The sequence below is a fragment of the Amaranthus tricolor genome, chromosome 8 (genome assembly GCF_026212465.1).
Source record: "Amaranthus tricolor cultivar Red isolate AtriRed21 chromosome 8, ASM2621246v1, whole genome shotgun sequence".
Lineage (NCBI taxonomy): Eukaryota > Viridiplantae > Streptophyta > Magnoliopsida > Caryophyllales > Amaranthaceae > Amaranthus > Amaranthus tricolor.
Window position 1 is genome coordinate 22,040,748 of NC_080054.1, and position 72,089 is coordinate 22,112,836.

The 72,089-nt window shown below is 32.6% G+C and overlaps 2 protein-coding genes across 2 annotated transcripts; one reads left to right on the plus strand and one right to left on the minus strand.

The window, feature by feature from the left end:
* Positions 1-28,437: 28,437 nt before the first annotated feature.
* Positions 28,438-30,000, minus strand: LOC130820180 (RING-H2 finger protein ATL73-like). The gene has a single exon (XM_057685450.1). It carries the CDS (start codon positions 29,505-29,507, stop codon positions 28,806-28,808), a length of 702 nt encoding a protein of 233 aa, XP_057541433.1. The 5' UTR covers positions 29,508-30,000; the 3' UTR covers positions 28,438-28,805.
* Positions 30,001-35,821: 5,821 nt separating this feature from the next.
* Positions 35,822-41,009, plus strand: LOC130820181 (uncharacterized). The gene is made up of 3 exons (XM_057685452.1): positions 35,822-36,035; positions 36,126-36,214; positions 40,568-41,009. Exons 1-3 carry the CDS (start codon positions 35,885-35,887, stop codon positions 40,694-40,696), a joined length of 369 nt encoding a protein of 122 aa, XP_057541435.1. The 5' UTR covers positions 35,822-35,884; the 3' UTR covers positions 40,697-41,009.
* Positions 41,010-72,089: the final 31,080 nt, after the last annotated feature.

The window sequence follows — 72,089 nt, forward strand, 5'->3', positions numbered from 1 at the left end:
AAATGGAGAGGTGGGAAAGCAGACATACTAATACCCTCATCACATGGATGTTGTTGTGATCAAAAATAACCAATCAACTCAAGTAACGTCTGAAATATGAGATCCTTATAAATACAAGTCTGCAAAAGAAAACAAAAAACAGAAGATATAGAAAACAAAGACAAGTGTACACAACACTTTCTAGGGAAAACATAATTAGTAAGAGTATAACCGAAAAAAACGACTAAGGCAACTATATTGAGACTTACGTATACAAATTTGGATGGCATGGTTCATGTATTGGAAATCTAGGTCCAATCATGTTTAGATTATAACTCGATTTATTTAATTAAAAATTTTATTAATATTAAAATATTTAACATTTAATACAAATGAATTGTAATTAAATTAATTTAATTAAGCATGCACGTTTATAGGAACATAGGCAAGCGGAATATGTACGATACTAGTATTCTAGATTTGTTTCCCCGTTCATTGTTGCTCATGTATATATTTATTGCTACATTTACATTCTTGCGGGATACAGCCGTTCATTCACATACCACAAATGAATTATTATCAAAAATGATTCATTATCGTATATATGTATCTAATCTTCTATGTTTGTTTGACTTGTTTCATACTTGCTCCCTTAAGTCATATAATTGTCTTTTCTGCAAAGGGAAATATCTTGTAAGTTTTTATGGATGATATTTATACTTTGAATATTAAGAATGTACTCAAAATTTATTTTTTGTGTTTTGTAAATATGTGTTAGGTGGTGGTATGAGATCTTTCAACAAACATTTAGCAAAGAAATATAAAATCACAAAGGAGACTCATGCAGCAAGTGCTAGCGGGACCACAAGTGGAAGACGACAAACACAATTAGGTGGGTGGACAATGCAAATGCCTAGTGGAGGTATGCCTTTTAATTATAATCGTAATGAAATGATGATGAATTTTCGAGATATGTCATTATTGAAGAGATGCCATTTAATCATTGTGAAAATCAAGCTTATGAGTATTTCACTAAATAAGCTTTGCAACCACACTCTTAAACGCCGCACAATTAAAATTATAAGAACAAAAACGTTATGAATTGGTAGAATTGTTTAAATATTTCAATGATAGGGTTAGTATAACAACTGATATTTGGTCTGCTCTTCCACAATTGGAATCTTTTATGTGTTCAACATCACATTAGATAGACTATAACGGGCTTATTAAAAATAGAATAATCGCCTTTGAGTTAATGTTCGAAAATCATAGTGGTTATAACATAAATTTTAGATTAATAGAGATATATAAAGAATAAAACTTGTTACATAAGATATTTTGTTGTTTTAAAGATAACGCGACCGTAAACATTAAATGCATGGAACGTGTTTATGACGAATCTACTTTCAGTTTCATCCTAAGTGGTAGATTATTACATATATGATGTTGGGCTCATGTTTTTAACTTATATTGCCAAGTAGGTATAAAAAGAATTAAGTGATTTATTAGATCCCATTAGAAATGTGATTAAGTGGCTTAGATTAGGACAAGTATAGAGGAGATACAAACAATTATGTGACTAATATGGACTTAAAAAGGTTTATTGATCATTAGATATTCCGACACGTTGAGGCTCAACCCATGATATTTCGAAAAAGGCTATTAAATAATGTGCTTTTAGAACACAACTATAAAATGAATGTGCAAATAAAGGTATTAAGAACTAGCTACAGGTGTACTCAAAATATTAAAAGCGTATAAGCACGCAACTAAGATTCTTCATATGTGTACGAACCAAATGTCTACCGTAGAAAGTGAATGTATTACCGTCTTTTACCATCTTGTTAACAATTCAAATAATGATACTAGTGAATTCTTAAAGCTTGTAATTAAAAATGATGGATAAATGAAAAACAAATTTTAATAATTTTCCTTATACATATGGAATTGCGGCAATTTTAGACCCATGTCTTAAGATAGAAAATCTTACCAAATTGAGAGGCTTTTAGTACCATTCATTAAAACGTTCACAAAGTGATGTGGATAATTATGTTCAAAACTATAGCAGGCTTTACGAGAGCTTTATGATTCCATTCGAGTGTATATAACCCTTTATTTTTATAGGGCCTTCTTCTTCCTCACCCTCGTTATATGTAGAAATAGATAATTATCTTAAACATCATTTTGAAATTGAACAAGATGATATAATATTTTAAAATAGTGGAATTAAAAATCAATAAAATTTCCCATATTATCGAGAATTGCAAAGAATATCCTAACAATTTCGGCTGCTATTATTGCATCAGAATCTACTTTTCTTGCAGATATAAGAGTTCTTGATGAAAAGAGATCTTGTCTTGCTCCAAATACTATTCAAATTAATATGTGTTTGCAAGAAAGATTGCGATGAAGCGGATGGTTGAACACAAAAATTCAAGAACGATGAAGATCAAGACGATGATAACGATCCATGGATGATGATGGATACATTTGCGTCATCAAGAAGAGAGGCAACGGAGACATTGAACAAACAAGATGATGATGAAGATCACAGATAGGATTATGAATATTGAACAACAATCAATAACTACAAATAAAAGGTATGACAAGATATACGTGGACTTTGATTCCTTCGAGATACGTAGAGAGCTTATTATTCCTTCGGGACTCTAGGTTCAAGTCTATTTTCTCTCTCGTTTTTCATTAATCATCTTTATTATTAATTTATCTTTTTCCATTAATTTAGTGTTTTCATCATTTTAAGTGAATATTTTAATAATGATTGACAAGCAATAAATTACGATAATAATCTACAAAGGTTCGTCCATATTATTATTTTATTTTATATGATTTTTAATATTATATTTTAAGAAATAAAAAATTAAACTGATGGTCCGACCCGCTCAACCTGGGAGTTGAGCTGCTAGGAACCGCCTTCTAAACCGCCAAGGAGCCGTTCAGAACTTTCTGAAACCGAAACTGGAACCCAACGGTCCGAAACATCCAACTGATCAAAATGGAATATGAAACCGGCCTAACCAGGTTCGCAGCCATCACTAAATATAGCAAGTATACTATAGCGAAAAGGAAGTACGGTTATGTTTGTAAGTTTAGACAATTTGATACAATGCAAGCTAAGACGAATAATCAAAAGAAGATTGACGCATGCTATAAATTCATAATACATAGTCTTCAGAAATGTCATTTCAGTACCACTTTTAAAGGGATTTTGGGACTAAATTGAAACTGTCCATGTTGAGTCTGTCCCACACACTAACAAATTAAATTAGTATCACTTCTATTATTATTATTATTATTATTATTATAATATTAGTATGAAACACTTGCTCAGTATTTGCTTCATTTCAAGGTTACATCAAAAATAAAGAATATTACTTTCTTTTGTCGTAAGTTTAGCCTTCTTAATCACTGTTTATCCTTAAAATTAGGCTTAGATACGAATCTCAAATTAACTTATCACATAATATTCTCCACTTCTTTGCTAATAAGAAAGTGATCATGTAATTTATTTTAATAATGGAGAAATTATTTTCATTGGACTCAAGTCACTCAACTTTGCCTATTTCCATATCAGTTGGCCGAATTTCGCTAAATACCCTCGGTGAGTTAACCTTTGAGGATAATTTTTTATTGCGTACATTTACCGATGTCTTAAATAGCGTGTTAACCGTTAACTTTTACAAAAAAAGTTATTTAATTAAAAATGAAGTAGGACTAGAGCCTATAGTTTGTAATAACTTTATCCCTAAAATATCCAAGAACAGATATATTGAGTCTATTGTCACTATAATAAATATAATTTTTCGCGACTTTGGATTTAGTGATATTAAAAAAAATCCACCGATTAATATATTTAGTGTAATAATTTTTGATTTTTATTTTACATTGCACTATAAAGTGATTTAGTGACACTTTATTTGGCCTTTAGTGACATGTGTAATTGTTATTATAGTCTAGAGTGACATTTGTGAAAAATATCACTAGATACTATGTCACAAAAAAGTTTAGTATGATTTTTTATTATACTGTTAAAAGGTCTAATAACTATCACTAAATTTAATATTTATACTAATATAAATTTAAAGTAGTGACATTTATATTAAATGTCGCTAAATATATCCCACTAAAGCAGATTTAAAGAACTATAATCAATAAACTAGGAGTGAAGACAATAGGGAAAAAGAGTATTATTGTATTAATAAACCAAGACACAAATTTAATAGGAGGTTGAACAAATTTAGAGTACCTTTTATAATAGAGTTCACAAGAAGTCAATACAACGAAATATTACACTAGATGAAGAGAGAAAGAAAAGTTAGACTTTTGTGTTTTGGTGTTAGAGTTTGAATCAATGTAGGTTATCGTGCAATCACACCTACTTAAACTAGGAGTCATACGCCAATCATTGATACAAAGGCTCAAGCTAAAATGGAAAGGATACGCATGTTGACAGAATTTATCATATGTAACAAAACCCCCATCAGATAAAGTTTTCATTCGATCACAATACCTACTCGTTCCAGCACTTCACCAGCTGTATTTACTGTCCTTATCACAGAGTATTCTGTACAGAATATAGAGAGATTCTTGAAAGATACATAATATAATTGTGTTACAACCACCATTAAGTGGAGATGTATGTGCTGATCTTCATGCATGATTTTCTTCTCATTGTTTACTTGTTATGATTACCATAATAATAATGTAAGTGGGTGCCTAACATTATTCACAATTACACATGGACAATGTCAATGCTTCCTATCGACACCAAAGTTGGAAAACCCCCTGTTAATTTATACTCCTAATCCACTAGCTACTCTTTCAAAAGTGCAAATCAAAAAGGCTATGATTTATGTCGACTAGCGACTCTCTATTACTCCCTATGAACCATAATATTATTATTCTGTCTCGTATAATTTAAAGTAAAAGAGAAACTTATTGTTTTTTAAGAAAAAGGTAGATAATAGTAATAAATAAAAAGAGAGCATAAATTATATGGTTGAAATTAAAAGATAGTTAAAATGTATGGATGATACTAGAAAGAAGTGGTAGGCCATAGTCCAAAAATAGAAATGATGCAAATTAAATGGGACAAAACAAAATGAAAAATGCTACAAATTAAATGAAACGGAAGGAGTATAACTTAACTCAAACATATATTTTGCACTCCAAAGTGTTTCCCAAATTTTTTATTTTGAATTATAAATAACTAAAAATAATAAAAAATTAATTTTATTAAAATATGTAATAAGATGAATAAAATAAGATCTCACATTACTATTTTTGTTGTTGTATATATATATATATATATATATATATATATATATATATATATATATATATATATATATATATATATATATATATATATATATATATATATTTATATATTAAAGTTCCAGTGAGAACCAAACTTATATGAGAACCGTGAGAATCAATCTATCCGATAAAAAGTGTTACTTTTTCACAGAAAAGTGTTACTTTTGGACAAAAAAATGTTACTTTTGTTTTTTAAAAAATCTGGTACTCTTTAGCAAAAAAGTGTTACTTTCAGAAAAAAAAAATATAAATACAAAAGTAATATGTTTTTTTAGAAAAATAACACCTTATTGTGATTTTCTTTTTAGAAGTTTTTTTCTTAAATTAACACTATTTTGCCTAAAAGTATCATCTTTTTTTCAAAAAAAAGTAACTTTTTTGTCTAAAAGTAATACCTTTTTGGTAAAAAAGTATCACTTTTGTTAGGAATATTTGTTCTCACCGTTCTCATATAATGAACGTTCTCCCCCCTCCCCTCTCTCTCTCATATATATATATATACACACACACACACACACACACACGCTATATAAAAGGGAGTAAAGTATTAATTACTTGTGGTTGTGGAAGAATTAATCTAATTGCTACAAATTTAATACCTGCAACCACTAGTGGAAGAGACCACATCTGCTGCGCAACATATGCTGCGGTTTTACAAAGAAGCTAACCGCAGCATAAAATAATTAGGAAAAAAAATGCAATATATACTGCGGTTTTCAATGGCCCGCAGCAAATAATCTTGAGCATATACTGCGGTTCCGTATTACCCACATAATAAAATCCCATATATATTGCGGTTCTCTATTACCTATAATAATACCTTATTTTGTGTATTTTTCCATTTCAATTTCGGTTTTATTAAGTAGAATTTAGATTTAACTATATAACAATTAGAGAAATTACTTTATAGAATAGTTTTATTGATGTAATTCTCTAAGATGATAATTCTACCTGAAGGTCATTATGCAAATATATCATTTCAAACAAAGAAGAAGAAGCAAGCAAAGAATCGGATCAGACTGAGATGCGCGGCCCACGGAGTTTTACGCGGGGTGGGAAGTTCAGTCTATAGGCTGGACGGCTATTTCACTTTTCCCATTTTGGCTTTTATTTTCAATTGGATATTTAGAGGGATTTGGGAGGCGAATTGCAGAGAGGAATGATGAGAAAATCCAATGGAAAGAAGCTTCATCAAATCTTTATAAATAAGCAAGAAAACTTAGGAATAGGGGCATCTTGTAATTTTTCATTAAAATACTTCTTCCTCATTTCTGTTTAGCCATGGTTATGGAGCTTCAAGCTTAAATTTTCATTTCATAAGAAAGGTTAATTGGAAACTTCTAATTACTCATTGTAAGAATTCTTCTACTTAATATACTTTTGATTATTGAAAAGTTCTTATTATAATCTTATGAATATTGTTTGAATTGGAAATCAACTATTGTTCTTATTATTGCAATATTCATTTATGCTAAATCTATTTGCAAAATCAGTTAGTTTTGTACTTGGATTAATGGTAGCAACTAGTTCTAATTGTGAATGTAGATTATGAATGATTAGAATCTAAATTTTTCATTTTGATTGAAAACTATTTGCTTGAATAGTTTTAGCAATCCTATTGATTCTCTTTTCTTAAAGCCATTGTTGGATTGAATTTATTCTCTGATTGAGTGAATCAACTAATAATAAGAGCTTTACATTCAAACTAATTTTGATGTGTAGTTACACTTAAGAAGAATAGAAGTATAATCATCTTCACAATAGGTAGTCAAAAGTGAATTTCTTAAATAAAGCATTCAATGATCAATGAGAAACAAGAAGTATACAATCAACTTAACTCAAGATATCCTTTCCATTGATTTTTAGAAAACACCATTGTTATAGATTTCACTTAGTTCATTGCTAGTTCAAGTTATTTTATTTCAGAAAAAAAATCACATCATTAACAACAATCATTTTTCAAGCCACAATAACAATCCTAACCTAGACCCCCACATCACGGTCAAGGATCAAGTTTGAATTCCAATATGTCCACCGAAGAAATGTTGAATACTCTAACAAAGAACATGATTCAATTCCAAAATGAGACTCGTTCCAGCATCAAGAACATTGAAAGACAAATGGGTCAAATCTCAGGAGCAGTTAGCAAGTTGGAGGCTAGAGATTTAGAAAAGTTGTCATCACAAATAGAACCAAATCCAAGGATGAATGCTAGTGCTATGACTCTTAGAAGTGGAACAAAGTTGCAAGGCAATGAGAGAACCATAGCAAGAGATAAAGAACTCTAAGAAGAAACTGTTGTGCATGAACCTTCATCTTCAGAAGATCAAGCAACTCTGTCACAAGAAGAGAAGAATGTTACAACTGCACCCTTACCACCATATGAACCGGTTCCACCTTTTTCCAGAGGCATTGAAGGAAAGGAAAAGCATGAAGCTGACAAGGACATCTATGAGGTTTTCAAGAAGTGTGAAGTAAACATCCCACTCTTAGATGCTTCGAAGCAAATTTCAAGATATGCCAAATTCCTTAAAGAACTTTGTACAACAAAGAGAAAGCAAAGATTAAAGAGAATTCAAAAGGTGAAGATGAGTGAGCACATTTCAGCCATATTTCAAGAAAGTTACCGCCTAAATGTGGAGATCCAGGTATGTTCACTATCCCTTGTATTATAGGTGAGCTTACATCTCAAAAAGCCATGTTTAGACTTAAGCGCATCAATAAATGTAATTCCATATTCACTATATAAGTCTTTGAAACTTGGTAAATTACATAAAACAAGTGTTGTGATACAATTAGCTAACAGGTCTAACGCATATCCTAAGGGAATAGTAGAGGATGTCTTAGTTAAAGTAGGGGATCTTATATTTCCTGCTGATTTTTATGTTTTAGATATGGAACATGATAAACATGTAGCACCAATCTTGCTAGGTAGACCTTTCATGAAAACTGCCAAGACTAAGATTGATGTAGATACAGGATTATTTACCATGGAATTTGATGGTAGTAAGGTAGAGTTTGACATTTATGACTCTATGAAATTTCCTCCTAAGGACCATTCTTGTTTTTCTATTGATTTAGTTGATACCTCTAGTCAAGATATGTTTGACATAGATGGCCAAGATAAACTCAAAGTGGCCATTGAGCATGATTTGAATGAAAATAATGAGGAATATGTTTTGAGTGCTGAATTGCAGGAAGTTTTGCAAGATTTGAAGAAGCAAGAACAACTCCCACTTCTTCCTTCTCATTTAAAGCCATTACCACTAACCATACCTAAGGAGAATTTGTTACCCTCTATTGTGCAGGCACCCAAGGCGAGTGATCAGGTCGGTTTCGGACGGGTGTCATTCGGTTCAGTGTATTTCTTGTTCCGAATCAAAAGAGGTCCAAGATAGATGACAAGGCAAAGAAAGGAACCTTTCTCGTTTACAGTTCTCAGTCTAAAGACTACCGAATATTCAGCCTTAAAACTAAGAAAATCGTAATAAGTAGAGATGTTGTATGCTCAGTCTAAAGAAAGGAAAGAAACATATCACAGAGTTGTATGCTCGATTTCCAGAATGACGAGATTGAAGAGACGTGCCACATAACAATCATTGAACGCACAGATTTTCATGAAGAAGTTCAGCAATCGGAGTGGAAAGCAGCCATAGAGGAAGAGATTCGAATGATTGAGAACACTGAGATGTTGGAGCTAATCGAGAAGCCATCGCATAAGAAAGGCATTGGAGGTAAGTGAATCTACAAGAGCAAGACTAGTCCAGATTGTTTTGTTTCGAAGTATAAAGCCAAACTTGTAGTCAAAGGATAGTCTTAGCAATTCGGCATTGATTACAATGAGACATTTCCACCAGTCTCAAGGCATGACACAATCCGAGCAATCTTAGCTCTAGCTCCCTCAAAAGGATGGAAGATACATCAAATGGATGTCAAGTCAGCATTCCTTAATGGACATCTAGAAGAAGAGAGCTATGTTCAGCAGCCCCAAGGATTTAAAGCAAAAGGGAAAAGTATTAAAGCTGAAGAAAGCATTACACGGTCTCAAACAGGCTCCGAGGGCCTGGTACAGCAGAATAGATGATCATATCACTCAACAAGGATTTGAGAAAAGTCTTAGTGAGCATACCATATATGTGAACAAGCACAAGAATGGAGATATATTAATTCTTTATTTGTATGTGGATGATTTAATTATCGTAGGCAACAATAAGGAATATATTACGAAATTCAAGAAGAAAATGATACAAGAATTTGAAATGACAGCTCTTGAATTTCTAAATTATTTTCTAGGAATCGAGGTTCATCAAAGTTCAGAAGAAATCTTCATTTTCCAGAAGAAATACACAAAAAGCTTACTGAAGAAGTTCATGCTAGAGAATTGTAATTTTGTCACAACTCCACTTAAGGCAAATGAAAAGTTGTGCAAGGATGATGGACAAGAGGAAACATATCAGAGAATCTACCGAAGTATGATAGATAGCTTACTTTATCTTACTGTAACAAGGCCCGACTTAATGTTTGCAGCAAGTTACTTGTCAAGATTCATGCAAAGTCCTAGCCAACTTCACCTAGGAGCAACAAAGAGACTCTTAGATATGTGAAGGGTACATTAGGCTATGGTGTTTAGTTTGAATTCATGACTACTAGTCCAAGAGTTGTTGGTTTCACGGACAGTGATTAAGTAGGGTCTCTTGATGATATGAAGAGCACCTTAGGTTACACTTTTACACTAGGAAATAGAGTATTTTCTTGGTCATCTCAGAGCAAGGTACTATAGCCCAATCTACAGGAGAAGCAGAATACATTGCAACTTGTGAAGCTGTAAGTCAAGCAATATGGCTTAGGAAGATTATGTCTGATATTGGAGATTGGAGAAGTTCAAGGAGGAGCTACCGTCATTCATTGTGATATTCATTCAGCGATAGCAATTTCTAAGAATCTTATCTTTCATAGAAAGACAAAGCATATCAAGGTAAAGTATCATTTTGTCAAAAAAGCTCAGAATAATGTGAAGTCAAGCTGGTCGAAATTGATGGAGGAGATCAGTCAGCAGACATTTTCACTAAATCGCTTTCAAAGGGCAAATTTGAGAAACTTGAAGTACAAGGAATAAATACTAAAAGTCTCAAGAAGTGTTATTAAATGAGACTTGTATTGTCCCACAATTAATAAGTTTGTCACGAAGTCTAGATTAATTAGAGTACATAAATTCTCATTAAGACTAGATTAATTAGAGTACTTTAAAAGTTAAGAGTTATGAGTAGATGAAAGGCCAAAGGTTGTAACTTTTCAAGAGTTGCAATTATTATTTGCACTACAAGAAATACCATTTTTAGCAACAACAAAAGTCACTGCTAAAAATAGCTTTTCGTTGATAAAGATAATTTTTGCAACGACTTAGATTGTTGCGGGTTCAGCCGTAACTAAAAGTTTTGGCAATGACTTTCGTTGTTGCAAAAGGCTAATGTTTTTTGCAATGCCTTTTATTGTTGCAAAGATTTGTCATTACACTTCCTTAGGTCTTTATTACAACGAGTAAAGTCGTTTATAAAACTTTGTGTTTTTGGCAAGAATAGTTATCATTGTTAAAAATCCATTTTTCGCAATTATTTCACTTGTTGTAATACTTGATAGATACTATCCATTGGGGGGGATGGGCTGAAGTTCCCAGCACTATTTGTTCAAGATTCGCCACTTCAGGCATTATCTCATTGTCTAGGATAGCAAAACCATTAGATGTATCAAGAATAATTTCACTAGCACATCAACCTTAGGCTCGTTACGTTTGCTTTTGGATCTAGCTTGGAGCACTTGGAAGCCCTCCTCATCAACCTGTGGATTAGCCTTCTTTGCCTTGGTCTTTAGGACCCATTTTTGCGTGGTGCCAATTCTACATGAGCTTTCCAAGTGCTCTAGATGTTTACAATTCTTACATTGTGTAGGTTTCCAATTATATTCAACATTAACCCTCATCAGCTCATCATCTTCATTTGTAAAAGCAATTGTATCATAGAATGGGTCTGTGGTATTCAACTCGACCAAAACACGGCCAAATTGCATTTGGTCCTTGTTAAGGGTAGCATTATCTAATCTAATGACAGGGCCTAGCATTCCTGCTATGAGCTGTGATAAAATTCATTATAAGCAGATGATTTAGAATTCTGATTAGAGTTTTTTCTGTGTTTTTCATATCATTAATCAATGAATAGGTCTCCTATATATACATGTTTAATCACTAAGCTAATTATGGAAGAACAGTAAATATGGCTAACAATCAGCCTAGAATAATCTGTTGCCTAGAATAAGAGATTTCTTAAATATTTACATATTCAGTTTCCTACACTCCCCCTCAAGTTAGGTCATAGGGTCTCCAATGCCTAATTTGCATAGAGTTTCTTCAAATGCTTCAGCTGTAACAGCTTTTGTGAGGATATCTGCAAGTTGATCTTTAGATCGAACCAGAGGGAGGCTGATGATCTGATTTTCAAGTTTCTCTTTGATAAAGTGTCGATCGACCTCAACATGTTTGGTTCGATCATGTTGTACTGGATTATTGGAAATGCTGACAGATGCCTGGTTATCACAAATCAATCTGCATGCTCCTTTAGGTGGAAAGCCTAGTTCGCATAGGAGTTTTCTGAGCCACAGGATTTCCGTTACCCCTTTAGCTATCCCTCTAAACTCTGCTTCAGCACTTGATAGAGCCACTACATTTTGTTTTTTGCTTCTCCATGTAACCAAGTTTCCTCCTACCAGAGTGAAGTAACCAGATGTAGACTTTCTGCTATCTTTGTCTCCTGCCCAATCTGCATCAGTGTAAGCCATGAGATCCAGGTTACCATTATTCCCAAACAATACTCATTACAGCTTCCATGTGTTGGACTTGTGGACAATGCATGAATCTACTTACGACGCCTACCGCATATGAGATGTCAGGGCGAGTGTGAGCGAGATATATGAGTTTTCCCACAAGTTTCTGATATTGTTCTTTTTCTGCCATTTCTCCTCCCAGTTCAGTTTGTAACCCATGATTGACTGTTATTGGAGTTTCTGCTGGCTTGCAGTCAATCATTCCAGTTTCTGCCAAAAGATCAAGAATATATTTTTTTTTGGTTAATGAAGATCCCTTTCTTTGATCTTAGGACTTCAATTCCCAAAAAATATTTTAGGTTTCCCAGATCCTTCATTTTAAATTCCAAGAACAACCTCCCTTTTAGATTTTTAATCTCCTGTTCATCGTTCCCTGTGATAACCATATTGAAACAGCCCAAACCAGCGTAAACAATATATTATTATTGTCTACAAAGCACAGCGGAAGACTTATAGAAGTCTAGGCTGAATCCGACCTGTGGTTCGATAACCACAGCAACCAATATCAGAGTATTTAAAAACTTGACATAACTGTAATACAATTACTTACAACCCAGTTATAAACTAAATTAATACATTATAAAATATCTATTTTTTTTTTATTAAAAGACATGGTTTGTCAAAATATCATTATAAGTTAACCTTCCGAAAACGATGTCCTCGCAATCGCAACACATGACACATAAACGAGCAGCACATCCATCCGCACTAAAGATGGCAACCTGAAAGTGGATCTATCCCCTGTAAGAGATAGGTCCTAAAAAAAAACTGTCAACAATTGTATTGTTGAGTAATCCAACAAACTACTACATTTGTATACAAGTCATTAACAAACATTTCCAATCAAATTCCTTGTTCACTTGGTAATCATTTATAATCAATATTTTATCCAAATCAAAACTCTTTCAAAAGTCCGTTTGGTATCGACATAAATACAGTTATGAACCTTTAGTTCATAACAAATCAAAACGCGGCTATAACTTTACAAGTTAATAGCGTAAATCAAAAGGTGGCTACTACTTTTCAAGTCAATAGCCAAACAATACGGCAAATGACAAATATGATATCATTTGCGAAACAAACAAAACTTTATGTACCAAACGTATTTATTCAAAACTCATATTAAATCAATAAATTTCACAGCACTTTAAAACGTGGGAATATATGGACCGTCAGGAAGTAGGCTTGATCTAAATCCTGAGAACACGGGTGATCGTCATCACCGAAAATACGGTTCTTGCAAGAACGAAACGGGATCGGGGGCTCGAGACCGATCCGAATAACCATTACCTATTATCAAGCTATAGGATTTCACAATAATCCGGATATAAATATCCGTTGCCAATTCCCAAAAACGGACATTTTTCAATGTCGAACATTTCAATATAACACAAAACAATAATTCAATTGATTTTCTTTGAAATCAACAATCATACCTCCTTTTCATAATACAATATTTCAAGACTCGTATTTTATAAATTAGTAACATACAAAACATGCTTTTGTAATCTCATTAAATAAATACAATATTTAAAAGCTCATATATAAAAACGTATGAACATTCAAATACTTGAATTTAATTTTAAAAGATAGGATAGTAGTTTGCTTGTGGATTACCTTCCTACACCATGAATAACAGTCACTAATTAAAATACCAATCAATTCATATGTTCCCAAATTTATACTTGAACCAAACACTCATATTATTCAATTAAGATCCATAACCCAACAATACCAATCCATAAAGGGAAAACAATAAACCTAAGTTAATCTCAATTACTCAATAAATAACCTTAAACCTCCAATTTAATTTATACTTCCTAATTCCACATAATAAATTCCATTTTAGTACCATAACAGGACACTTGTTAGTAATTTGATCATAACTCTCTCATACGAACTCATCTTGGGGTGATTCAAGTGCCTACGTGATCGCGACTCGAAGCTCTACAAATATCATGAAGACAATAGAACCCAAAAACAATCAAAACTATCCCAAAATAACCAAAACAGAAGGTTCTCATTGATTTCATGACAGCTTGCTGGTATGTCATTGTTTTGAACATAACTCTCTCACACAAACTCATTTTGGAGCGATTCAAGTGCCCACGTGATCGCGACTCGAAGCTCTACAAATCTCATGAAGACACCACAACCCCAAAACGACTCTAACTATTTCAAAAACAGCAATACAAATTCGGACAGAACAAACGGAACCTCATTGTCGATTTTATGACAGTCTACTAGTATTTTGAACATAACTTCCTCATACGAAATCATCTCGGGGCGATTCAAGTGCCCACACGACCGCGACTCAAAGCTCTACAAATCTCAAGAAGACATAAGAACCCAAAAACAATCACAACTAACTCGAAAATGGCCAAAACAGAATGCTCAGTTTTTGAGCTGAAATTTCAATATCCAATACTAAATTTTTATACTAGAAACCATATAACCCACATAACCAATTCTAATCAATACTAAACACAACTCAATTACTAATTAAACTCATATACTCTAATTAAATTCAAGTTCATACCCAAATTGAATCCACATACCAAATTGAATCCACATACCAAACTACTTTAAAACATTCAATTAATACTTAAATAGAGTAGTTTGTGGATTACCTCAATCACCATTGAAGGACCCTTCAACTTTCAATCTTGATGAACTTCAATTTGAGTCACAAAATTCCCAAATCAATTTACAAAATCCTAACATTTAAATTTGAAAACAAAACAACAAAAGAAGGAAAAGTGGTTACCAACAATAAAGGAAGGAGCAGAAGTAGTTGCTGTTGGTGGTGGAGCTCGTGGCTGGGCTTGGTTGTGCCGCCGCTGTGGGTGAGGGGAGTGGAACGTGAGAGAAGAGGGAAGGAGGCAGTGTTGAGAGATTGAAGGAATAAAAGATGAGGATGAAGAAAGAAATGGGGAAGGGGTGTAAGGTGTACTGATTTGGTGTTGTTTTAATATGAGGGAGTAAGGGTATGTCGGTTAGTTTGTGGTAAAATGGTTTTATTTTTAGCTTTGACCTATTAAATTCTATTAAAGTCGTCTCGTCGTAAGACAATTTTATATAAGACATGCTGTAAGGGTACAATAGACGATTTATAAAATAAGTAATTGGTAGTATAAATAAAGATTACATTTAGGAATTTATTTTTCAATACTTTATTTAAATTTATTTTTATAAAGATAAGATAGTAATCAATTAATAAATATAATCAAAATACACTTTTATCGAAGTATTCTTTATACGAATCTTATACATTAAATAAAATATACCTCGTTCTTGAAAATGTTAACAAATGAAATACTCGAGTCAAGATTATCAAAATAATAGTATTATTACTCGAATTAACATACTTAATAACCTCAATCAGCTTAATCACTTATAATTAAGCTTTATTAAATGTAGCCTATTTCACATATCATCTACATATATTATGAGACAAGTGATCTGATTTCCTCTCCTTTTGAGGAACAAGGTGTGATCTGAATTACTCTGCTTGTACCCGAACTTTTTCATTGCAGCCGTGAACCTCCCAAACCAAGCTCTAGGTGACTGTTTTAGACCATATAAAGCTTTCCTAAGTTTGCACCCCTCATTTTCTCCAAAATCATCTGTAAACCCTGGAGGAGCCCTCATATAAACTTCTTCCTCGATCTCCCCATGAAGAAAAGCATTCTTTACATCAAACTGGTACAAAGGCCATTCTCTGTTAGCAGCTATAGACAACAAGACCCTGATAGTGTCAATCTTCGCAACCGGAGAGAAGGTTTCAGAGTAGTCTATCCCATATGTTTGAGTATATCCTTTCGCAACAAGACGAGCTTTGTATCTTTCAATTTTCCCATCAGCATGATACTTAATGGAGAACACCCATTTACAGCCCACAGTGTTCTTCCCTCTAGGCAAAACACATTTTTCCCAAGTATTATTTCTATTAAGTGCTGTGATTTCATCTTCCATGGCTTTTCGCCACTTTGGATCTTGGAGAGCTTCATCAACGTTTCGGGGAATTGTATTGTAGTAGAGGGAGGCTTTAAAGGCAACGGCAGATTTCGACAAAATTCCAGCTTCACTTTGACTTACTGGATATCGGGAGCGATGTGCCTCATACTCAGGATCATATCTTTTGGGAGGAACTCCCCTGGTTCTCCTGGGAGGAAGTTCATATCTGCAATTCTCACTGGAGGAAGGCACACTAGAGGAATGTATATTGCCATTAGTAACAATAGGACTATCACAGATTGGTGGATCAGAATTTACCTCTATCTCGGGAGAATCTCGGGACGGCTCAGACAAGACAGGAATGATAGGAGGAGAAGGTGGTATTAATGTGTCAGTGGAGACATCGGTGGGATTACCTACTTCCTCTTTGTAGTCTATAGCAAAAGGACGTATTAACCAGCTTAGGTCTTCACCCTTAGTCTCCCCCTGAAGACTAAACTGGGAATAGTAATAGGAGTCTTCAAAGAAGTCACAATCAAGGGTAGTATACATTTTGTTATAGATGGGGTCAAAACATCGATATCCCTTTTGTGTAGCCCCGTACCCAAGGAAAACACATTTGATTGCTCGTGGTTCGATTTTGTGTCGAGTATGAGTAGGTAAGTGCACATACACAACACATCCAAAAATGCGAGGAGGAAGGGAATGAGAAGGGGGAATGGTAGTATGGGATCGAAGTGTTTCAAGGGGAGTTTTGAACTGGAGGGTTTTGGTAGGGAGACGATTGGTGATGTAAGCGGCAGTGGAGATAGCTTCGGGCCAAACATGTGCAGGGGTTTTGGCCTCGAACATTAAGGCTCGGGAAATTTCAAGAAGGGTACGGTTCTTCCGTTCCGCAACTCCGTTTTGTTGTGGAGTGTACGGGCAGGAAGATTGGTGGATAAGCCCATGTGTGGAAAAAAAATCCTGAAATTTTTGGTTCATGTACTCCCTCCCATTATCTGATCGAAGAATCTTTGGCTGTGTTTGGAATTGAGTTTGAAGCATATTATAAAATTTGACAAAGGTATCAAAAACTTCAGTTTTATGTTTAAGAAAATAAACCCAACACATACGAGTGCAATCATCCACAAACGTAATAAAATAAGACAAACCATGAGTATGAAAAGTAGGAGCTGGGCCCCAAACATCAGAATGGATCAAATCAAAAGGTTTACTACTACGAGACATACTAGGAAAATACGACTGTTTGTGACTTTTAGCTAGCACACAGGCTTCACAGTTCAAAGTTTGATTAGAATTATTAAACAATGGAAAAAGACGTTTTAAGTACCCTAGTGAGGGATGACCTAGACGCCTATGCCACATCCACATTTGCTGTTCATTCGACCCATGAGTAAGCAAAGTATGACCCTTGTGAGTCTCCTCGTCCACATAATACAAGCCTCCTCGCTCAGTACCACGCCCAAGGATCTTCCCTGTCTGAGTGTCCTGCACAATACAAGCAGTAGATGTCATAAGAACAGTACAATTAAGTTCTTTTGTTAATTGACTAATCGATAATAATTTATGAGATAAACTCGGGATTAGGAGACAATTCTTTAAATGTAAGGACGATGAAACATGAACCGGGCCGGTATGGTGGACTTCTACTCTCTCCCCATTAGCAGTTTGTATATGAGTTCGGGTTTTGTCCCCAATAGATACAAGATCGTGAGGATCAAATGTCATTGTGTCTGTTGCCCCGCAATCGAATATCCATTGTGATGACGGGGGGTTACAAAAGAGCCCAAAAACAGTTGGGCTTGGGATATTGGGTTGAGGTTTTTCGTGGGTGGGTATTTCTAGGGTTTGGTGAGTATAAATACTCACGTTTGGCAAGTATTGAAACCCTCCCTCCCCTGTTTCTCTCTCTTTCGTCCCGATTACTGTTTCTCTTTCTTCCGTTTTTCTTCCTGTTTTCTCCATTGTTGTTTCACCTGTGTTACCTTCCATGGCCTTTTCTCCCTTAGGGTAGTGGGTAGTGTCAGGCGCCGTGGTGGTGGAGACGCCAGTAGTTGCGTGTGCCTTGCCGCCGGTTCGTGGCTGGGCCTTGGTGGCGGCCTTCCTCTGCTTGTGTTCGTCCCACCACTCCGGAAAGCCTATAAGTTTAAAGCAACCCTCCTTTGTGTGTCTTGTTCCACCACAGTGACTGCATCTGAGGTGAGATTTGTCTTCTTCCTGCCGGTATGACGGTCTACCGGACCGGTTTCTTGCCACTAGCCCACTACCTATTTCTGAGGGACCCGGTCCCAGTGATGAAGCGTGGGTCATGATCCCACGTCTGTTGATTTCTCTCCGGATGGCGGCGTAGGCTGCTTCCACGCTTGGTAGTGGATCTTGGTTAAGTAAATCTCTCCTTTCTTTGTCGAATGTATCGTTAATTCCGGCCAGGAATTGAAATAACCTTTGTTTTTGTATGAAGGTATTGAATATGGTTATGTCTTCAGCACATTTCATAGGGTTTGGCATACGACGGTCGATTTCTTTCCACAAAGTGTCTAGACAGCCATAATATTCTTCTATGGACCCTTGATTTTGTTTAACTGAACTTGCTTTCGAACTTAGATCGAAGATCTAAAGTTCATCATGACCACTAGCCAAAAGGATTGTAATCCCATTCCATAAGTCATACGCTGTTGTGTAATCAAGAAATTGGTTTATGAGTTCTGATTCAATGTTTGATATGATCCAGGACAAAACCATTGAGTCCTGTTGCTTCCATTTCAGGTAATTTGCATCAGTTGATGAAGGAGGGGTGTCGATGATGTGTTTGAGACGCCCTCTTCCTTCAAGTGCAATTTTCATTAAACGGCACCATTTAGAGTAATTCTGGTAATTCAACTTTTCAGTGACCCTCAGATCTGAGGTTGATTGTTCATTGGCTGTATTGAGTTTTTGCATTTTTTGAAACAGTTGGAACATTTGTTCCAATTGTTCCATGTTCATCAATTGCTGGTTTGCGTCTGACTTCGATTCTGATTCAGACATATTTGGGGATTGTGTTTCGTAGGTAAATGATGATAGCCAACAGTGTCGTCGGTCCCCGGAAAACACCTTATGGCTCTAATACCATGATAAAAGTCATTATAAGCAGATGATTTAGAATTCTGATTAGGGTTTTTTCTGTGTTTTTCATATCATTAATCAATGAATAGGTCTCCTATATATACATGTTTAATCACTAAGCTAATTATGGAAGAACAGTAAATATGGCTAACAATCAGCCTAGAATAATCTGTTGCCTAGAATAAGAGATTTCCTAAATATTTACATATTCAGTTTCCTACAAGCTGCAAGCACTGTTCCCCCCAATAATGCATACCAAGCCTAGGGAATTTTACCCAAACAAGGATTCAAGATAGACTCTCCTTTTCATAGGAAGTGTTCTTAGTCCAAGGGCGCACAACAAAGGGTTTTCTATCAAAGAGAATACCATTCGATTCACAGGCTTTTTGTTTGCCTTTTTGTGTAAAGATTATACTTTATTCAATATACTAATTCAATCCTAAATATTTTTAGTTGCACATAATTAAAATTATAAAAATTATTATTAATAAATTTTACATTGAGACAAATCAAACAATATTCCAATTAACTATATTTTAACATCAGAAAATCAAATGAGACAAATAATTTTTTTATCTTTCGTGTAGATGAATTTTGTTATCATTTTTACATTAAGTTGATATACACATACGACCATTGTGTTTATTTACTTTTATTATCTTTGTAAAATTATTAGTAAGATAATTAAATGATAAATATATGATTTATGGTGGAATAATAAAATTTACAATATAATATTTTAAATTTAAATATGTATTATTACTTATATAGTAGGAGTAATATACATACATGTGTCGTTATTATTTAATCCCGTTCATAACGTAATTAAATCCCTTTTTCCTAATTTAGCAAGATTGATTAAAAATATATTATACATATGTTATAACAAAATTTTTTGGATACCTGTAGCACGGATAAATACCTAATTTATTCTTGATTTGCATATGGACAAGTGGTTAATAATCTTTCATAATTGTTGATGTATTTGCTTCGCTTTGGTTTATTTTTCCATTCTCTGATTTTGGTTTGGGAAACTTGGTGTAAGGTTTGATTTCTTTTGCTGCTAAATAAATATCCTAGTTTTTTGGGTTCTCCCACCCAAGTGTTCAATGAATTGTCTTAATGAATGTAAAGCATAATGAACGACTCTAATGAAATGACACTAGTTTAAATCATTAAGAGAAAGATTGTTTGCAATTGGGTTGAAGATCCCAACATATTTAGTTTTTTCTAAATTAGTCAATTGAATTTTAAACCTCCTTACCAATGGTGCAGAAAGTGAAAATTGATTTTACAAGCTTGTGGGATAATCTCTGAAACTAATTGTGCAGAAAGTAATTGATTTTACAAGCTTGTGGGATAATCTCTGAGACTAATTGTGCAGAAAGTAATAATTCATCAAATTCATGTAAGTATTTACATATTGTTTTTGTTCATGTATGAGAAACTAATTTATGATGAAGATAAATAACCATTCAATTTCTAATTTGTTTTTCCTATTAAAATTTGAGTAACTTTGTTTTTTTTTAATTGCTTGGCAAAAGGAATCTAGATTGATTGTCTTTGACTTTTTAACTTCCTAGAAACCAACTTGTATCATTCCTTAACCGCTATAAATAACTGAAATTATTTTGGCTAATTTCATTGATCTATTTCAATGGAGTAGATAAGTACACTTGAATTATTATTGGTGTCAAAATTTGTATTTTTTTATTTTTTTTTATTTTCTTTTTGTTTATAGACATACAAATTATAATATGCTATTTTTTCTTTGTAGGTAAATGAATTTTGAATTCTAAAAGCTGACGTTGTTATATCAATACAGTAGATTTGAAAAAAATATACTCATGTTTACTAGGAAGACGATGAATTTATATTAGTTTTATATTAAAAAGAATAATAGCTAGTGTTTTTATTTTATATATAGTGTGTTTAATTTAGTAAATAAACTATATTACTTTGAACTATGTATAAATAATTTTGAGGAAGGATGTATTAAAGATTCATTACTAATAAAATATTACTTTAACCACGAGTCTAATTATACAAATGATTTGTAACCACATGTTGTGAATGTGGTAGACTAAGATAATTTACCACAGGTTATGGTATGCGGCAAAGAATATGTTTAGCCACGTGCTAATTTATGTGGTAGAAGAATATGATTAGCCACGAGTAAATACATGTGGCAGAAGAATATAATTAGCCACAGGTGAATACGTGTAGCAGAAGAATATGATTAGCCACGGGTTATTCCTGTGGCAGAAGAATATAACTAGCCATGGGATCTCCCTTAGAAGAAAAAAAAGAGTTTATACCACAACCATGACTTTCCCATGATAATAAGCTAGCCACAATCACTTGTACCACAGTAGTCTCTAACTTGAATTCTCGTGGTTGGGCATCATAGCCACTAGAAATTCTTACTTGTGCCACGACTGCAACTTTAGCACAAGTGATGATTTGTAGTAGTCTGTTGTTGTGGGGAGTGAGTTTGATAAACTTCTGTGCAGTTTGACTTGCTATTTAGTGAGTCAGGTCTAGCTAATGACCTTAAAGAAGTGCTTGTTGGGAGGCGACCCAACTGTAAATATTAGTTTTTTTTTTATATTTGTTATTGTTCATTGGATTGCATTTTTGCTAGTCAGTATCACGTTTGGTTTGCAATGTTGTTTGCCTATTCTTAGAACTCGAAGATCAAAACGATCGTTAGTACCACCCAACCTTAGTCCCAGTGTTTTGATTGATCTTAATGAAGACAAGGGTTGGTAGTAACTCTCTCATGAAAGCAAACCTACCAAGCAAACAAGGCTCGAAATAGAAAGAAGGCTAAGAAAAAGAAGATGGCTCGATCTTAGCTTGGGGGAGCCTTACATTTGAGTCCACGTCCTAGTGACCTCGATGCTAAGTTGTTTACCTCCGCTACCTCTCGCGCGTGAAGATTTTTGGGTCATCGCGCCGGCGGCGATGGAGATGCTAGGACTGAGCCCATCTCTAAGTCAAGTAAGTTTTTATGTTTTTGAGCTGGTGTTAGCTGTGTCGAACTTACCATCGTTAAATAAAAGTACTTGCGGGAGATAACCTGATATTAGTTTAGTTTTGTTTTCTTTGCTTGGATATAGTGCTTATAATGCCAATCTTTCTCTTAATGGTATTCTAGTTCACCTTTTCCTAAGTGCCAAGACGACTCTTAAGCTGGTTTGGGGGAAGGGTCTAGTGTTTTCAAAGCTTCGAAAGATCCGCATTATTGTCACTATTGTCTTAGTTTTGGCTTTAGTTATTGCATGATTAGTTTGTTGTTTTTTTTGATGTGTTGAGTTGTGAAACTGGCATGCAAGCTTTTGTTGTGTACATTATAGTGGTCATATACATAATCATGTTTTCCTAGCCTTGAGCATGTTTTGGAAATGAGTGATTGACTGTTATCAACCTGACTTGGGGGATCTGAGCTTGTTTGGTTTGTGGCTTGGATGACTACTTATTAAGGCGCATTTCAAATATTGTAGTTAAGATTGAGCCTTATAAGACTCCACTGCGAGTCTTATGTTATTGAGTGCTAGTTTGGGAATCTAAGAATTGGTTTTGTTCTCCTCCAGTATCGTCTGGTTCTCTAAAGGCCAAGGATGATAACACGTTTGTTAGTTATAGCTACATAGCCAAATTGCCTACTATGTACATCAGTTAACTTTAGGTTAAGCCAAGTTTGTGCCTTTACCTTTTTCTTTGTAGACACACTATTTAACTCTACATAAGCCAAATGTTCCCTCTCTTTATCTAGAGGATAATTAAGCGATTATGGTGGCGTTTATGTGTGTTATATTGTGGTGTAGGCTTTTGGTTAGCATAGTGGTTGTTAGTTTGTTATGACTCTATGCATCATATTTTGCTCAGTTGGTTCTCCCTTTTTCCTCTTGTGCTCTCCAAATTGATTTATATATATTCATTGATTAAGAAAATCAATAAAAGAAATGGACTAAGTGTGCAAAGAGATATGAGCATGAAAAACACAAAAAGAAGAAAATGTGATAAAATTAAAAATTTTAGGAATAAAATTAATGTTATATATTAGAGTTCATTTGTGCGTATTTGATGCTTTTGGGTTGATGTTGATGTTAGAGGTTGTGGTTATTGGTTTTATTGTCTTGGATCGCTTGCTATCCTGTATGTTAGCACTACATTCCCAAAGTTTACCTACCTTAACCCTAGCAAATACAACCCTTTTTCCAAACCTATTCGACTTGGCCTGATTAGTGAGTTCTATGCTGGAGAGTAGATACGATAAAACTGTCGAGATTTTTCCCCATTTAGGTGTTTGATTGCGGTCTCATCTTTAATCGGACAATTTTGTGTGGAACACATACCTTATCAAACACAAGAGCATATTAGAAATTTCCCACTTTTTTTAGGAAATAACCTTGAGAGCATAGACTTGTGACCTCATTAAGTAGGGGTGGCAAGACCTATGTTGTAGCTTGCTTGGAGATCCCGAATCCTTGAAAAACGTAGTTCTTCTTAGTCTTATGCTCTCTTGAGCCCATTGTACTTGCAAACCCATGGCTAGGGAAGAGTTATATGCGTACACAGCTTGCATTATATTGTTTTCCGCTCGCCTTGTTTTTATTTGCTTTAGGTTTGTTTTGCCCCGTGCTTTCATGTTGCCCTACTAGTTCATTTGCTTGGGACTAAAATAGGTTTCGCTTACGGGAAGTTAATGTGCTCATTTTAGAGCACGTTTACAACTCCGTTTTATAGTCGAGTCTCGCCTTTTTCAATTGATATTATACACATTACACGTGATTTTACCTTATTATTATTTTCGGGTTGTTTCGTGGTTATTTCAAGTGTTTTCGAAGACATCGAGATCAAATTCCATGCGTTCGAGACTTTGGCACACATTTTGAGAATTGGAGAACTGTAACACCCCATCCCCTCGGACTGCCGATGACTACTCATGGAGACTGTAGACTAGCCCCACAGACTGGCCCCATGCCTAGACGTATCGCGACTTGGGTTATATACACTAGCATAGTAATCATAAAGTTCTACTAAAAGTTTTTTACAAGTTCCAACATAATTATGTACATCACTAGGCGGGCGATCTAATGATTGGTAGTAAAATCCAATTACTTTAGTAAGGAGTTCTTTCTTAAAACATGGGTTTAAAATTGTCGCAATTCCATAAATAAAAGGAAAATCAGTAAAATATGTCTTCCACTTGTCAATCATATCTGCAAGAATCGGCTTTAAATATGTGTTACTATCATCATGCGAATGTTTAAGAAGATGATAAAAAATAGTAATACATTCACTTATTACTAAGTGGACTTTTGGTTCATAAACATATGAAAAAATCTTAGTTGCATGGTCATACGTTTCTAATATTTTCCGTACACCTATAGTTAGTTCCCATGTGTCATCACTTATGTAACTATCTGCACACTCACTATAAAGTTGTGTTATAACTGGACGATAAGCAATCTCTTTTTTTTAATAAATCGTGGGTTGAGCCCCAACGTGTAGGAGTTCCTAATGACCAATACACTTCTTTTAGTTGATAATGGTCACATAATTGCTTATATCTTCTCTTTACCTGTCCAACTCTAAGCCACTTCACTATGTCTCTAATGGATCCAATAAATTACTTAATTGTTTAATACCTGCTTGGCAAGATAAGTTTACTATATGAGCACAACAACGTACGTGTAATAATCTACTCCCAAGGATAATACTAAAGGCAGGTTCGTTATACAAAAGTTCGATGCATTTAATGTTGGCGGTTGCATTATCGTTAGAACAACAAAATATCTTATCTAACAAGTTCCATTCTTTACATATCTCTATTAATCTGTATTTTATGTTTTTACCCGTGTGTCTTTCGAGCATTACCTCAAAAGCAATTATTCTTTTTTGAATAATCCAATTTTGATCTATCTAATGTGCTGTTACACACATATAAGCTTCTAAATGCGGGGGAGAAGACCAAATATCAGTTGTTATGCTAACCCTACCATTAAAAGATTTAAACATTTCTACTAATTCATAACGCATTGATTCATATAATTTTGTGCGTCGTTTAAGAATGTTCCTAGAGATTGCTCTATATTGTGGTTGCAAAGTTTTTCTAGTGTAATGCTCGTATGCCCTACTTTCACCATGGTTAAATGGCAATTCATCACAAATTACTTATTTAGAAAATTCATCAATCATATCATTACGATTATATTTAAAAGGCATACCTCTGCTGGGAATGTCCCACTGTCGGCATACCTCTACAAATTATATATTTTGAAAATTCATCAATCAAATTACCATGAGCTTGTCTTTGTTGTTGTTGTTGTTGTTGTTGTTGTTGTTGTTGTTGTTATTCATGTGATCTCGTTGATGATTGTCGATATCTATGTATCCCAATAGTGGTCGTTGGTTCCTCTTTTTGTTCTTGTTCTTCTTCAATTTGTATTTCTCTTTCCATGTCTTCTGCATAATCTTGTAATTCTTGATCGTACCCTTCTGGATAATTTGGTTCATAATTATAATTACTAACCGAAGGTGTTGTTGATACCGACAGAGTTGAAGTGGCCTTTCTTTTGGAGCTAGCACCTCCCAATGATTTTGCCACTTTAGTAATTTTTTTAGAGGCTTTTTTCAAAAATGAAGACATGATAATATTGAAATAATAATGGAATTAAGAAATAAATAAATGATTAAAAGACTAATTATGTAATTAACTAAATTAATAAATAATTAAAAGACTAATTATGTAATTAAGAGAATAATTGTGTAATTAAGTAGAGAGACTAGGAAAAGAGATGAGTTGTGAATGAAAATGATTGAAAGTGATGTGTATTTATAGTAAAAATCACAACGGCTAGTTAACGACTACTTTTGGACGGTTCCAAAGAACCACTGGGCCAGTTCACCCGGCCGGTTCCGGTTCCGGTTCCAAGGAATCGTAGCGCCGGTTCACCCAGTCCGGTTCCGGTTCCAAGCAATCGGTGGTCCGGGTGAACCGGCTCGCGGTTCTTAGGTCCGGTTCAAGCAGTTTTTTCCGGCGATTTCACAGTTCCGGCAACTTTTTTTTCAGCGGTTTCATGGTTTCGCGGTTCGAGCCGGTTCGGAACCTGTCGCGAACAGTTCTGGTTCTAAGACGGTTTTGAGCGGTTCGGGACTAGTTCGGTTCCGGGTAACCCGCTCCATGGCCATCACTACTTGTATACGGTAGAAGTAAGAATTATTTTGGAAAATTGCCTAGTTCGTTATATGAATCACGTAAATTTTGGATGCATGACGCTTGGGACGTGCGATATTTTGGGATATGAATTAATAATGAGAATCGGTATTAGTTTAGATAATTTATCTAGTTGGTTATATATTATTTATTAATTAATTTCATTGTCTATTTATATAAAGATTGTAGGTTGCTTTCAAATAAATAAGTCGTTGCGAAAAATGTTTCATGTTTTCTGCAATGATAATACTCGTTGCTAAAAATAGTAATATTAAATATCACTTAATTTTTTTTCCTACAATATTGTTGCAAAAGATAACCTATCATGTGAAAGATAGATATTTAACAACGATCAAAGTTGTTGCCAAAAATGCAAAAGGTGTGGGAACCACTTTGTTTCGTTGCAATTAAGGTGGTAGGAATTGCATCGACATTGTTTTTGCAACAATAAAAGTCATTGCGAAAAAGGCATACTTTTGCAACTACCTAAGTCGTTGCTAAAACCTTTAGCTACTGCCGTACTCGCAGAAACTAAAATCGTTGCAAAAAACATTTTTAGCAACAATTTTTTTTTTGTTGCTAAAAACGATTTTTCTTGTAGTGGGCTGATTTATAGTGCAAAAAACATTTACTGGTGTTTTTATCTATTGTTTTCCAACGATGTAAGTTGCTTATATATTATTCAAACTAAGGCCATGACTAGTTTATCTAATTTTTATTCATTCAACTAGTTTTTTCTAATTAAAGTGATTTTTACTATTCAAAATTGATTTTTACTAATTATACTCATTTTTCTTGATTTTTACTAATCAAAATTGAGTTTTTGAGATTGTAATCTATGTTTAGTCATAAATTATAAATGTGTTGTAATGATTAAAACTGATTCATACTGATTGTAACTGATTTTTATTTTTAGTGACGATAATTGATTTTTGTTGGTTGAAACCGAACTTTACTAATTGCTACAAATTTTTTACTAGTTACTTACTTTTTAAGTTGAATTTATTAAACAGAGTCTAAAAATATCAATATCTAATTTAATACATGATTTTTTTGTGTTGATTATCATCAAAATATATGGTTTATCTACAATTACTACACTAATTATATCACTTGGGCAAGGAAAAAGTGTAGTATGGACTTTGTACACACTAATATTAGTGTGGACTAATATTTATACTCCCCTTTACTTCACTTTTATACTCTTTACACTTCACCCCACTCCACTCCTCTTCACTTCACTCCACTCTACTCTACTCTACCCTTATACTCTTACACTCTACTTCACTCTTAAAAAATTTTAAAAATAACAAAAAATTTAAAATAAAAAAAATTAAAGATTAAAAAATTAAAAATTAAAATTAAAATTTAAAAAATAAAAAATTTAATAATTTAAAAAATTAAAAATTAAAGAATTAAAAAAAAATTAAAAATTAAAAAATTAAAATTAAAAATAAAAATTAAACAAATAAATTAAATTAAAATTTTTTTTTCAAAAAGTTTATTTTTCAATTATTTTAGAGTATGTAATAAAGAGTGAAGAGGGTGAAGAGAGTAGGAATAGAAATGTTAAAATTTGGTCCACTTTATTTTAGTGTGTACTAAATTCACATAAGAGTTTCTCGTTGGTCGAGTACAACCGGTCTTTAATAAACGTTTAGGTGCAAGACTGCAAGGAAAATTTATGATGAACTAAATTTTTTTTAATAAATTATTACAATGATAAATTATTGTGATAAATTTAATAACATTATCTTTTGTATACAAAATTTTAATTTTATAACACCAAGTTCATGGATCAATTACTAATCTCAACCATTCTTGTCCTTAGTGAAAATTCTCGCATTGTTCTACGATTAAAGTAAAGTAGCCACACTTAGGAGAATTAAGATTTGAGACCATAGTAAAAAATAAATTCAAACACATAAGCTATGAAAACTAAGATAGAATCACTGTTAGTTGTTTCTATTATTTGAACATGATAAAATAATTAGAAAAATATAAACATGTATTATGTTCTGTATGTAAGACAACAAAGCTAGCTAGGAAACTTGAAAACAAATATTCATCCTTGGTTCCTAGCCATAATTAATTAGCTCATAGACTAATCCCTAATAATAAGTTCTTACATAGAGTTTTTTTATAGGAAATGTAGCCAATTCACGAAAATGATTCTCATCATGAGCAAAAAATAAATCCCTTGGTACTGTCCACGTGTGACGGAATTGACTCATATATTTTGAATAGCACTTTATCATTATTATCGTCATATTCAGTGTATTTACTGGTAGTTATTGTAAATATTCTAATTAAAACGGAGGGATTAAATCCTAACAAAATCTTCCCTTTCAAGTGGCTCAATATTATCACCATTCAACTCCCTAGAAGATGCTGATGCTGATGCGGATGCGGATGCTGATACTGAAGTTGATGATGTTGATGCTGATACTAATGATAATGATGATGATGATGATAAAGTATGATCATCACAATGAGATCCAATGAGTATCTGACAAGTGTCAACCAAAGACTGCCTACAAGTAGGGCAAGAAGAATGAGACTTAAGCCACAAATCAATACACTTAACATGAAAACTATGATTACACTTTGGCAAAATCCTCACTCTTTCTCCTTCTTTGAATTCATACAAACATATTACACATTCTGTACTTATAATAAACCCTTCAATCTCCTTCTTCATTTTCTCTGAGTATTTCACTTTTGGAATTGAATTTAATGCCCTTTTATCCACACCATTTCTAACAACCACCTTATTATTTAGGTTATTAGCCTCATCTATTTGATTAGTAATCCAAATTAAGCACTTAAACATACACCTAATACAAATAGAGAATACTAACAAGCATAAAAACCCTGAAAAACAATAAGTCATTATATTATTAAAATCAAAGGACTCAGATGTGTCTATTTTCGTCGTAGCGGAGTTGAACTGGTGGCCTAGTGGTGGTTGTGCTGGTGTTGGATCATGCAATGGGGAATGCAACAACATTTTTCTAGCAAACATATTTTTTAAATGTTTGATAAAAATATTAGTGGGGTTTTTGAGAGGAAAATTTTGATTGTTATTATAGCTTAAGGTATATAAAAATGGTTATGGGTTCATGTTGTTTTATATAAAGAATATAAGTAGTGATGAAGAAGACGATATATATATTGTCCTAGCTAGATTCTAACATTTTAATGGAATGTTTTTGTTATTATTAGAGTATATATGGTGTGGGTATGGTTGCTTGTTGAATCTTTATCACTATATATATTACAATAAACCATAGAATTAAAAGACATAAAATTATTATACTAAAAAACATAGGCCTTGTTTTATATGTTAAAATGAAGTTTGAGAATTGAGGTGGTGAGAAATCTTAAAAAATATATTGTGGTTGATATTTTAATAAAAGTACAATTGTTTGTAGAGTTGAACATTTGTACTGGTGATGGAATGTAAACCCAAAGATATCTACGTCTAAAACATTGTCTTATTAGACATATCCTAGCTATAAGAAATTATGGTCATAGTTTCAAGGGAAAAAAGGACAACTAAAATTGTTTTTTTTTTTTTTTTTTTTGTTAAAAAAGCAGAAGAAAGAACAAGTTTTTGCTTTTTTGTTTTTGGTTCTGTATTTGTTTTACATAGAAATTGAAGTACAATTTGATTCATTCATGAAACTTTTAAAAAACTCTCATAAAAAATTCTTTAAGCTTGAGTTGAATTTTCTATCTTGGGCACTAAGACAATGATCTCTTATAGAGTCGAGTTAAGATCAAAGGCTGAATCTGAATTCAATTTAGAAGAGAAAAAATTGAAATTAATAATCCAACATTTTACTAATCTGCTGTGAATAATATAATTTTTAGATTATTTTCTAATAATTCAACATTTACCCTTAGTTCGGTGTGAATAATTCAACCTTTATTTTAGTTTGCAAGTAACATACTCTATTATTACCTATAATAGTAATACGGTATGTTGTGGGCAAATTTATCACAAAGGTTGGATTATTAAAAAAAATTCCAAATGTGAGATTATTCACAGAGAATGATTAAAATGTTGAATTATTAATGTCAATTTTTTCTTCAAAATATAGGGTTGATTAAAAATATGATTTCTCGGTTAAGTTTTGTATTGTTCATCATTGTATGATATTTTACATATTGTAGCTATTATACGAGAAAAAATAAAGTCGTGTGAGATCTTATTTTATTTCTCTCATTGCATATTTTAATAATGTGAAATGTTTATAATTTTTAGTTGTGTATAATTCTACATATAAACAATCTAAAGACAGTGGAAGTAAAAAAATGTATTATATAAGAAATAAGTTAATCATTTTTCCATTAACTAAAATAAATTTGATCAAGCAATATCATTAAAAAATTTCCCCCAAATATTCTAACAATTAACATCATTAAAGTGTCTGTTTTCACCCTTTTTTTTTTATAAAAGTGTCTGCTTTACTTCATGCTTTGATGTGTTTTATTTTGTAGTCCATTCTCATATAGCCTGAATGATAATCAATTGGATGATTGGGGAAATTTTCTGCTTTCTAATCATATTTTGATCATGTTTATTAATTTATTTTTTGTATTGAAAAATAAAACTCAAGAGATATTTTTGATTTTAGAATTATATTCACATCATAAGAAAGGAAAAAGAATAACAAGCCTTATTTATACAAAAAAACTAACCGGAAGAAAAAACTAACACTTTCCTAAAAATAACCTAACAACTTTCCTTAATAATAGGAAGTTCAAAATTAATAAAACTCTAAATTTAACTGTTATTTTCTACACTTCCCCTCAAGTTGAGTAGTCGGGTCTTGAACACCTAACTTGCAAAGTGTCTCTTCAAAGACTTCTGTTATCACTGCTTTTGTAAGAATGTCCGCAATCTGGTCCTTGGATGTGACAGATGGAAGACTAATGACTTTATTTTCAAGCTTCTCTTTTATGAAGTGACGATCTACTTTTACATGCTTTGTAAGATCATGTTGAATCGGGTTCTCTGAAATATTAATTGCAGCTTCATCATCACAATAAAGCTTACATGGTTTAGTTTGAGGAAAATCAAGTTCTTCTATCAACTTCCGGAGCCATAAAATTTCAGTTTTCCCTTTGGCAATACCTCTGAATTCTGCTTCAGTACTAGACAAAGCTACAACCTTTTGCTTCTTACTTTTCAAGGTCACTAGATTACCTCCAACAAAAGTAAAATATCCAGAGGTTAACTTTCTTCCATCTCTATCTCCTGCCCAATCGACATCAGTATAGGCTAATAAATCAAGATTACCATTCTTTTTAAACAAAATACCTCGGCCACACCGACACGTTCCTTTGAGATATCTATCTATCCTCATGACAACTTCGAGATGATTTGTGAGAGGAAGATGCATAAATCTACTTACAATTCCTACTGCGTATGCAATGCCTAGTCTAGTATGAGAAAGATATATAAGTTTACCTACTAGTCTCTGTTATTGCTCTTTATTAGCCAACTTAGCTCCCTCAACAATTTGTAAACCATGGTTAGCTATCATTGAAGTTTCCGCTGGCTTGCAATCCATCTTCCTTGTACAAGCAAGAAGATCAAGAATATATTTCTTTTGATTAATGAATATTCCAAGCTTTGATCTGAGAACCTCAATTCCAAGGAAGTATTTAAAATTTTCAAGATCTTTCATTTCAAACTCTTTAAATAGTTTTCCTTTCAACTTTGCTATCTCTTCCAAATCATTACTTGTTATTATCATATCATCAACATATATTATTAGACATGTAATTTTCTTATCATGTGTCTTCAAGAATCAAGTGTTGTTTGCATTACTTTGTCTATACCCAAAATCTCTTCATAGTAAGAGTAAATCTCCCAAACTATGCTCTTGGAGATTGTTTTAATCCATATAAGGCCTTCTTTAGGCTATTGTTTTAATCCATATTGTCTTTAGGCTAGTTAATTGATTATATATTTAGCCAATGTAATATATTATGACTAATTGGTAAATGCATTTTGTGAATGTTTGCCACATTAATCTACAAATTTTTAGGTGTTTTTAAAACAAAGAGGTTTAAAGACTTTTCACTTTATCACATTCCATCGGCATGAACTGACTGCCTTTAGTTTCAATTTAGAGATTATTACTTTAGTGACTACTACTTTATCACAGTATAACTCATTGTGTGCTGATTCTGTTATAAATGATCCAGACAATGCTTGATTGTTGAATCTGCATTCACTTTGTGGTGCTTTAGCATCTTTTTTAGCCCCTTTTCCCTCCTGTGTTGCTCATATTTTGTTAGCCAACAACACCTATTCTAGAAGTACTACTGTCTTTCTCTGTTGCATGCCTACTCTAATATTTGTCTCCTATGTCACTCATGTTTTGTTAGACAACAGTGCTTCTTTTATTATTGTCTTTCTCTCTTGCATGCCTACTCTAAGACTTGTTTTTTAAGTAAACTATCTGCCTATATTAAAATAGAGCAACGAATTGTACATGTAAAACATTTTATTGTGGAACTGGTTGTTGATAGGCAAATGTTTGATACTCAATCATGTTGTGTACTCCTTATGTCCCTTTTAATGTGTCACTGTGCACCCTTTCCTCTTTCGGCCATACTCTATTTTCCTTTCTTTAAATCTGATGCAGAAATATATTTACTCTATCCATGTAACCACTCATTTCTATCATCCATTTGTTTATTTTTATTCTCCACTCCAATTTCACCCCAAATGATTTGGCCGCACTCTCATACAGAAAAACGGAGTAAGATTTTATATTATAAAGCTATGTGCTACAGCTATTTTTAAAAAAGACTCATGAGAAGGTAGTTTCATATTCACATTTTATACATAATTGATTTAAATTAGTTCCTTTAAGAAATCATAGAACATGAATGATGACCTAAAATAAGTGAATACCTTCTACCTTACTCTCTTAATCCTTTTACCTTTGTTAGATAATTTGACTATGTTTATCGATTCGTGTATATTTTTATATGTAACATAAACAACAAGTTACAAGGTTTACGTAACTTCATTTAAACTTTGTCTAAACTCAATAAAAAGAGTCTACGACATCTACACTATTTACATTTTAGAAATAACGTTTATGCTAACTTAGCATGTCTCTTGCTCAAATTGTTCCACATGTAACTTCAAGCTATTAAAAATCGTCCACTCAAACTTTCTTTTCACGCTTCCTCTCATTTTCTTTCTCTTTTGTTCACTCTCTACTATGTTCCTTATCTCATTTTCTATTTCATTTTAGTTCTTCTAAGCTGAATACAACATTTAATTTTCAGCTGAATACAAAATTTTGATTCTTTTAAGCTGAATAGTGAATACAAGATTTAGGTTTAGGGTTTGGGTTTCATCAATTTGCATTTCATTTTCTAGTTTGATTCACATTTTGTTTAGACAAACTAAAATGAAAAGTGTTAATAGACAAAGTTTGGTTTTAAAAAATAAGAAATTAATAAGGATATTGAAATTGAGTGATGCAGCAGAAGTTGTACACACAATCTTGAATCAGAAAACTCTTATATTATCAGTATATGGACATTTCTTGATGCAAACCCTCTCGGTTTTACACACTGATCAGACTTCATGCTTCTCACTCTCACATATGGCTTCACCAATCCTTTGTGGAGTCTTTCTGTGGTTTTCAATGTTTTACTCACAACAAAACTCTTAGGACAAAATTAGGCCACCTAACTCCCTTTGTAAACACAACTCACAATGTTGAAGAAAACACTTCACTTAAAATTCAGGAAACAAGAATGAGTTTACAAGGGGAGAACCTATGTATATATAGCCCTCAACTGATTATAACGCATGCCTTATGAGGCTACGTTTACAAGAAAACTTGCATGAGTAACTAACTAATGATGACACAACCTAAGTTCTGATGCTTGGTCATTCCACGCATCTACGTGCGATCTATGTCGTAGGACGTAGTTCTTGTCCCCAGTCCTTCGATCGATCGCATGTAGTTGAGGTCGGGTGTCTATGGCCTATCACTGCTTGACCTTCGATGGACAGTCCCATTATAACTGCCACATCTTGCAACGTGATCGTTGCCTCGCCAACTGTGAGGTGGAAGGTATGAGTCTCTGGCCTCCACCTCTCCACCAATGCAGTGATAAGAGCTCGATCGAGCTCTAAGCCCCCGCCCAACAACCTATGAATGTATCTGAAACCAGCTAGTTCGACTACCTCTAATACCCTGTCATCCACCTCCTACTGTAATGTACTCGCCTGGTAGTGCTGACGAGTAACCAATTGGGCAGTGGAGCCCTCCCACGCAGCTACGCTCCTGTGTGTCACCTGAAGCGTAAGCACTGATGGATCAACTGGGCCTGGCATCGCCATGATCGCTGTTACGTGTTTTTCATCGCCATAAGTGTTATAAAAATCATAAAAATATCATGACTTCCCTCGCATTATCCAAATTTGCAACCAATTCAACATGTTTTTCAATGGGATAATGATCTTTCATGTGATATCCCCACCAATTTGCTACCAATTTGCAACCAATATCATGACTTCCTCACCCCAATACACTATAACGGGAAGTGTAAATTGAATACAAGAATTTGTGATACTAAGGTATTAGAACACTAATTATAAGATTCATTTCAAATATAAAAGCTAAAAATACCATGAATATATACAAAAACCATTAAACTAACCCTACAAAGTAATAAACTTTCATTGAAGCATTTCATCAAACACTTTATATGCATATAAAACAAATCCTAAAATTCAACTACAAATGTGTAAAATGTAAGCTTAAATCATGAAAACAATAGAATGTAACCAATAATTAACGTTTTTATAACTTCAAATCAAAACAACAATGAACAAAAAAACAATTAGCATATTGAAAAAAAATTAGGGTTTTATTCATACCTTAAATGAGGATGAAAATGAACTAGTACACAAGGAGAAGAAGGGAATGTAGTTGATTAGTTTAGTTGAATGAGAGGAATTGTAAATTTGAAGTAAATGAGAGTGAAGAAATTTTTTTTTTAGGGTGATACCGGCAGCAGCAACAAGGAAGAAGAGCAAAATGAAATGCAAATGTCGAAGCTGCTGTTTTGTACTGCTACAAAACCGCCACTTCAAGTAGCGGTTTACTAATTTTTTTTATTTTTTTATTTTTTTTAAATAAAAATCCACAAAACGCCATTTCATGTAGCGGTTATATTAAAAAAAAAAAATTCCTCACACCTATCCTACGTGGACAGTAATGTGGGAAATAATTTCCCATTTCAAGCAAAGGAAATTAATTGTTTAATTTGCAATATTCTAGGAATAGTCTCTAAAAACTGATTAAAATAGAACTGAAGAAAATATAAAGCATAAAGGTCGAATATTTAGGCATGGCACCGGCAAAGAAAGGCAAAGGAAACAGTGAGCCGACTCGTCCGAGTCAACCCAGAGATTTTCCATCATGTCTAAAATCACTATCTCCTTCTTCCGTCGCCATTACCATCCACGCTAAACCCGGTTCCAAACTCTCAGCTATAACTGGTAATTTTCCCTCTTTTACTTGTTCTCTGAGTTTTTTCCAGAAACAAATTATTAATATATTTTAGAATAATTATTGAAAAAAATAAATAGATGTAAGTGAGGACGCAGTTGGAGTACAGATCGATGCTCCTGCTAGAGATGGTGAAGCTAATTCCGCTTTGCTTGATTTTATTAGCTCTGTATGTCCTTTTATCCTTTTTATTTATTTGGGTATTTTGTTTTTTGATCTTTAATTGCCCATCCCAAACCAATTGCATGCCAAAATTTTCGATTTTTTTCATGTGAGAATTGTTTTATTGATACCATATTTTATAGAAGTTAAATTGTCGTTGAATAAATTTTAAGGCAATGAACAATATGGCCTGAGCGGGCCAATATGGAGAGGTTGTAGGACTTCATACCCACCCTAGCCACCACTCAAAGCGGGTGTAACTTTTCATAAGTGAGTCTGCCTAGGCAATAAACCACGTCATTTGATTGTGAAACCCTAATAAAAGTAAATTGAAAACCCTATAATAATATATTTAATTCGCCATGCTTAGATTTTCCTGCGCCCAGATGGACATATCTGCTCACCACCCACAAATTTGTCGATGTTGTGCAAAACCTGCGAAATTGCACCCCACCTGCATTGCCATCCCTAAGTTTGGATTTTGCCCTAAAATTTGTTGTTTGATCATGATTAAAATTTTATTGCATAGACATGCTATGATGTTGTGTATAAAATCAATTTGCAATGTTTTGCTAATTTGATATCATTGTTTTCAATTCATTCATATGCTCTTTGGGTGTTTTGGTGCTCTAATGTGGACCACGTTAAGCTTGATATCTTGTTGGATGAAGTTAAAATTTTGAAGAAATTGTGTTTTGGGAGCTTAGGAGTCTGATGAAGTGGAAAAAAAATAAACTTAATTTGCAAGGCATTTCACTAATAATAAACGTCTTGTTTCTACTTTTGTCAAACCTACAATCTCATAATAAAATGTGAATAACCCGATGCCATCAATTGGCTCTCACCAAGGTGATATATGGAGGAGTCGAATGTACGCAATCTTATGTTTTTTAGTGAAAACAAAGAGGTTGTTTTTGAATGGCTCTTGGTAGCGAACATTATTTGCAAATTCTAGATTAGAAGTGCACATGATTAATGAATATTTTGATATAGTCTATTATAATTCGAAATCGAAGAATTATAAATCTTTGGCCCCATAAGGGAAAGCCAAACCTACAATCACAAAGGCATTGGAAATTCATATCTTTTGACCTGCCATTCTTCCAGAGAAATGCACTGTTCAGAGTGTATATGTGCAAGTATTATTCTATATGTAATATAGTTAAGGGATATTTCTTTGGGGAAATGCGACATGTGGTTTTTTTTTGCTTTTGTTCACATGATAGCATCAAACTTGTACACTAATTAGCTCCGTGGTATTAATGAGGCAACACTATGTGTTTATCATTAATTTTATTTAAATTAATGATAACTTGTGTGATGTGAGTAGTATTATGAGGAAAGTCAATTTAATAAATTAGAAGGTTTATCCCATATTATACATGTCGTATGTGAAATTATACTAAAGGTGAGTGAACTAATCAAGTTCGTCAATCCAAAAACTAAAATTCAAAGAGAATAAAGCACCAAGCGTTATTTTGATGGAATTCAAGCAAACATCAGGGAAATGAATGATTTGTACTTATGGATAAAAATAATCTAGCAAAAGAGTTTCTTGTCAAGTTTAGAAAACAGTCTCTTGTCATCCATCTAGATGAAACATACATTGCAATAACAATCCCAATTGAAAAGAGTACATTAATCAAATTCATATTCTGATTTACAAAAAACGTGCGAAGTCAACTTATCCAAGTTTCAGAATATGTAGAAAATTACTTCATTGAACAAAAATTCATGCTTGTGAAGGCGGCTGAGCTACAAGTCTACATGTTAATTTAGTAATTAGGTTTTTTTGTTTTGATTTTGAAGTGAGAGAAAAAAAAAGACCGAGATGGATAGAATCACTACACTGTCATCATACACTATAACTATAAGCCAAATTCTTTATATTTAATATTCTCATAGTAAATTAAATAAAATTACTTTCCCTTGAGCGGATAGCGGGAATCGAACCCGCGTCTTCTCCTTGGCAAAGAGAAATTTAACCATTCGACTAACAATCTATACATTGTCTGAAGGTTACAAACCAAAAGGGAATCAGACTAATTACTTTAGTGAGCAAAGGGTGGAGCTAATGAAGGCATAACTCAATAGTGAGGGGTAGCGTTAATTTGGGCGTCCTCTTGCTCTCTTTGAATGTTGTATCAAACAATAATTGAACAACCCGAATGATGACTAGATTATGGAAAGGTTCATAAAATATTTGTTGCAGGGAACAGCCAAACGTGTACTCAACGGTTTTTCACTTATGTATGAATATGATATGATGTGGTTCTGCTGACAAATCTTTGCAACTAATCTTGTGTAGATATATTAGATTTATAGGCTATATAGTTTTTGATTCTATATTTTACCTCTTCAACATATAATAAAAACCATCACAAACATTTTCATTTCAAAACATTATCAGAACAATTCAGTTTTGGTACTACACTCTACACTCGAGTATCTTGAGCAATTAAGACCTGGTTAAACCTTCTTTTTAGATTTTTTAGCATCAACTAAAACTTTCTTCCTCGTGTTTAGATTTTGTACGACGACTGCGTAGGAAAAGTTATATAGTGGCTTGTTCAAATAATTCAGAGGACTCACAACGATTTTGGATTAAAATGGCCCTTTTCCATATTTGGACATTCTATCATCTCCATCATGCTTCCTATATATTCTTCTTCACCTTGATGGGCCGTATGGTCAAACATTCCTGCGATTTATATCCACTAAATACAATCAAATCATGTTTTGAGTTGTTTTCACCTTTTCAGAGAGTGTGAAACCGATTCAACATATGTTTCCATTCCACCCAAGGGCTAGAAATCTCTGTACAAAGCACATTCCAAAAACAAGGTCGCATTGCATTAGCCGCGTTGTAAAGGTTTTCAAAAAATAAAAAGCGTAGTGACATTTCCCACGCTTTTGAGTTATAAAAAATGCGTTTTGGATTGTATCAAAGGATATCTAATGGTGTTGACTGATATTTAGGTGTTATGATAACCACATCATTGTTCCATTACTGCAATCATGACCGTTACCACATGTTGCGTTATTGTTAAAAGGGACCGAACTATGTGCTACTATATCAGACTGTTATTGAGGTGAAAGAGTTTGGAACAGTATAACATGATTTGTTCATTAATATGTTTTTCGTATTCGTTATTCACTCAACATGGTCTAAAAGTAGCTCAAGACCAACCAAAATTCATTGTCTCGATTTGCGATTGCAAAAAGATTAGCGAATCATGTGGCACTTATTTAGAAGTATTTTGTGAAGATATAAAAGGTTTCTAAATTGAAAGCTTGTTCTATGCTCCCATGTACCAATCCTTCATGAAGCCTGGAATTTGTGAAATTGATTGTGAGTTATCTTGGTTGCTTCAATTTGGTGTATATAATATTTGCATGGAGGGCAATTTAAAAAAGAAATAGTACTATATATCTATCTCTTATCCTTTTTTAAGAGACTCATCTTGTGTTTATATTTTAGATGTATAGGCTATTGGTTGTGCTTAGGCGTGAAACCTTTTCAACTTATACAAACCAATTTTGGTGCCTAATTCTTCAATTTAGCATCTCAAGCAGCCCGGTTTAAGCCTTCATTAGATTGTGAGGCAAAAAGCTTCTGCTTAAATTTTGAAGTTTTTAACAGAAATTGTGGAGTAAGAGATAGGTGTTCGATAACTCAAGAAAGACAATGGCCATTTTATCAAATATAGGCATTTCACTGCCTATGTTTGAGCCACTCAATGACATTAAGACAATGAAATGTTTAAAATATAGGCATTTCCCCAAGTTTAATGTTCGATTGCACTTGAAATTTCTCTATTTAGAAATTAGAATTTAATTTTGTAATTGAAAGTACTCGGCGAGGGGCAGAGTAAACTTATGGATGCAAAGCTACGGCCTTATAGAAAATCCAGGCCGGTTTTATTTATTGCTTTTACATTATAATTCAAGCATCTTGTTAGTTCAAAGTAGTGAATTGTGAATATCCTGTATTCCTGTCATTTAAAAAAAACAAAAGGGAGAATGAAGTTTATAAATCAGTTATGCTTGAAGGTTGGAAAGGGGTGGTTGGATTTATATGTGATTACGCGAAATTTGTAAGTAATTCCATATCGATTGTATTATTTTCGAACAATTCAATCCTCCTAGATAGTCATCGGAAAACAGGGGTAGGGGTTACTTCCAAGTCGCCTTCCATGTATGGTTACCAAAACTTGATCCTATAGAAATAGCAAATTGACAGAATAATCTCTTCATCCATGTTTTATTGTTTTATGTATAATTTTTGATGATCCTGTTCTTGGTGCACGACATTGTTGATAAAGTTGGCTAAGCTTCTAATGCGATGTTCTTAATGCAGGTCTTAGGTGTAAAAAAGCGGCAGGTTTCTATCGGTTCAGGTTCCAAGTCGAGGGATAAAGTGGTGATTGTGCAGGATGTAACGCTACAGAGTGTACTCGACGCTTTGAATAGAGCTATGAAATCTTAGCTTATGAAATGACGAAATGAGCATTACAAGAGAGCCATGTTGAACTCGTGTTTGCTTTCTTGTTTGTTCCTCTCAACGCTGACCGAGTAAACGCAGATCGACAAATCCACCAATATGACTATTTTGTGAATGGGGCATTATAGCTTTGTATGTTCCAAGTATTAAATATTGGTGCACATTGCTAATTTACACTTTTATACCGTCTTTTTTATATTCTTCAGTTGCAGCTCCCCTTGGTTTTTAGTTCATTATGTAGTTTTTTTTTTTTTTTTTTTTTTTTTTTTTTTTTATAATAATGTTCATAAAATTACAATTTTCATATAATAATGCAAGTATAAATTATATTTATATAGTATAAAATTTTCAATTATAGTATTGTGAACGTGTTTAATGTATACTACTGTAAATGTGTTAAATTTATATTCTTAAAATAGTCGTCATCATCATACCTAATATCTCGCCCGAAAGTAGGGTCTGGATGAGGAAATGTGACAAATAATCATACCTGTACTTAGGGCTGTAAATGTGGTCAGAAACCTGTTTTACCGACTTGTTACCGACCGATACCGAACCCGTTTTTGACCGAATACAAGTGACCAGATACCGACCGCTACCGAACCCGAATGGTGACCGAAACCGTTTCCGACCTGTTTTACACATACCGAAACCAACCGGTACCGAACCTGTTTTAAACCGAAAACCGTTTTCGACCTGTTTTTATCATACCGTGACCGACCGATACCGAACCTGTTTTCAGACCGAAACCTGTTTTCGACCCGCTTAATACCCGTTTTTAACCGACCGTTTTTGACCGAATCTATATTGTACCGAACCTGTATTATACCGAACCTGGAACCTGTTTTGTACCGAACCTGTTTTGGACCGAACTTATCTACATAATTCTTCTAAGTTGTCAAAATATAATAAAATTTTATATAAAATAATTAAATTAAACTTAATTATATTATTTCTATATGATAAAAATTAAATTAAATATAAATTTTTATAAAATAAATATATAAATTATAAGTTAATATATATTAACTCAGTAATTTAGTAAAGCCTTTTTCTTTTCTAAAAAATTAAGTATAAATTTTACAAAACTCAGAAATTGCAAAATTGCATAAACATAGTTCATACTTTGCAACCAATATAATTACCAAGTTCAGGTTAATTTGCTGACTAATTAATACTGTATTAAAATCAACATATAACAATATAAACCAATACAAAATATTAACCTATGAAATTGATAAACCACTTTCATTTCATTTAATAGTTTAGACGAAATTTAAAATAGATCCATTACATTTTTTTCCCTACCAATAATATAAACATCAATAATCCTAACTACACAAAAAGTCTTTTCCAAATTTTAGTTATGCATAAGAAATTGCAAAAGTATAACTCATTTCATCACTTTTCTTTAATTTTCTCAGAAGTATAACTCATTTCATCACTTTCATCTTCTTCCTCCTCTTCCATCACCACCTTAGATCTCCTGTTCCTAGTCCTCAATGCGACACCGCCTTTCAATAATCTGTAAGGAACTGCTCCACCAAACTTAGTGTACCTTAAGATCATATAAAAGTAACAACTTTCAGATACTGAGTATTATGATTAAGAGCATGAGATGGAAAAACGACAGAAAGTTATAATAAATAAAATAAAAAAAATATAAATTAATTATAAAATATAAATTGGGCGCTCAGATATGATAATTTGGTAAAAAACCCAATTACAAGAAAAAAATCTTCATAGAGCACTACATTTACCTGAAGCATTATCATCATGATCAGTGTTATTTTCCTCAATAACACTTAATATCTCCTTCGCATTTTCCTCGGGTTCAAACCCAAATAGCCAATTTCGCGTTGTCACCAAAATTTCAACATTTTTTGGTAACAAAGAAGATCTCAATTTGTTAAGGATCCGACCACCAACACTAAAAGCAGATTCAGATGCAACAGAAGTAATTGGAATGGCTAGAATATCTCTAGCCATTAGTGCGAGTGTTGGATAAGAGGTAGACTGTCCCTTCCAATATTCAAGAACATCAAAACCATCATAATCAACAACAAGAGACATGGCCAAATAAGAGTCCACATCACCTCTCGCCGTCCTAGATGCAGAAATACGAGGAAAATCATGACGTAACTTGCGCATTTGGAACGGACGAGGAGGACCAAGGTTTGACGGAGAGGGTGCAACAGGAGCAGATTGAGTGGTATTCATATAACATTCATATAAAGCAACAAACGCAGCAAGCACATCATTTACCTTTTGTTCAACCGCAGTAGGTACATACAGCATAGAATAATAATCACTAAGGAAAGTCATCTTAAAACGTGGATCAAGTAAAAAGGCAAAAGACAGAACCATAGAATGATCGGACCAATATTTATCAAACATTTCCCACATAGGAGCAGCCATCTTTCTCACAGCATCACTAGGATCTTGGTGGGAATCAGTCAAAATCTTTTCAATACATATTATGCAAGAAAGGTACAAATTTGCAGTGGGATATTTTGAACCAGAAAAAAGCTTGGTAATCTCATAGAATGGCTCAAGAAAATCACAAATATCTTGAAGTGTATCCCACTCATTCTCAGAAATAATATCAACATCAATATCCCTTTCACGAACAAGATATAAATCAATAGCATCCTTTACCTCAAGAGCCCTATGAATCATGTCATAAGTAGAGTTCCATCTAGTGGAAACATCCAAAACTAATTTACCCTTTGATTGCAAACCTTTATCAATTTTAGCTTTCTCAAAATTTGTAAGTCGAAAATCAGAAGAATCAATATATATAACAACCGCACGTAACTTAGTCACGGAATTATCAACAAGTTTCAAACCCTTTTTAACAATAAGGTTCAAAATATGAGCACAACACCTTATATGAAAATACTTGCCATCTAAAGGGAGAGGAGAAGAGGAGTGCAAATCACGTTTTAGTTTTTCAACCATCCTATTATTAGAGGAAGCATTATCAAGTGTGATTGAAAAAACTTTTCTACCTATATTCCAGTCATTCAACAAACCTTTCACAAACATGAATATAGATTCACCATCGTGGGGTGGGGGAAAACGGCGAAAATTTAACAAAAGGGAATGCAATTTATAATCATCATCGATGAAATGGGCAGTAAGGGCAAAATATGAACGCGAAGTACATGCTGTCCATCCATCACAAGTTAAGCATATACGACTCTTACAAGATTGCATATTGTCAAATACTAGTTTTTTGTACTTTTCATGTTCACCCATTACGCATTTAGTTATCGTATATCTAGACACATCTTTGACATTAGGATTTAACCAACGATGCAATTCTCTAGTTTTAATATGCTCTACCATACTCAAACAATATCCATGATATAATATCGAATCAGCAAACTTAAGCACGTAAGTATCATGATCATACACAACATTAGCGTTTGGGTTATTTTTTATGAACTCTTTATAACCTTTACAGCCCTCAGTATGACGTTTATAATTAGTTGTACCTGCACTACCTGGTGCTGCCGCCTCATAATCGCAGTATTTACACTTTACCGTCCGTACGTCATTGGGGTACGATACATGGTACTGATCCCAAACCGGTGACGTAATTTTTTTATGTTTAACAACTCTTCTTTGTTCGGGGACAGCCACAGCAGGGTCAGCCATACCTTAAAAAAAAAAATAACACCATGGGTTATTTTCAAACAAAAATAAACCCTATATTCAAGCACAAATAGTCAAGGCAGCAAAGAACACAAAAATGAAGCAAAGATTTATAATATCTAAATCCTTCTGTTTTCCAAAAACACATATGACAACAGGAATAAGAAAGTAACTAATAGTAGTAATTCAGTTAAACTTTACAAAATATTGCAAGTATTTCCAACGCATCTTCAATTTTATCAACAACTCGAAGAAAATTGAGAAAAAGATTAAACAGAGTAAAATCTATTGATGGAGATACAAAACCTAAAGTACATGAAATTCAGAAGGCATTTCTCGCCGGAAAACGTGGACATAGAACTCATGGGAGCAACTGGTCGAGAGCAGCTACGATATACTCCATTTTCGAGAGCAAGAACATGAAAAATGGAAAATAGAGAAGAAAGGAAAAGGAAACAGAAGATATTTAACCCTAGTTTCCATAATCTTTTTCATTCTCTGATTCAATTTCTTTTCCACATAATTTAATTCCTATTATAGTTAGATTGTTGTTTTCCACATAATTTAATTTAAGCAAGAACATGAACCGCCAGACCAAATTTTTTGGAAGAAGACTAAATCGAACAAAGATTAAACACGAAAAACAAAGATTAAACACAAAAAACAAAGATTAAATACAAAAAACCCTAAATCTAGCCCTAAACGAACACATTAAACCCAGAAAATTAAATACAAAATCAAATCGAACAAAAAAAAAATGGAAGAAGACTAAATCAAATCAAATCGAAAATGGAAGAACACAAAATCAAATCGAACAAAGATTTTAAACACAAAAAACAAAGATGAACAGATTTGATAGATATTAAACAAAAATCAATGAACTAAACTTGAGGAGTAGAAATACCTAAAACTCTACCAGCCGGATTGGAGGAGAAGGGATGGGATTGAAAGAGGGCCGCCGGTTTCAGTGAGAGGATGAAGAAGAGAGAGTTGGGTTAGGGTTTAGTCGAGCGGGAATTGGGAAATAAGGTATTGTATCAGATTCACTTTCAGGATGACGAAAATACATCAAATCCCTTTTTCATCCGGCGACGTGGCACAATCTTGACCACTGATATGATATTACCATTATAAATCCAACGGCTTAAACCCGTTATCCGTGTGCTATCAATATAACCAATAACATTTTATCATCAAATTGGACAATTATATGATTATATCTAAAATAATTTATTTGAGTAATATAAATATTTTATATCAAATATTAAATATTTTTATTATTGAATTTGGTCAAATTACATAATTTAGGCTATTTAATTCAAAGTAAAAAAAAAGGTGGAGTACTACACTAGTTTCATTTACTATAATCTATAATAGATCGAATTATGATAAGTGAACTTTGAATTACGATCGATTATTAATAATAGCCTATAAATTACTTTAGAGTTTAGAGTATTCAAGATCAATAATAACTAATAACTAATAGTAATAAGTAATAACATTGAGTTAACAGTCAAATGTCAATGATAGTCTATAAGTCTATAACTATAACTCTATAAGTCAATGATAGCCGAAAAATAACCGATCCGAAATACAACCGAACCGAATAACACCCGTCCGAAACCGACCCGATCAACCGAATGAACACCTCTAATTATGACCGATCACATTAGTTGAAAATAACACACCCCATGGACAAACGAAGGTCAATTCAATCAGTGATGAAGATATATTATTAAGACAATCTAACAAACTTACATTGTGACATTAATAACATATTATTGTTGTAAATTGTAATTGTCTAATTGATATTAGATGAAGTCGATCAATTAACATGTTATGATCTATTAATTAACTTAGACGGAGTTGATTAGTTGAATTTGATGTCATAAAACTCATAACCTAACGACATCTATAAAACTTGATGTGAGGTTCCACCTTCTATATATCATTCCCATCATGGATAAACGCATGATCAATGACATTATGAGGCAACACGATGCGATTTTTTACCAAATTGGAACAGAATAATTGGAACATAATTGAACTGAATTAAATCATGGTTTAAATGAATTGAACTGAACCGATATCAACCAAATTAACCGGAATATCGGTTTAACTGAATTGAACCGAACCGATACCAACCAAAACTGAACTGAACAGAACTGAATCCCGGTTCAACTAAATTGAACTGAACCGATACCGACCAAAACCGACCGATTGTGACCGACCGATTTTGACCCGCATACCGATTGTGACCGACCGATTACCGATTTTGACCGCCCGGTTATGATCTGTATACCGATTACGACCTGCAAAAAACCGTTTTTGACCGACCGAATGTGACCTGTTTCCGGTAATGACCGGACCGATAAATACCGGACCCATACCGACCGACACCCGCAACCAGAAAAAAACCGGATTCGATCGGATACCGAATAAACCGACCGATACCGACCGGTACCGAAAGACTTATACGACCTGCTTTTGACCGACCGTTTTTTACCGAACCTGTTTTTGACCGACCTGTTTCCGACCTTTTAACCCGTTTTTACAGCCCTACCTGTACTTCCTTCACAGGAAGGACTAGAGGAAAACGGTCGGTTTTACCCCAAAGAGTAAGAGTCCTGTAAAAGAAGGATATGAGTGGCAACGTTGTATCAAAAATACAACTACTAACAAAAAAAGACAGCACAAGCAGAAACTAAATCTAATAAAAAAAAAAAAGAAATAATTTAAAACATCAGTGAAATAATTTAAATAGCAATTTTTGTCCTATAAGATAAGTAATGAAAGTACTTCGTATACTTAACTAGTGACCCCTTGAAGTTTAAAATAGTTAACCAATAAAGATCCACTCTAAATTTCAAATTGATAAACTATTCGTTTTTTATGTTTGGTAAATTCTAATAAATGTAATAAAGCTTTTTATTTATTAACATCATTTTGATCATTATATGCAGCATAAATTTATGGCTTATCGATTGTTTAAAAAATTAAAATTCTTTTCTTTTTAAAGATGGTAAAGTTTCGGTATGAAATAATTTGCAATCACTAAATTATCTAACATAGCTTCACCTAAGGCATAGAGATTTGATTTTATCCCTTTTTAAAATAGTAAATTAGCCCCTTTATTACTCTTTTTGTTCTTTTTTGTTCTCATCTACCTTTTGCATAATTTTTTAATCAATTTTAAAGTCTTAATATCTCTTAATACGCATCATAAAAAAATATATATGTAATAAAAAAGTAAACAATAAGACGGATCTAGTGAGACATCACATGGATATATTTTATCTTTTATATTTGTCTTAAAAACATTAACAAATATTTTCTCCTAAATGTAATATTCTAAATGGCTAGTCTGCTTCATTTGCCAAGTAAGCCAGGATCGACCAATAACTTTGTTTATTTTGAGGGGCTTTGTGCATAATAATGGTGTTGCTTCTTTCCTCTTACAGTATGAGGTGTGCTGTGTGCATAATAATCTAATCCAAATTGTCTAATTTAAAATATTCAGTATTTTGTTTCAAAAATCGGATAATTGAGATTAAGATTCGGATCCATATATTAATTAAATTGATTATTCATATATTTGGTTTTTCAATTTTTTTATTCTTACTTAATAGAAAAACTATGTTTAGATTTTTTAAGTTGTTAATAATTACAATTCTCAACCATAACTAAGTTGCAGAATTTATAATTAATTGTTACTTAATTTGGATTTTTAAACATATTGCTTAAATGTCGCTTTCTTGAGAAACAATTTCTTTAAGAGACGCCTCATAAAAAGTCCAACTCAATATTTTTATTTAAAAAGGAATAATGCGAATTTTGCTTAATGACGCACATAACTGTAACTAAATCATATGTATCTAGAAAATCGTTTTCTTCCTCATTATGCGTATTGCGTTGAACTCCAAATCGAAAAGCAACTTTTTTACATTTCTTTTCTCAATCATTATAACTTAATCATACCATCAAAAAAACTTAATCAAATCATCCAAAAAAAAATTAAAGTTTTTATGCTTGAATTTGATAATTTTTTATCTAAAGCTCAATTCAAAAACAACACGAATAAAATTGCTATATATATATATATTTTTTTTTTTTCGTTTCGTGTTGATTCTCCCAAATAAAATCTACTGATTGATAATATATTCGAAACATTTGAAAATAATTATGATGAATAATATTTTGTTAAAACTAGCAACCATTGAAAATTTAATGATTGAGTTTGACAATGAAAACACCAAATTCAATGTATTAAGAAAACCAAGTAAATATGGTCATAATGCCAAGACCATTTGGGATTAGAAACATCTACATCAGCACCCAATGAAATATAGGATCATATCACAAAAAAATCAATGGAAAAACATTTGTTGCCAAAAAACTACTCCAAAAGAAGTTGTTAGTATTAAATTAACTAAATAAATTAAGAAATTATATTTAGTTGTTTAGATAGGTCCAAAATCATATTAGATATAAAGTGGTTATTTGATAAATAATTTAAGTCTAAAATATGTTGAATTAAGTTAGAAATAAAATGAGTTAAGTTAATTGTCTTTATAAGATAAGGTTAAATTTAGATTAAATTTAAACGTGTATTTAATAAGTAATTAATTGTTGTTACATGTTTTATTACTTGAATATTTAAATAAATAATTTGCTTGGAAAAAAAGTTAATACCAATTATAGGTTTTCCTATAAGTGTGAAGTTATTTTTAACCTCACCTAAAAATAAGAAGAATAATTCATATTAAGCTAAAACTTGGAACTTTATATGGCTTAACTTTTCCTGTTGTTATTATTTGACTTATTAAATTTTAAATGCTTTGTATGAGTATTAACGTAGGAATACATCAAAGAATTGAAATAGCTAAAAATAGTATCAAAAACGTGTTTGAACAAGTCTTAAGTGGAGTTTCAGTTTTACTTGCGACTCAAGGTTTTGAAGACTGGTTCAGATTGATCAGATTGGCGAAATAATAGGATGAACTTTCCTGGGTTTGCAAGACTATGTTGAGGCGTGACATATGTATAAGTAGCTTTATTCAAGGATTAAGGACTGCAACACTACTCACAAATTAGCTTTCTACTTACTTTGAGATTTAATATACAATAAGTGTTGTAAACTTAGTTCATCTAACTCTTACGTTTGTAATAGGATTTAGAGTTAAAAAGAGTTAGAATTTTAGTTATCATCTACGCCTAAAGCTTGGAATACTTTTTAAAGTATTCATTTTGTTTTCTCTTTTGTGAGATTGGATTAGTACTTTTATTAAGGGAACTTGTAAAACGCTTTTCAAGGGGAAGAATGTGGCGAGAGAAAATAGGCGGGGAGTAGACTATTAATAGTTGAACCTCGTTAACAAATTCCTTGTTCTTTTTTAGGTATATTTTCGCACATAGTTCAAAGATCTATTATTCGACCTAAAAAAGTTTCCGAAAACTATTTTGAAAGGTCTCCCAAACTCTTGAGCTTATTTTCTAGTGAAAAATTTTAAACGGGCATACTCTCTATTCACCCCCCTCTCGAGAGTATTCGATTTCCTATCAATCTTCAATATTTATTATGTGATGAATGAGGAAATTATAAAGGATTGGTGTCATTATTACATATATATGTAGTTTTAATTAAATACTATTTTCATTTATTAATATCATAAAAAGCGGAACCAAACGTTGCGGTTCTAGAAGAACCACAATATATAGGTTCTTTTATACTCCAGTTTTTAACTAGAGTAGCAAAATAATGATATATGCTGCTATTTCAAGTGCTTTGGGCCAAAGACGTAACATGAAGTGACAAAAAAACCGCAAAATATAGATGAGGTTTTTCTAGTATTGTATTGTTTGTAATTTTATTTCGTTATTGTATATAAATTGTATTATTATTCACCAAATCAAAAACGATATAACCGAAGGAGCAACCCACGTGAGAGAAGCATCAGTATGGAACAAGGGCTTACCTTTGAGGAAGGGTATCCCAAGCCAACTCTTCATGTGCAACATAAGAAGTATTATTATTATTATTATTATTATTATTATTATTATTATTATTATTATTATTATTATTATTATTATTATTATTATTATTTTCAAAGCACTTAACTATTAATTTCTAATACTTATTATTCCACTATATTCATAGTATATGAAAACTGTCCTAATTTTCTCTAAATATCGAATAGAAATGAAGAAAAAGATGTCACGTTCTAAATGTATCTTAGATTAATTAGTAATAATCATTAAATATTGACGTCAAAGAAAATTAACTTCCCTAAGTTTTACTAAAAATCTTTTTCTTATAAATCTTTTAACTATAATCTTGGTTAAATGATAATGATTACTATATGTTGTTAATTTGTAGATCATGTAAATTTAGTTTAGCTTATATGTATTAAAGATCAGGGATCCTAATTTAGGATTAAAATAATTGTTAAGAATTCAAAAAGTAGTAATTAATTGATAAACTCAAGGTTAAAGAATTGATGCTTGATTCAGAGAGTAACTTATTACTTAGCAGAAAGGAAAGTTGAAGAGAGGCAAAATGACGATGTATTTGATTAATAATTGTCTCATAAGTACATTTACAGTACATAGGTGACTCAAGTGGTAATGCCAAGAGGTTCCTTTTTCTATAGTAGGACACGTGTCAGCTGCTAAAGAGGGTAACTTTGATTAGGGCATTAATTGAAGGAATTGAATGTCATTCGATTAAATGTGAACATTAAATATAAATAGGACAAATTATAGAGATAATATAAATTCGATTATTTTAAGTGATCATAGAGTTTTCTTAGAAACCAACTTTGATCTGTATACTAATTAGATTAGTTTACTACTAATTATAATCCTATGAGATCACTCATATAAGTATTGATATTAGAAGATTCTAATGTTTTTGAAATTAGAATAAAGTGTTTTATAAAATCTAAAAATCGAATGAATAGTTATTCATGATTTAAATTGGTTTTAATTTAATTAATTAAACGTATAAGAATAAATATTATAGTACTTGATTATTGTTATTTTTAGAACTAACATGACAAGTTTGACTAAGTCCTAGAGAAGCCTAAAAAATAGCTAAATGTGTTGGAATTAGTCAAGAGGAGTGTCTAAGAAGGGCCAAAAATTTTAAACGGGCATACTCTTTATTCAAACTCCTATCAATTTTCAATTGGTATCAGAGCTTAGTTTCACATATAAAGATTAATATCTTGTGATGGATCCGATAGGAGAAGGGTTGTTTGCTCAAGGTTATTCATGCTCTAGACCTCCTTTGTTTTATGGAACAAATTTCTCTTATTGGAAAACTTTGATGAAGATATTTGTGATTGATCAAGATATGGAACTTTGGGATTTCATAACTAAAGGACCTGAGGTACCCATGAAAAAGGACGCTCAAGGAAATGATGTGGTAAAATCCGTGTCCGAATACTCACTATAGACTTAGACAAAAACGGGAACAGCAACAAGAGGGGGGTGAATTGTTGTTGTTACGAGTTTAAGCGTTTTTGCCCTGTTTTTGCAGAATTAATCAAAATAAATAAAGCTTAAACTTAGAGCGAAATAATGAAAGAGACAACACGATTTTTACGTGGAAACCTTCTAGGCCTAATTAGAAGGAAAAACCACGAGCCCACAGGATTTTTAAATTCTCCACTATATTTAAGGCAACTCGTTACAATTACATTAAACACCTTACTTTACTCGAAGCGCATCAACTAGGCCAACTTCTCTTTACTATTGCTTCACTCAAAGCAACAAACTTAGCTTCACTAAAAGCTAAACTCCTCACTAGCTTCACTAAAAGCTATCTAATTCCCCCTTAGACTCACCCAAGTCTAATTACAAATATCACTCAAAATCTCTTACAAAAGGATAAAAATTCTCTAAAAATAAAATCAATAAGTTGCACAAGAAAATATTATAAGTTGATTGGCAATTTTAAAACAAAATTTTCTTGTAAAAATTCTCCCAAAATCACGTATGATTTAATGGCTCATACTAAGGCAAGTTTTGAAGAACAGCTAAAAGTCTCTATTTATAGAGCTAAAATCCCTAATTAAAAGGAGTAAACCAACCACTACTCCCTTATCCCAAATAATAAGGAGAGTAATTTGGACTTAAAATCCAAGTCATCCTACGGTTATTCTCTAAAAACTAGGTATTAATCTTGACAAAATCAAGCCCACGATTATTTAAAAATAATCATGTTCCCAGATACTAATAATAACTATTGTTCCCTTTAGCAGCAGCTCCCATATACTAAAATTAGCTGCAGTTTCCTTTTCCAATAATAACCACGGTATACTTTAGCTAAATTTAGATACAGTTGCCTTTAGCTAATAATAGGGACGGTTACCTATTACTAATATTAGGGACTGTTACCTTTAGCTAATAATAGCTAAGGATCCCTTAAAATCAGCTGTTGTTCCTTCTTAGCTAAATTTAGTCATTTACTAAACATAGATCCTAAAATAAAGGCTTATATTTAGAAAATCACACGTTAGATATTTTAGAAAATATTTTGCCAATTAAATTTAATAATTTATTAATGCCACAAATTAACTTTAATTAATACATCAACTAAAAATAATAATTAAAAAATAATAATCAGAATTTTCAGTAGACGTAATCTGACTCCAGTTCAGGAACAGTGCGCTGTCTCCAATTTCCAGTTTTTTTAGAATCATCCAACTTGGGAACAGTAGACCTCCTGTCTCCATTTTACATCCCAAGCGATATACTCTCATAACATCTTTTGGATCCTTTTGACACGTACATTTCCATGAACCAAGTCATAGGTACTATCAACGATCATAATTACGACCGGATATCGACCTGCACACAATCTCTAAAAATATATTTGTTTAAATAAAGTGTAGTCATCATCAAAACTCAAGAGGTCCAACACTCACAAAGTGATTTGGAATCCGTTTTCAAATACTATAGAATAATGAATCAATTGTGTTGTGTTTTAAATGGTATCAAGTTCAATAGAGTTTCATCATGCACAAGTGCTAAGGAAATATCGGATAAGTTAGCTGTGACATATGAAGGAACAAGTCAGTAAAGAAGACAAAGATCAATATTCTCATGCATCAATACGAAATGTTCAAGATGAAAAAGGATGGGAATATCAATGAAATGTTTACTCGTTTTACATTAATTATTAACAGTTTGAATTCTCTTGGTAAAACTTTTACTAATGCAGAAAAAGTCCAGAAGGTCTTGAGGTGTCTTCCAAGATCCAAATGGGGTCTAAAAGTCACTGCCATTGAAGAAGCTCAAGACTTGAGAGTTTTATCACTTGACGATCTTCTTGGAAAACTCTCAACTCATGAACTTACTCTACATGATGATGGAGAAACTGATGTAACACCATCCATGAAGAATCTTGCGTTAAAGGCAAAGAAACATCATAAATCCTCAAGCGATGATGGAGAAAGTGATGATGAGGAAGATCCATTTGCCTTGATCACAAAAGGTCTAGAAGGAATCATGAAGATTCACAAAAGATTTAAAAAATTTAAATCTAAAAACAAAGAGCATCTTGTAAAGGAATGCCCTAAGAAGAAAAGGGAATCTTACAAGAAAACAAGAAGAAACAAGCAATGGTTGCTACATGGAGTGATTCCAAAGGATCAACCGAATCCGAAAGTGAAGATGGTCAAGCTCACTTATGTCTTATGGCTAACGATGACAAAGATGATGATCTAGATCAAAATCTTAAGGAGGTAATTGACTTTCTTAACTCTTGTTCTAAAGACGAATTAGTTAAAAACCTCTTTGACATGTTTCAAATTGAAAAGATCTTAAAAGATGAGAAAAATATTCTACAAAATAGAATTCGTCACTATGCCGAAGGTTGTGAAAACCTTATATATATAATTCAAGTATTTCAACGTTTTGAACATACATTTATTTAATTCAAATTCAAATATAATCTTATCCAAATACAATTATCTCAAGTCATTTAAACTTAGGGGCTATTTGGTTGGGTGTAATAATCAAAGGAAAAGGGAATGGACAGACCCAATTCTCTTTGTTGTTGTTTGTTTGCCACTTTCTATCATTCCCTTTCCCCTTTTTTATTTTTAGGTTTACCCAATTTTGGGCCACACTCATTCCCCATCCTCCCCAAGACTTTTTCATTCTCATTCCCCACTTCATTATCCATCACTTTCTCTCTCTCCTCTCAAACCCTAAAATATAATAATAATAATAATAATAATAAATAATGATATAGTAATATTAATACTAAAAAAAAATTCAGAAATTTAAAAATAAAAAAAAATAAAAATAGCTCCCCATTAACAGATAACTTCTCACTTCTCCCTCTAAATCTTATAACTAACCTCACTTACCTACTATAAATTAAACCAATTACCCTTAATTCATTCACATTAGTACTCACACTTTCTTTTTCTCCTTCAAATTACTTCCTCCATCTTCCAATTGCTTAATATTTGATCAAAAAAAGGCAAAATTTTGATATTAAAGGTATGATTTTGAATTAGGTGTTGTTCACAAACTACGACTTTTGGCATGAACTTTATCTAGAAAGGACTATTGGCAAAGACTTGGGTCATACTAGAACACTTTTGGTATGAATTTTGATATAGAAAAAGGGGATTATTTGGATTTGTAATCAATGGAGCTAGAAAGATAGAAAGGTGTTCATTCGGGTGATCGGGTCGGTTTCGGACGGATGTCATTCGGTTTGGTTGCATTTCGGATTGGTTATTTTTCGACTGTGTGTTACAACGGGTCATACTCGAGTCAAGTCGGTTAGTCACGGTTCGGTTGGAGATCGGTTATTCAAGCTATCGGGTTAGCATCAGTTCGGTGTCGGTTGAAGTTCGTGTCGAGTGTCAATCGGTCTCGGGTTGTCATCGATTACTAATTGGTTCAGTTTTGTCGGGTACAGATCGGATTCGATTTTTTTTTAAAGCAAAATTCAGCTACGTATTACTAATTACTATCGATCGAATTAATATCAAATTAAGTTGTTAGTCAATTTTTAATTGATGACAAGATTCCCTTTATTTAAAGCAAAATAGTTAAAATGCAAATCAATTAGTAATCATTATTACTTTGTTACTTTTACTTGTTTGATCGGAAATTAAAATTATAAAGTTCTATTAATATTCATCTAATTCGATTAAAAGTAGTTTAATAAACATTGACCATTGTTTATTAACTCTAAATATAGGAAACCATGTATTTATAAAATTTAATTTATTAAAATATCTAACACTTTATTAGATTAACAAATAAAATGATTGAATATGAGTCTATCATACTTCTATGTTAAAAATTGGTTCAGGTTTACAGCAGTTCGATCTAAAATTCGTTCGGGTTAAGTCCGTTTTAGCCGGATAGAATTCGATTTCGAGCATGATTCGGGTCGGATATGACTCGGGTCGGTCATTATTAGATTCGGGTAATCTCGGTTAACGGTTATGTGTCGGTTACAAAAATCGGTTACAGCTCGGGTTCAGCTTTCCCATTTTCGATTGTCAACCGGTTCGGGTACTGTCGGTTCGATAAACAAAAAAGGAACACATTTTCGGGTCGATTTACGTTCGATTTCGGTTCGGATTTTCGAATCGGGTCACTTTTGAACAGCTCTAGAAAGATATTATTTAGAGTTATGTTTTTTTTTCTTCATATTACAGGAAAAGATGATACAGGTTAATGATATTTTTTTTAAAATAAGTTTTTCAAGTTTATCATAAAATAACTAGTTATTTTTGGAAAAAATATAAAAGAATTTAAAAACTCATAATTTGATTCCTTAACTTGAACCAAACAGTCACAAAGGGAATCAATGAGCAGTTCATTCCGTTTCCTGAACACAGCCAAACGACTAGGCTAAATTAGGGGAATCCATTCCTTTCTCCTTCATTCTCTTTCCTCATTCCATTCCGATTCCCTTGTGCGAACCAAACGGCCCCTTAGTTTAAACTTCATTCAATATGTATATCAAACTTAAAATATGTATCAATTAATCATTTAAGATTGGGAAATTTTCAAAGAACCACCTTTTAAAACCCCTTTTTTGTAAAGAAACACCTTTTAAATTTTTTTTTGTAAAAAAACACCTTTTAAGAGACTTTTTTTAAAAAAAACACCTTAAATCAGTTTCTGGTGACTTTTGTCAACTTTCCAGCGTTGACTTTTGTTTTTATTTTTATTTTTATTTTTATTTTTATTATTAATATTATTTTTAAAAAAAAAATTTTATTTTTATTATTATGTTAAAAAAAATTTTAAAAAAATTTAAAATAATAATAATAATAATAATAATAATGAAAATAAAAACCAAAATAACAAAAATAATAATTTTTTTAAAAATTTTTTTTAAATTTTTTTTTGTTATTATTTTTATTATTATTTTTTTTATTTTTCCTTTTGTTTTTATTTTTATTTTATTTTTAATTTTTTTTATTTTTTTTTTAATTTTAATATTATTATTATTATTATTATTATTATTATTATTATTATTATTATTATTATTATTATTATTAATTTTTTTAAAAAAAATTTTTAAATAATAATAAAAATTAAAATTTAAAAAAATTAATATTAATAATAATAAAAAAAATAAAATAAAAACAAAAATAAAAAATATATTTTAAAAAAATTTTAAAAAAATTAATAATAATAATAATAAAAATAAAAAGTATAAAAAATATAAAATAAAAATAATAATAATAATAATAATAATAATAATAATAATAATAATAATAATAATAATAATAATAATAATAATAATAATAATAATAATAATAATAATAAAATTATAATAATAATAATAATAATAATAATAATAATAAAATTAAAATTAAAAAAAAAATAATAATAATAATAATTAAAAATAAAATTAAACTAAAAACAAAAGGAAAAATAAAAAAATAATAATAAAAAAAAATAATAAAAATTTTTTTTTAAAAAAATTTTAAAAAAATTATTATTTTTTTTATTTTTGTTTTTATTTTTGTTTTAATTATTATTATTATTATTTTTATTTTTAAAAATTTTTTTAAATAATAATAAAAATAAAAATTTTTTTAAAAAATAATATTAATAATAAAAATAAAAATAAAAATAAAAATAAATATAAATATAAAAATAAAAGTCAACGCCGGAAAGTTGACAAATGGCATAGTCAACACCGGAAAGTTGACAAAAGTCACCGGAAACTGATTTAAGGTGTTTTTTTTTTTTAAAAAAATCTTTTAAAAGGTGTTTTTTTACAAAAAAAATTATAAAAGGTGATTCTTTACGAAAAAGGGGTTTTAAAAGGTGTTTCTTTGCAAATAATCCTTTAATATTTAATATGTTTTTTGAACTTACTTAAACAACTAAATATAATTACTTAATTTATTGTTTAATTTAATATATGTTTTGAATTATCATCATCACTAAAGAGAATTGAGTCTTCAAAGGGCTATAACAAACTGGTATACAAGGCTTTGAATCTGAAGTCCAAATCAAGACCAAGTGGAGAAAAATAAAGAGTTAATTGTCAAGACAAAAATTTTAAAGGGCTATACTATCTAATCACCCTCCCCCTCTAGAGAGGTATAGTGCTCCTATCCACCTTCATTGGCATTTTAAAGATTGGTCTTACCGTAAAATTTGGCTAATTTAGCTAAATAGCAAGAATAAACCCCTAAGCACCAACATAAAACCGTATACATAAGGACATAACTTTAGACTAATTGTAATTTAGTCATTTATTAATTGGATCCCCATAAACAGTTTAGCTATCATGTATTTTGCACTTTAATTATTTATTAAATATGACTATACTGCAAATAATATACTACTATTAGTGGTTAATTGATGCTTGAAGCATATTTAATTGCTTAATATATAATAGTGTTTTTTAGTTTTTTTTTTTTATTAATTTTTGAAGTAGTAGATTACTTTTATATATAGTTAAGAGATTGTACTTTCGTCAAAAATGAGTTATAGGTCCACCACTAGACATGGAGGAAGTAATAACATTTAATAAATCAACTTAAAAAAATTACCCTAATATTTAAATGAGACGGCCTCACAGTGAGACTATTTCTATTGGGTTGGCTGAATATATGCATTTTGTCTTAAAGTGATCTTATAACGTTAAAATGATCACTTACAATCTTAAAATATTTACTTTTTATAGTTTTAGATTGATTACTTATAACCTTAAAATAATTACTTATGATCTTAAAATAATCAGTTAAAGAAATAAATTAATTATATGGACCTATCTTATAATGAGAAGATATTACTTTAAGACGAGCAATAAGAATATAGACACATGGTAGACAAGAAGTATATGATGGGCCATATACTATATCAAAAATGGAAAGATAGTCTAATCAAAGGGTCCAATTGAACCACTCCATTACTATATCTTATCGTTATTCAAAGGTTTTTATTCGGAAATTTCAAGTCTTTTGACGATTTCTAAAACCTGCAAAATAAATTCAATGAAATAACTGCTACTACTTCCTTTGGACTTTATTTACGAGTACTTCATTAAATGCGACTCTCCAAGCTTTTGATGTTTCGCCCATCATTCCCCAACTTCTTTGAGAAAATGGAAATTAAACTTATTGCATTGCAAGACCCAAAACAGAAATAACATCTTTTGTAGTTTTACATGAAATTTACACTAGTTATTATACTTGTAAGTGATATTTTCCCACATAATATATTACAATTAAATACGAGTATTTTAGAACTATGTATTTTGTATATAAAATGTTTTGGAAATTTATGCAATTAATGCTTACACACTATTATATTGCATGACCCCACAACAATCTCATAAGTATGACCCCACAACAATCTAAGAGTTTCGTTGGAACTTCCAAAAATTTAGCTCTCAGCTAAAGTTCTCAGCAAATTCGTCAAATGGTTGGGAAAAAATGCAAAATACTAAAAATAAATCATACACATTATATATTCGATCCAAAGACACAAAAAAAAAAAAATAAATATCAAAAAATTAGTTGAGCAAAAACCTACTTTGAATTTAAAAACACCTACTATGACTATTTTGACATTAAACACGTGGTTCGAGTCATACAACATCTACTTTAGTAGAACTTTAAACACATCTATTTCGGTTCTAATAACACATACTTTAAATCTTATAACACCAACTCTGTTTGGTCTTAAAACACTTATTTTGTAACTTATAAAAATCCACTTAAGATATTAAAATGTCTTTTTTGCATTGTAACTTAAAATGCCTATTTTTTTTTTATCTTAAAGCACCTACTTTGAAAATCTTTAATCCTTACTTAAAGTCTTATAATACGTACTTTAGATATAAAATATTTACTATGCAACGTTAAATGTCTACTTTTTGTATCTTGAAATATTACATTGAATCTTAAAACTTCTACTATGATTGCTATGATATTTAACTTAAATACTAAAGTGCATACTAAATATCTTAAAAGGCTTACTTATTTCTAATAACATCAATTATAATATTTAGGAAAAGTTACCTAGAATAATTCAACTTTTTACAAATTTTTCTATAATAATCTCAACTTATGATTAAACATGAATAATCCCAACTATAAAGAATGCTTGCTAAGAATGCACCAAGGTAACCTCTTATATAACAAGTCATTTTGTAATAGAAATTTTAAAAGTAAATACAAATATAAATTACAAAAAAATTAAAATATCAAAATAATTAAAAAGAGAAATCAAGTAAGTTTATTTTTGATTTTAACTTTTATGATTTAGGAAAAATTATTCTGAATAATAGAACCTTGTGCATATTTTCCTACAATAATATCAACTTTTGATTATCCATGAATAATACCAACTTTGGGAGTGTTTTTCTAGAATATCCCTGAAATGTTAAAAATCAAATTATAGGAGATTATATGACCAAAAAAACTGGTAAATTAGCTAATAAATTAAAGTTGGTGTTATTCTAAGAAAAAATCCACATATGTTGGTGTTATTCATGTTTAATAAAAAGTGGGTATTGTTATAGGAAAATTTGTGAAAAGTTGTATTATTCACGGTAAAATTTCCTTTTATTTTATTTTTTGATTTTTAATTTAATTTTTCTTTTTTTTAGAAATTAACTTGCAAAAATCGGTCATTATTTGGGCAACAATGTTCTTTGATAAGTGCCACTAAAATTTAGATTATTTATGGTTTATCAAAAGTTAAAATTATTTTATGAAAATCAATAAAATTTTGAATAATTCTAGGTAAGTTTTCCTAAACTTTAAAGCCCTACTTTAGATGCTGTATACCTACTTCGAAGAAAAAATTTGAAGATACAATATCAGGAGATAATAACCTAAAAACACAAAACAAAAAAATTAGTGCCATCAGAGTCGTTGATCAATAAAAGGCTAATTAATCAATGGAAGAATGATAAATATATTAACCCTTGTCTATTACCCAAGGTGGTTAATGTATTATCCAAGGTTCATAAAATTTGTTGTTCTTTGTAATTTTGCAGGATTCTTTTATATTGTAACAAGAAAGTGACATCATATTTCTTTATTGTTACATTAGCTTGTACAGCTTTCATTTGTATATATATCCATAGGTCTTGTACTTCTTTTCATATGGTAAAAATTAATAGAAGCTTCTCTTGTTCTCTCTCTTTCACGCCAAAATGGTTTGGTCCACCATTGTCGTACTTCAGCAATTTTTCATCTGTTTTCATGGTATCAGAGCAGCACCTTCCTAATCACTTAATTCATTTTTTTACTTCGTTTTATTTTCTACCACTGCCTTTTTTGATGTTTTTTTCTCTACATTTTACTCAATTCTTTCTACCTTAATCATGTCTGAACTAGTTAATCACAATGACTCAACACAATGACTCCACCTTATTTGCTGCGGTTTTTGGTTGACCGCAGCAAACAATACCCTTTTTTGCTGCGATTTTGAACTGCAGCATTTAAAGTAGGACATTTGCTGCTATCACTATTGCTGGGGGCCAAAATCGCAGCAAATAATGGCCAAAAAATCGTAGCAAATGAGGTTTTTTCCACTAGTGGGAGTTGGATTGGGAGATTAGAAACGATCTATGATGATAGGTATTATTGCCAAGAATAAGTTGTGCTTTTTGGATGGAACACTTCCTAAACCACCAGAAGAAGATGTTAATTGGAAGACGTGGGAGAGGTGAAACAATAGTCACTGGATTGTTGCTTACATCCTTAGTTCGTATAATTGCCAAAAGTGTGATGTATTACTCATTTGCTCATGAGATTTGGAGCGATCTTGAAAAAAGGTTTGGTACTTCTACATCCACTCAAATGTACTCTCTACATGAAGAACTTCCTAAACTCTCACAAGAAAACAATATGAGCATAGCTGAATAATTTACAAAAGTGAAGTCTATTTGGGATGAAATTGATACTCTCAATCCTATATCTGCTTGTGAATGTAGTGGATGTTCTTGTTGATTAACTAAGAAGGTGCTAAAACTCCTAAAAGACCAAAGATTAATGAGTTTTCTCATGAAGGTTGATGAACCATACAGTCCTATTAAAACTAACATATTGATGTTGCCTGAGTTACCTAACGTGACCACCCCATATAGAATGTTGCAACAAGAACAGAAGCTTAGGGAATTATTCAGGTTGAACGTTTCTAATGGTGATTCTATGGCTTTTGGTGCGAATAAGAGAATCTTTTATAATAAACATCAAACTCACAACAAACACTACAAGTAGAATTCTAATGGATCCTACATTAGATCTTCCTCAGGTACTGATTTTCGAAGAAATTCTATGTACTTCTAAGAACATTGTAAAATTGCTGGTCATACTATTGAAAGTGTTTTAAGGTGCATGGATATCCTCCTGGATTCAAGAACAAAAAATTTACAAGTTATGGCAAGATGATGAGTATACATCTAATAAAGAAAATCTTGGTATAAATAATGAACAACTTCATAACCTCATAAACTATTTGAACAAACAAAAGGATCACACCTCTGATTCCGGGTCTCTAAACCTTGACAATTCATCCAATTCCACTAATCTTGCAGGTAAATTCTACTTTCTTTCCAAAATTGCTACATCAAAATGGATAGTTGACAGTGGTGCAACTGACCACATGTGCAACTCCTTAGAATCATTTCTCTTCACTCACCAGATTGTGACTCCTAAACACAGTATTACTATTCCTGATGGCAGAAAAGTCATGGTTCATCTTTATGGTGATGTGTTTTTGATGGATGGATTCATTCTAAAAAATGTTCTATACGTCCCAGATTTTCAATTTTACCTAATATTTGTTCATAAATTGTGCACTGATATATATAGTAGTGTTGTGTTTACTAATGTTGAGTGCTTACTTCAGGATCATTCAAAGACAAGAGTTCTTGAAAGATTGTTAAATGGCCTCTATTATGCTGATACTCCTTCACTCACATCACTAAATTCTCAATACAACTCAACTTGTGTAGCTGCACAGCCTTCCAAATAGCATACCAAATACGTTGATCTAGCTAAATTGTGGCATCTTAGACTAGGTCATTTACCTTTTTCACAAATAAAACTTTTTTTTCCTTATCTTGATGTAAATAAAGTACAAGAAAGTACTATATGTACCATTTACCTTGCAACAAGACAAACTAGAAAACCTTTTCCTTCTAGTTCTATCAAGACAACTAAATTTTTTCAATTGCTGCATATAGATGTATGGGGCCCTTACAAACATGTCACTCATGATTAATATAGATTTTTCTTGACCATTGTAGATGATTACACTTGAGCAACATGGATTTACCTCATGAAAACTAAAGATCAATGTATTTTTTTCATCAAAAAATTTTATGCTTATATTGAAACGCAATATCATTGTCCCATACAAACCATTCGAACTGATAATGCTCGAGAACTTTGTGACACAGAGGCATTGCGATTATATCTTTAAAAAGGCGTTTTCACCAAAAATCTTGTGTTGACACCCCTCAACAAAATGGGGTTGTTGAACGCAAGCATCGACATCTTTTGGAAATTGCTCGAGCATTATCTTTTCAGTCCAATCTTCCACCTCGTTTTTGGGGGGAATGTATTGAAACTGTTGTTTACATTATCAATCGTATTCCTTTGTCTTACATCAACAACATCTCACACTTTGAAAAGTTATATTGCCAACAACCAAATAATTCTCATTTTAAATCCTTTGGTTGCTTATGTTTTAAGTCTATTAAAAGGCAAGGAAGACCTAAACTACAAGCTAGAGAACATCCTTCTATATTCATAGGGCATGACCTTGGTCAAAAGGCCTACAAAACATACAATCCCATTACTAACAAAATCCGTCATTTCTAGAGATGTATCTTTCCAAGAACATTATTTTCCATATCACTTTCACACTCCTCCTAGCTCTTCTTTTTCTAAGTTCTACCTCCCTCCTTCTACACCTATATCTCAATATGATGCCTATGATTTTCTTACTCCACCTAATCCAGATGTACCTCCATTCAACCCCCCAATGCTCCTAGTCCAGCATCTAACGTGACTATAAAAGTTTCAACCCCTATATCTAAACTTATATCCTCCCATACTACTTCTACATGTCCACAAGAAATCCCTTTAGTTGTTGATTTGTCTCAACCCTCCTTATCTCTACCCACAGGTAAATTCACTAGAATTCACAAACCACCTTCTCATCTTGATGAGTTAATCTACTCTACTGCACATTGGTGCATTATTGTGCACTTTAATTCTTTACTTCCATCTCAACAAAATATGTTTGTTTCTCAAACACAATGGAACGAACCTTGTTCTTATAGACAAGCTATTTTGGATCCTCTTTGGGTTTAAGCTATTGATCTTGAACTGCAAGCTTTACAAAACAATCACACAAAGGATATTGTCTCTCTTCTTGCTGGAAAGAAAACAGTAATGTGTAAATGGGTTTATAAGGTGAAATTAAAGTCAGATGGTTCTTTGGAACAATAAAAGGCTCGTTTGGTGGCCAAAGGTATGGTGTTGATTTCTTGGAGACTTTTTCTCTTGTTGTTCGAATGACTAGTGTCCATTGTATAATAGCACTTGCTGCCTCTAAGAAATGGATCATTCATCAGCTTGACATTAATAATGCAATCCTACATGGTGATCCTCAAGAAGATGTGTATATGCAAGAACCTGATGGTTTGACACTGGCTTCCAATATAGTTTACAAATTAAAACAGTCCCTTTATGGTTTTAAACAAGCCTCTTGTCAATAGTTTTCTAAACTCACTCATGTGCTTTTGTCTCAAGAATTTATTCAATCTAAACTTGACTACTCTCTTTTTACTCACAAAACTTCTACATCTATCACCAGAGCTTTAACTCCCCTTGCATATCTCCTAAAAAAAACCCTTTGCATTCCTAAAAAAAAAAAACCGTCCACTGAAGCTTCAAGTTGCTGCTTGAATTGTGCCTTATTCAACTTCCCATTTAAGGCAATTGTGCCTTATTCAACTTCCCATTTAAGGCAAGTAATAAAGGATTTCTTTGAAGAGAATCCCACGAAATTAGCAGCTATTTGCTTGACATTTGCGTGGCTAAGTAAAGCATGGACTGTAGCTTGTGTTGTAGGAACCGTAACTTGATGATCTTAGACTTCGTGGACTGAATTCTCATCATTCTCCCCCTCTTCAAAGAAGTTTGCCCTCAAACTCTCATCTTCAAGGTATGGAGACAAATCACCCACATTGAAAGTTGCACTAACACCACCATAGTCACTTGGCAATTCAAGCTTGTAAGCACTTTCGCCAATCTTTTAAACCACACGAAATGGACCATCTGATCTAGGCATAAGCTTGTTCTTCCTAAGGTTAGGAAAACGTTCCTTGCGCAAATGTAACCACACCAAATCACCTTGAGCAAAAGTAGGTTGTTTCCTTCTTTTATTAACTCTTTCCTTGTAAACGGTATTCATGGCTTCAATCTTTTCCTTGACTGGAGCCCATGTCTCTTGAAAAGCTTCCCATCTTTTCTTTGAATCAACATGAACTAGATCTTTCTTGGGCAAAGGAATAAGATCAAGAGGAAGTAAAGGATTTACCCCATAGACCACCTCAAAAGGAGCACGAGTAGTGGTAGAGGATGGTGATCTATTGTAGGCGAACTCGGCATGAGCCAACTTCATATCCCAATCCTTTTGCGTTCTACTCACTAGACCATGCAATAAGGATCCCAAAGTGTGATTTGTGACCTCTGTTTGACCATCCGTTTGTGGATGATGAGAAGTACTAAAAAGGAGTTTAGTACCTACCAACTTCCAAAGCGTCCTCCGAAAATGACTTAGGAACTTAGTGTCCCTATCCGAAACAATGGTCCTTGGCACTCCATGTAGGCGTAATATTTCTCGAAAGTACAAATAAGCAACTTTAGATGCATCATCCTTCTTGTGACAAGCAATGAAATGAGCCATTTTAGAAAAACGATCAACAACCACCATGATGCTATCGTTTCCTCTTTGAGTCCTAGAAAGACCCACAATAAAGTCCATACTTACCTCTTCCCAAGGAGCATTAGGAACGGGCAAGGGAGTGTAAAGACCCTTATGAAAGGTGCTCTTGGACTTTTGACAAGTAGAACATCTTTCAACCACATGTGTTACATCCCTGATCATTCGTGGCCAATAGAAATGTTCTTGAAGTATCTCCATAGTCTTATGAATTCCAAAATGACCCGCAATGCCTCCTTCATGGACTTCACGCACCAATACGCACTCCACTTTTAGGGATACATAATTTGTTTCCCTTGAATAAGAAACCATCATGAACCAAGTACCCTTTAGTGGGCTTAGAAAATTCAGTAGCAAAATCATCATCACTTTCATATAAGGCCTTTAGGTGTTCAAAGCCTAATATTTGAGTGTGAACCATAGCAAGTAAGTAACTCCTCCTTGATAACGCATCCGCCACCACATCTTCTTCCCTTCCTTGTACTTCGAACTAAAAGTGAAGGATTGTAGGAACTCCACCCACTTTGCATGTCTATGGTTGAGCTTTTGTTGACCATGAATGAACTTCAAAGCTTCAAGATTGGAATGTAGAACAAATGGCTTTGGCCTTAAGTAATGAGACCAATAATCCAAAGCTCTAACAATGGCATAGAATTCACGATCATAATTTGAATAATTCAACTTAGCTCCACTTAACTTTTCACTAAAATAACAAATGGGACGCCTTTCTTGAACAAGAAACGCACCAATTTCTACGCCACTTGCATCACATTCTACTTCAAACAACTTGTCAAAATTAGGTAATGCAAGTATTGGAGCGTTTCATAACTTGGTTTTGACGTCTTCAAAGGCTTTGTGGGCTGCTTCATTCCATTGAAATGCACCTTTCTTCAAGAGCTCCGTTAAAGGCGCCATAAGAGTGGAAAAGTTCTTGATGAAGACTCGGTAAAATGAAGCTAGTCCATGAAAACTTCTAACCTCATGAACATCCTTGGGTACCTTCCATGTTGAGATAGCTTTCACCTTCTCGGGATCAACCTGTACTCCTTCATTAGAAACAATGTAGCCTAGGAAAGAAATACTACTACACATGAAAGTACATTTTTCCATTTTTCCATACAATTTATGCTCTCTCAATGCCTCAAATAAAACTCTCAAATGTATCAAATGCTCATTTTTAGTTTTACTATATACTAGAATATCATCTAAATATACAACAATGAATTTATTTAGAAAGGGACGTAATACCTCATTCATGAGTCTCATGAACGAACTAGGAGCATTGCAAAGTCCAAATGGCATGACAAGCCATTCATATAGACCTTGCTTTGTCTTGAAAGCGGTCTTCCATTCATCTCCTTCACGAATTCTCATTTGATGATAACCACTTCGCAAGTCAATTTTGCTAAAAACCGTGGCTCCACTTAATTCATCAAGCATGTCTTTTAGCCTTGGCATGGGAAATCTATATTTGATAGTTATGTTGTTGATGGCACGACTATCAATACACATCCTCCAAGTTCCTTCTTTCTTTGGCACCAAAAGGGCAGACATCGCACATGGACTAAGGCTTTCACGCACATAGCCCTTTTCCATGAGTTCTTCAACTTGTCTTTGCAACTCCTTAGCTTGCTCGGGATTGCATCTATAGGCTGCCTTGTTTGGTAATGAGGCTCCCGGTACCAAATCAATTGCATGTTCAATACCACAAAATGGAGGCAACCCTTTAGGCAAATCATCGGGAAACACATCTGCAAATTCTTTAAGCAAGTTTCTCAACGGAATAGAGTTAGTCACATGAGAAACATCATCAACAATGGGCTTTACAATAAGCAGAAACCCTCCTCCCTCTATCATGCATTCTTCCTCAAACTCCTTCCTAGACATAAGGAAGTTTGGTTTCTTTTCCACCATAGGTTCAACCTTAGGGGGAAAAGGTAACAACCTAATCTTCTTTCCTAATTTGGTAGTGACCGTATAGACATTAGAAACACCATCATGAATAGCTTTTCTATCAAATTGACATGGTCTACCAAGCAAAATATGACACGCACTCATAGGTAAAACATCACACCAACGTTCATCATAAAAATTTCCTATAGTGAATGAAACAAGTGCTTGTTTCTTAACCTTTAAACCGGTGTCATTATCCAGCCAATTTAACTTGTAAGGTTTAGCATGATCTCGTGTAGGTAATTTAAGCTTACTTATAATTTGGGCATGAATACATGCTTGAACTTAGGAATCCACATGGATTCCATGTCATCGATACATATTGGGCATGCTTTCTTCCCTTTGTTCTTATACATATTAGGCATGCTTTGTTCTTCCCTTTGCACTTAGGAAAATCATTAACGGTGCATAAGAGCATTGCACGCAAGGTGAACTCTGTATTACCATGTGCATCAAACATGGAAACGCCTTCATTCCACATCTTTCTCAAATCCTTAACGAGAGGTGCAAGATATACATCTATGTCATTACCAGGTTTTTTAGGACCCGAGATATAAAGCGAAAGCATAATGTACTTACGCTTCATACACAACCAAGGTGACAAATTATAAATCACTAACAGTACTGGCCAAGTACTATGTTGAGAACTAAGATTGCCGAATGGGTTCATTCCATCCGTACACAGTCCGAGCCTTAAATTACGAACTTCATCCCCAAATGTCTTATGCAACCTATCAATACTCTTTCACTCCGGAGAATCAGATGGATGTGTGAGCAAATGACCTTTTCTCACCCTATCTGCATGTCACCTCAAATTTAACGCATCTTTCTTTATAGAAAACAAGCACTTGAATCTAGGTATTATTGGAAGACACCACATTACCTTAGCTGGGGGCCCTTTAGCATCCTCAGCCCCTTTACCCTTGTAACGCGATAACCCACACCTAGGACACTCTTCGAAGTTCTCATTTTCATTCCGATACAATACACAATCATTCGGACGCGCATAAATCTTTTGGTACTCTAAGCCGAAAGGACACATGAGCTTTTTAGCATAATATGTCCACTTTGGAAGTTCATTTCTCTCAGGAAGCATCTCACCTAACGCTTCTAATAACATTGTGAAACTACTGTCACTCAAATTGAACTTTGACTTAATGTTGAAAATTATCAACACGGCTGTTAGTTTGGTGAACTTTGTATATTTTAATTATAATAATTAAAAACATATGTACAACAACAAACCACATTTTTAACAAAATACACATAAATCAAAATATTTTACAAATTAATAACATAAACTTGAAAATATCAAACTCATGAACTTCACATAAGTAAAATTACCTTGATATTTAGATGATAATATTATGCCCTCTAAGCGAAGAGTAGTCACCGACAATGGAATAATATAGCAAAATTAGTTCACAACTATTTAAAAAAAAACATTAAAATAAACCCTAAGAAATATACCCAACAATGGTGTTTTAAGAAAGGGGACACACCTAGGTAATTGAAGCTTGAATTTTCGGTTGAAAGGGGAAAAATCAACTAAAAATTCGTGGGTTATGGGAAGTTTGAAGATGAAATAACAATTGAAACTTGAACAATTTGTGGGTCATGGGAAGTTTGAAGATGAAACAACAAAATGAACGTTTGCGAAGATGAAGATGGAAATTCGGCTGAAAGTTTGAAGATGAAATAGTAAGAAAATTCGAAGAGTAAAAATTTGAAGGAAGATGAAACAACAAAACGAACGTTGTTGCAGTCGTATGTGGGAAGCTTAATGCAAAATAATAAAACAGTAGGCATGCAAGTGTATGTGGCGGGGTTTCCTAAATTTTTTTTATAAAGTATATGCTGCGGTTTTATATAGAACCGTAGCCTTTAAGTGGTTTATTCTGGGTTGGACTTTGAAAAAAAGAAAAGAGCAAAGCACATATGTTGTGGCTTACCAAAAACCGCAGCCTTTAATGGGTTATTTGCTGCGGTTCAAATAAAACCGTAGCCTTTAATATTATTTTTTTTCCCTCGTTTTTTAATCCTATTTTATGCTCCGTTTGTAAAAAACTGCAGCATATGTGGCGCAGCAGATGAAGTTTTTTCCACTAGTGGTTGTAAAAATACACCAATGTAGCTTTTGTGATTAGGCAATGAAGTTCAAGTAAAAGATTTCACAACTAGTAAGATTTAGTTACAATGTTAGAAACACCTTTATATTCTGCTTCAACTAGAACAGGACAAAGTTTCTTGTCTTTTGGAGAACAATGATAATACGTTGTCACCAAGAAATACATAGTAATCGAAGGTTGATCAAAAAGTATCAGGATAAGCACCCCAATGTGCATTAGTATAACCAAAAAACAAGGTGACATGAGATAGATATAGATGAAGAACATGATGAACGATACCTTTGATGTATCAAAGAATACATGTTAAAGCATACATATTTGGCTTCATGGGATTATGCATAAAAAGACAAAGTTGTTGAACTACGTATTAGATATTAGGTATAGTTAAGGTAAGATATTGTAGAGCACCAGCAAGACTATGATAAAGAGATGGGTCATCATATGCATGGGTGGGAGTGTGCACTAAGTTTGGTTTTGTTGTCCATCGAACTTGGACAGGATTTACATGATGATATACCACCTTGGACAAGAGTCTCAGAGGCATACTTGGCTGTGATAAGAATAATCCACTTGAATTTCTAGTAACAGAATTACCCGAGAAGTGGTGTAAAGGACCTAGATCCTGTATAGCAAATTCAAAACATAGCAACTAAAAGATAGACATTTAGAGAAATATACTAGAAGTCATGAAAAATGATGTCATCCAAATATAAGAGAACAGAAGCACTATGATAGCCACATTTATAAATGAACATGGAGTTGTCAGTAGTGCTATGAATTAAATCAACAGTAAACTTGTGAAAAGAAAAACAATTATACCATACACGAGGTGCTTGTTTAAGACCATACAAAGACTTGTTGAAGTTTCCTGTGAATAGTTTCATTATTAAGCCTATGAAGAAATACGTTCTTAACATTAAGTTGATGTATAGCCAAGCTTTAGAGAGAGCTTAGCTAATGACAATGCGAATGGTACCTTGCTTGACCGTTGGACTAAAAGTTTCATTACAATCGATACAAACATATTGGTCTGCACCATCACCAGCAAGATGAGCTTTGTGTCTCATAAAAGAATCATCAAAACAGTCTTTATGTCGAAAAATTCATATGAATCGAAGCACATTAACATTCGGTGGTTGAGAAAATGAATCCTACTTCTTATTTTAATAGGGACAATATATTCCTAATGATGGCATTTTTGCAATTAGGGTTTTGGAGAGATGCTAGAGGGCTTTTAGGGAAAGAGGATTTTATGTTTGAAGTGTGAAAACTTTGATGGTACATAGAAATGGGTTTGAATATTTTGACGGTGACTTTAAGTAAGGGAATAAAGCAAGGAGGATTAGAGATTATAGAAGAAGTTGTTGTGCCAAAAAAGGGAGGAAATAACAATTGGGCTTGTGTAGGATAGGTAGGTGGTGTTTGGACTTCTAGTGTGCGTTTGCGGTAGTAGGTGGCGGAGTAGTATGAGAAGGTTGGACCCATGGTTATTAAAATTATGATTCTGATCTACGATTCTACATTTTATGATCCAAAAATAAGCAAGCAATTCGAATCATAGGTAGAATCGTAAGTTGGTAGAATCGTGTACTATTCTAACTTAAATAAAATTTGTAGAGGTAAAATCATAACACGATTCTACAATCCTATGATTTAACAATTCGATTCTACAAATTAATTCTCAATTATTTTTTAATTTTTCTTGTGTACCATCTTTCATTAATTATTTTTATTACAATTTAACGATCTATCATCATAATTTTTTAAAAATTAATTTCTTCATCGGAATGAAGATTTAAACTAATTATTAAATATTTGTTAATTTCATTCTTAAAAATGAAGTGAATGAAACTTCAATTAATAAACCTAAACTATTGAGGTGAATAATCATGTCTAGATAGCAAATTTAAGTTAATTGTAGAATCTTACGATTCTACGATTCGATTCTACAGGTCTGAACAATTTTAAGGAGAATCCCGATTTTAAAAACTTCGGTTGGAGCAAATAAATCAGTTGAGGGTTGGAGAAGAATATCTTAGGCGTCAAGCATTAAGATGGTGAGCCTAGTATTTGGGAGTATTTTAGGGCTTTTGGTGCTGCATATTATCAGGACTAAGAAAATGAGATAAGTATAGAGATAAACCATCATCTAAAAA

Coding starts and splice junctions, on each gene's coding strand:
- LOC130820180 (XM_057685450.1), bottom strand. CDS start 29,507: ATGTTTGCTAGAAAAATGTTGTTGCATTCCCCATTGCATGATCCAACA.
- LOC130820181 (XM_057685452.1), top strand. CDS start 35,885: ATGGCACCGGCAAAGAAAGGCAAAGGAAACAGTGAGCCGACTCGTCCG. Junction 36,036..36,125: donor CAAACTCTCAGCTATAACTG/GTAATTTTCCCT, acceptor AAAAATAAATAG/ATGTAAGTGAGGACGCAGTT. Junction 36,215..40,567: donor TGCTTGATTTTATTAGCTCT/GTATGTCCTTTT, acceptor TTCTTAATGCAG/GTCTTAGGTGTAAAAAAGCG.